The sequence below is a fragment of the Ambystoma mexicanum genome, chromosome 7q (assembly GCF_040938575.1).
Source record: "Ambystoma mexicanum isolate Mex_15411 chromosome 7q, UKY_AmexF1_1, whole genome shotgun sequence".
NCBI lineage: Eukaryota > Metazoa > Chordata > Amphibia > Caudata > Ambystomatidae > Ambystoma > Ambystoma mexicanum.
Window position 1 is genome coordinate 334205810 of NC_090941.1, and position 72089 is coordinate 334277898.

Here is a 72089-nt window from a genome sequence, read left to right on the forward strand (position 1 = left end):
GTTCATGATTTCATCACAGGCAATACTAAATGTTTAATTGTCACCCACCATATCTGTATTGTTTCTTATAATATGGCTAAATTCCATAATAATCAGGAGGAAAACAAAAATCATAATGTAGAATTACACAACAATTATTATCCCATGGAAACGCATTGATTTTCTTGATGGCAATGAGCCTCTTTGAAAACTCCTAATTTTTGCTCAGACTTTTAGGGGGTAATTCATAGAATTCGGCGCACAAGTGGCACATGCGGCTGGCGCACAGAGTGCGTGTGCCGCAGTCTGCGCCAGCCGCTTGTGCCAAAACCCATTTTGGCGCGCAGCGTATTCATGGATTTTTACATCCATAAGCAGCCGTGGTGCAGGGTGGCGCAGCGACCCTGCCGCAGCGCCAGTTATGCCCCCAAAACCGCCCCATGCGGCAAAAACATTGCACAAACCCAGTACATGGCGCAAAGGCCAGTGGACCAGCATACAGCCCCCCAAACACAAAAACGTGTGTAAAACTCCCCGCGCACCCCCGGAATACACGTACCCCGCTCGCGCCAGGCCAATAGCGTGTAAAACTCCATGTGCACCCCTCTGAATACGTGTACCCCGCTTGTGTCAGGTAAAATACTCAGAAAAAGTCCCCCCTGTGGTGTGGGCTGCCTGCTGGGCATGGTCATGGTGGATGGGCTGCCTGCGGGGCATGATCATGGTGGATGGGCTGCCTGCACATATTCCGGGGGTGTGCATGCAATTCAACACGTGATAGCGGGGTATGTGTATTCCGGGGTGCGCGTGGAAATTTACACGCGATTTCGCTGGCGCGAGCGAGGTATGTGTATTCCGGGAGTGCGCAGGAGTTTTACATGCGATTTTGCAGTGTCAGCTCTCCCGGGTGTGCCCTTCCCCGTCTCCCCATGTCTTGCAGGCAGCCCATCCACCCTCCCCATGCCCTGCAGGCAGCCCATCCACCCTCCCCATAACCCGCAGGCAGCACATCCACCCTTCCTATGCCCCGCAGGCAGCCCAACCACCGTCCCCATGCACCAGAGGCAGCCCCCCGCAGGCAGGCCAAAGGGCACCATGAACTTGGGAGCCCCGACTTATGTCCCCACCCCCAGTGACGGGCACCTGCCAGCAAGCCCTCACTTATGTCCCCCACCCAACACGTCATCACAATTCAGATCCATGGACTTTATGGCCACCCAAATACCACCCCACGCCACCCCAGTCCAAACACCCAACCAAGCATTCCATCCACTCCACATTGAAATCCCCATGTCATGATAGATCCCAAATAACCAGTATGCTCATGAGTACAAGTCCGTCAGACCCACACAATGGCGACACATGAATGAGAAAAACCACATTGTGACATGCACAAGACCAATGAGAGAAGACCACAAAAATGAAGTAAAAAATAAAAATGTATTATATACAAAAATGAATGAATGAAACGAAATTACACAATAAAAAAATGATAAATAAAAGAATGTCCGAAATGAAGGAAAAAATATTAATGGTGAAATCAATAAAATGCAAAGAAAAATGACTCCAAAGTGTCCGTCCATAACACCAAATCCAAAGTAAAAATAAAAACAAAACCATTCCTCATGGTAAAAATAAAATATAAAATCAGGTCCATAACTATATACAATTTAAAAATCAAGGGTCCATGTGCCCAACAATCCAAAGGAAACCTAAGAAAAAACCTACTTAATTAATAACTATTTACAAAAAGGCGGGGCATAGTCCATGCGCCCCAAAGGAAAAAATAAATAAAGGAAACCTACAACTACATAACTATTTACAAAGGCGGCGGGCTAGTCCCATGGCTCACTGTTTGATGTTCCGGCCCAGGGCATCATGGAACTCCACGACGATGTTCCAGAGGCGGGCCTCTTCCCTGGGCTCGAGGTCTTGCAGGGATGCAGCCATGGAATCCCTCAACTCCCTGCGAGTTTCCTCGAGGCCCTCCGCCGCCTCAAAGCCCGGTGCATGGAGTTCTCCGCCCTGACCATCCTGAGCCATGCCGTCTCCACATCTATTTTCCAGCCCAACCGCTGCCACATGGAAGACAATCCCAGTCTGGGGTCCTCCTGCCCCTTGGCCGATGCCTGCCCCCGGGGTGTTGATGGCCCCGAGCCATGATGCCTCCCACGTTGAACCTGCTGCAGCCTCTGACGCAACTGCCTCTGCCACCATGACGGCATCCGCGCTGATTGAATCCCCCGGCGGCGTTGTGCACGTGCCCTGCCCGATGATGCCGGCACATCCTCCATCTGCTGGGGTCCAGTTGGTGGGGTGGCCCCCCCTGCTGGACCTCTGACTCCGGACTGCGACAGGGATGGGATCTCTACCTGGCTGGCTGCGTTGGTTGGGGCAGATCCACAGGGGGCCATGGTGACATCTAGAGAATGACTGGTGTATAGTGTGTATAGAGGAGGAGAGGGCCACAAGACTGGCCGACACATGGAGGAAACCCCCGAACATGGACCCTCCCAACTGGGCCACGTTGGCACACAGTACTTCAGGATGACATGTGTGGTCCCTCCAGGAAGCACGCATGTCATCACAAATGTCACGTGTGCGCAACGCGACACCAATCAGGACGGACTCCATCTGGTCACGGGTCCCCTCGTCCGCAGGTAGAGGAGTGCCAGATGACGTGGACCTCCCCCCTACCTGCGGATAGGCCTGGGATGGGGCATCCCTGCTGGTGCATGGTGATGCAGTCACAGTGTCAGGGACAGAGACATGCACAGGCACCTCCGCGGCAACCTGTGCTGCCTCCTGTACCTGCCCCTGCCCCTGGACTGCACCACTTGCGCCAGTGGTACCACCCCGACCAGGCCCCATGTCCGCTCTGTAGCAGCCTCCTCCTCCTCTATACACACCACCAACCTGGATGGCTCTGCACTGTTTTCCGCCGTTGCAAGCCCCTGTGGGGGCTCATCCGCCCCTTCCGTGGCAGCCGTAGAGGCAGACGCGGCACCAGTCCCCTCGCTCCCGGATGATGGAAATTCCTTGGAGGGTGACTGGGCCTTGCATCGCCGGCTGGTGGAGGCATCCCTGCCATTTTCCTCCATAGTGCCGTCTCCACCCTCTTCTTCACTCGCCGCTGTGTAAAGGGTGACATTGAACACAAGCATCAGGGTACTGTACAATTGTCCCCTAGACAGAAAGCAATAGCACATTAGTGGCACTGTCAAACGTCACTTCCATCATGTCTCCTAACAACACATGGGTCAGTGCTGGCACCACACATGCAGGAACCGGCAAGGCTCATGCAACAAACATTTGTATCCATGTCCACCACACTGTAGAAACATCCAATGGTGGGCTGAACTCACATGCATCATGGGACATGCTGATCACATGCACAGGCATCACCGGGGGGTCATGCATCTGGCCCTGTATACCTACAGACACAGTGGATACAAGGATGTGTAGGCTGCACCAGTGAATCAACACATCGTCATGGACATGCTTCATGCATCCATGGCGTACACACTACTCAGACACATGGACTTGTACATCATGCATGTCCATGACAACAGCACACATCTCTCACATCCCAAACATGTCAAAGTACAGACACAGGCATGCATACATGGGTGCTTTCCACATGCTGCTCTGCATGATGCATTGTAACACATACACCATCCATGTGGGTCACGCCTGACTGGACTCACATGCAGCACCATCATGTCCCTGCACACACACATCCAAACATGACCCATGTCACACATACAGCGAAGTAGCTAACTACTGGCACACTGCAACATGCACTGTTTTAAACGTGAATGCATGGCCACTTACCGCTCGACTCCAGATGGGCCTGCATCCTGAGGATCTGGTGGTGAAGCACTGGGTGAATGCACTCCAGGACCCTCATCTGCTGAGTGCTAAGGGGGGCCCGGCGCCCCACTGCAACCGCTGCCTCCAAGAGACGCCGGGCCTTCTTGAGGGTCCTGGACTTGTAGTCCTCTCAGCGCTTCTGGACGTGTTTGAAGGCGCAGGGTGCCACCCCCTCCGCATTGATGACACCCACTATGTCCTTCCAGATCCTCTTCCGTCCTTCCTTGTAGGCACGCAATGGTGTGATGAGGGCATCATAATGCCCCATAACTTACTCCACCAGGATACCAACTTCCTTTTCACTGAAGTTGGTAGCCCTCTGCCTCTGTGCTGGGGGGTTGCCACTGGTGCCGGAAGGTGTTGTGTCGGACATGACAACCTCCGAGGCAGGTGTGGGTGGGCAACTTGGTCCTGGGGCTGGGCTTTGGAGTGATGGAACACCAGTCAGGAGTCTATGTTGCAGCAGGGGTTAACACAGCAACTGGACCACTGCAGATGGCAGATGTGCAGCCACCAAATGGCAGGGCACAGTGGCAGCAGGCAGGCAGGCAGCAGCAGATGGCTCATGGGAGGCTGCTTGGGGATCTGGGGGGCAGTAATTCGGCTTTCTGGGCAGGAGCATGGTCTTCCGTGTGTTGTCGCGTGGCCAGCTTGATACGGAGTGATTTGGCACATGAAAAAACAGCACGTCAGCGTGTAAATCAAGGAAAGGCCCTTGGCGCATAAGCACGAAGGTGACGTAACGTGCCTGCGGGTGTTTCCCTGGCATGGGTTGAATGTCCCACGTGGGTTTCCATCGCTCTGTATATGCTTCTTGTGGAAAGCGGTGCGTGTGTTTTCCAGACGTTGGGGTTCACACGTGATTACTTCACAGCGGCTACATTGCGTACTTCTTCTTTTGGGTGGGTGTGTTGTAGACATTATTCTTCTACACGCAAGGCAGACGATGTGTCGCACATGCTATTTTTCCTACTGCTGGTGTCCCTGTTAGTCGCGTACCCCTTTTTTTCGGGCATACTAGCCCACGTGTTGCTCACATATGCATTTTTTGTGTTCCTGGCTTCCACAGCATACTGCGTGTGTTTTTTTACATGCACGTGGGCTACAGGGGTCGCGTATCTCTTTTTCTTGCTTTGAAGGGATGCCTGAGCGTTGCGTGACACGTCATTTCTGCTAGGGGGCCACAGAATGGAACATTCATCGTAGCTGTATACACGTGTTTGTTGTTTGCACGCACTTTTGTAATGTGCAGGGACGCTTCCGCCTGCCTTCGTGTGGTGGATGTATTTAGGCCTGAGTGTATCTTTGGCCGTGCGTGGGTTTCCCTAATTTCGGTTCCATGAATAGATGTAGTTCTCGTGTGTGTGGGTATTCCTTTTATTTCCCTGCAATACTTGCCCTTGTTACGCCTTCTTTTTCATGCATTGGTCCCCATTCCGCGTGTTCCCCCCCGTGTTCTGCCCCCTATTTGGTGTGTGCGCTGACTTTGTGCGCCTTCGCGGTGCGCGTCGCACACTGCGTTCTGGATGTTGCAATGTTGTGTGCACCCGTGAGCGCCACGCAAGGCTTTGGTGCACATCCTGGGGAAAACACACGCAGGCCTTTCCATGAATCGCACGCGTGCACATGCACTTGCTTTTTCACACTTGCGGCACGATTTTTGGTGCACATTTGTACCATGACTCGGCCCCTTAATGTGTAACTCTGTAACTCTCTAAGAATCACACCTTTATATCAAGAACTGCAAGTCGATTTATATGATTATTCAAAAAATGGTAGGATTGTTCTTAGGATTTCCAAGAAACGTTATGACGTTGACGTATCTTCTTATTAAAGCTGTATAAGACTGTAACATGTAGGTAAAAAATGCATTCAAGAATGTGTGTAATGTTAGTGCAATAGGAAACATAAAGATGAACTGTGCTTTTCTTCTTTCAACTCTGGTAATTCAGCACATTGTTCCTTTAGCCTATCTAAAAAAGTACCAGGATAACTGTAATTTTTTTTTTTCCCTGTCAAATGTTAAAAGATGTTGGCCTTTAGTCTAAGGTCCGGCTGTGTTCTTCATTTTCCTTGTTTTTACTCTTGACCATAGAACGAGTATGCATATGAGGAAATTCGTCTCTTGCTATACAGTCAGTAGTTGCAGGATGGGCCAGGGTTTCACCTTTATATTGCTTGATGTCATTCAAATGAAGCCAGGCCCTTTGTCCTTTTAACTTGGCTGCTGTAGGTGTGATTTCTTCCACCTTGTACGGACCTCCATGTCCGTACAAACCTCTGTACCAGCACCTGGTCCCCTGGGTATGGAATTGGTTGTTTTAACAAATCCTCTGCTTCAATGGATTGATCATCTTTGTCACTTCGCTTTGACCCATCCCTTCGATTCTTGACTTGTTGACACATGAAAGAAATACTTGCAGTCATTGTTGTTAGGTAACCTGCATCTCATCACCAAGTGCCTTTGCTATACTATGTGCATCAATTATTAAACTAGTTGGAGGAGCAATTGGGTTCTCATGCGGCATCCAGAACTCGTGAGGAGTTAGATGGTGATCTGAGCCAGGCTGGATTCTTAGGGCATATAAGGCAAGGGGTAGGCAATGTAGCCAGTCCTTCTTCAAAGTTATTTTTATTTTTGCAATCCTTTATTTCAATCATCCATTTAATCTCTCACAGATGTCAATCGCCTGTCGTTGTTAAGCAGAGAAAAAACAATGCTCAATGACTAATAGAAGAACTTTTTGTTCGAACAGCTCCTTTGCAAAATGCAGTTCATTGTCAGACCGCAAAACTTCACGCACATGCCATCTTGGGAACACTTCATGCACAAGGAACTTGGCAGGGCACGTGGCATCAGGGTGTGAGCATGGACCTGTCTCGATCCATCTAGAAATAGGATATACCACTACCAGTATATATCTGTAACCGTTGCATGTCTGCAGCATATCTACACAGTCTATATGTAGATGCTGAATTGGGCCATTGGGTCTAGGAATTGCTCCTCTCACTGTTCGCAAAGTGTGCCCTGCAGTACATTTATGGCACACCTTGCAATTTACAATAAACTGTGCCACATACTCTAACAGATTTGGTGAAAACCACTCTTCTGCTATTGTAGCAGTTAGGCTCTCTTGAGTTACATGTGTGGGGTAGTGGAGCTGCTCCAGCACTACCCTCACTAATGCTAGAGGCATAACTGGCTTTCCAGTGCTATCCTGTCTCCAAATTGCCTCAGTGGGTGATAAAGAACACATGTTTCTTCCATACATCATTCTCTTCTTGTAGTGCTCACCCTTGTATCCCAATTAACCGGACAATAGCCCGCACGCCAAAGCCCTCCTTTACCAACATACAACATCCCTTAATTTGTTTAACACTTTCTATTTCAAAATTAGAAATGATTGGGAAGTAGGTTGCCTTTTTGGCTTCTAGTTCTGTGGCTCTGTTCCAGCGAGAAATTTAATCTGTCCTTTTAGAATGTGCTGCACATTTTACAACTTCTAGAGTCAATGTGAGTGCTAGTACTTCAATATGTTTATCCAATAGGGCTGCATGTTGCAATGGAGTGCCGTCTGCATGGAGGAAGCCCCCCCCTTTTCCAGCATGACAGACCTGCATGTATGGTAGAGGTCACATAGGCAGAGTCAGAGTACAGTGTCACTTCCTCATCTTCAAAACTCTGAAGCATGGTGATAAGCAACACTAATTCCGAAGACCGTGCTGAGTAATGCAAAGGCAATCTTGCGATTTTCACAACTTCAAATTCACCCTCTCGGTTCAGCTTTATTACCGCTGAGCTATTACGCTGGTCGTTAGGTCAATTGTTGAATAACCATCAATAAAAACACCTTGCCCCTCCCGAGGGCATTTTCTCTAGCTTGGAGAATTTCATTATAGTTTTCAGTATACATTGTGCAGTCATGTACATAATCATTCCCCCTTACTGGTTCAGCTATGAACGTTGCTGGGTTCACTGTCTTACATCTGACAATTTTAATCAGAGGATTTGAGATTATTAACTCATATCCTGATGCTCTTTGCATGGTCAATGTACTTTTGGGTTTCTCTAAAATCGCAAATAATGCATGCTCAAAAAATAATGTTACTGAACACCCCATTGTTTTACTTGAAGCTTTTCAATCGCGAACTAAGTGATTTCAATCTGACACACACCCAAGTCACGCCCAGCATGTAGTGCGCAAATGAAACCCTTATTTATTTTTATCTATAAGTTCAATATTCTGAATGATATACCACTCATATCACATCCTTCTCCCGAGACCCCCCCGGTCACACTGAACCAGGAATCAGGCTAGTTTGCAAAGGTAAATATTTATGTATTCAGAATTTAATGACAATATATTTTAATAGGTAACCACAATCACCAATGGGGTGACAGACACTGAATAATATCTTTAATACACTAGGAATCAAGTAATGAGCACAAAAATAAATGCAGCACAGAAGAGAATACTTTTGGGTTGGTTTGGACAGATGGCACTAGGGTTAGTGGTTCTCCCTGCATCACCCCTCAACCCCCCAATAGGCAATTAAATAGATGTGAGGAGAGAACAGGTATTCAGGAATAGCAGAAATCAAACGGAATATCACTCCCACCCTCCCACTTCAAACACGAGAGAAAAACGGAATTGACTTTCAACTGTCAGAATGGCTTTGAAATTGTCTATGGAATTGGCTGAGTAAAAACACCAAATGTGGTCAAACATACTTGAATTATTATAAATTCCTGTGGGAGCCGCTTTGAACAGTTGCACACAATCACCAACAATGATTTAGTCAAAATAAAACATTTGAAATCTCAAAGTCCAAGTAGGAAACAATTTAAAGCTATTTCACATGTGTAAAATTTCTCTGAATTACAAATTGTGGCAAACTTTTCCTTGCACGATTTTCGCTATACAGGGCCAATAGCTAAGAATGATAGGTACAAGTAGGAGTTGAAATTGTGCTTCTATCATAACAACTGAGGGAGTTATATAGGTTTTAGTAAGAGTCGGTTTTGCAAAATAGGCGCGAGTATGGAAAACAGAAATGCACTTTGAAATAACAGATGGGTTTGATTACACTATATTATGACTATGAAAAAGCGAATGCCACAGATGGATCTTGCAGTCATGTGATCAGCATAACCCACCTGTTGTGGATACTCTACTTCTTCCTGGGATTTACTTTTCTTAATCAAGTCAATAATAAGTTAGTGTTTAATAACACAGATGAGAAAAGAATCAGCGCAAAGATAGTTCTAGCAATACTATGGTTCTGAATTAATGATGGGATGGGTTTGAGATTGGGATCATACAATGCAGATATATTATGGGTCACTGTTCTTCCTATTAATACTCACAGAATAAGTTATTAAATTGGACCGTCAGTTCAGGTCATGAATTGGATCGTGTCAAGGAAGGACAGCACATCAGGCGCGGGACTGGATCAGCTAGGCCGGTCACCGGATTTGCACAGGATCTGCCCTTCTTTTTTGTGGGTATTTTAATCAGCTGGATAGCGAGTTCCTCGGGCAAGCTTTGTGGTAGCAAGCCAGAGAATTTCAGGATACTAGTTCAAAAGGCCTTCTCACACCACAGAGCTTCAATGGGTTACGAGAATAAGTTTGAGAATTGAGGCATTGCAGAAAGTCAATAGTTCTCTACTGCTTGCAAGAGTCTTGACATCTGGATCTGGAAGGATGTTAAAGCTGGATTTAGAATGCTGGATCAGAGTGCTTTGCCGGAATCATGAAAGTGAGTAGATCAGTGAGTCCCTATCTTTTGTCAACTGTCCCTATTTATCCTTTCAAAAGACATCACAAAATGGGTTTATGGGCTGGCTTAACTAAGCTTGCCCCTGTGAGCTGAGATTGGATCAAAACCTCATCTCCACCTTCCATCTGAGTGATTGGATCAAGGCTGGATGATGTCACATGTTATGGTTTGCTTTACAGTCCTTAGAAACCTCCCTTTAGCCACTAGTCTCAAAATCGGATTTGATCCTAAATACATATTTCTACATTGGTCACCTTTACACACATCACACATAAAGATTCCATATTTTATGTAGTAGCTGTTCCTCAAAATCCCACAGCTGTGGGATCTTGTTTCACCTTTCTACCGAATGTTGTCCTTTTTGCCATGAATACAATTTCCAAACTTTCTGCAACTTTCCACAAATGTGTGCTTTTACCACAGGGATGTCTGTGTAAAGTTGTACAATTCTAGCATTAACACAGTTCACATAAAACCACATTTATTGCCATTCCAGTCCAGAATATGTTACACAGTTCTACTGCCTCTTGAGGCGTACAGCCAAAAATTAAACTAACAGATCTGTCCTTGGTATATTTTTCACCACTTTGAATCACAAGTTATGAGTCTTTAAAAATTGTTCATTGTTCATGCTTAACAGCAAATGGTACTGCCCCTTTGTCTCTCCCTGCTGTCCAGGAGCAGCCCGCTCCCTTGGGAGTTCCTTCTAGGAGCAGTTTACAACCCCTTTCACACCTCTGTTTCCTGGGCTGAAGGCTCTTCTATTGCTCATTCTCTTTCTGTAGACAAAAGTCTGGGCTAACCCACAATTATCATCTACCAGTGAGTTTCTGCTGAGAGGATTTCTCCTCCCCTTAGAAGACACCTGTTTTTCCACTTCCAAAGGGTTGCAGCTCAGCCATGCTAATTTATTCTTAATTAAAAATCCAGCAGAAACCAAACTTGATGCACCAAATCACATAAATGCATTACTTCTTAGCTTTAAATCTGTGGGATCAAAAACACAACTAAGATCTGTATTCCTTTTAGCAACAATCCTTTTATGTTTACTAATCCGGCAGATGTTTGTTTAGTTTAAATACTTTTAAGTTTCATCAGGAGCTCATCTGACAGCTGGCATCCACAGTGTACTGCACACAGATTTTGACAGGGGCTGCCAGTTTACAGACAATCAGTTTTTCTGAAGAAATGTTTTTCTCTTTTCACTTTAGGACTTTATATATTTGACAGGCTTCATTAGATTACATTAGTTTTAACGGCAAGCAAGATTTTGAATGTTGAGAAGTGTTGTGTTATAGGCATTTTGAAGTTTTTAGCAACAAAGCAAATGTCATTCATAGGCACATTTTGGAGTTTCATTTGCAAAGTACTGCTTCTCTCTCTGCACTCTGTTTGCTGATCATGGAGCCCACTGGCACATTTTCTGCAGGGCGTGCTCTATTCCACCACACATGCACCATGGGTGGCAGGTTGTGCATCCATCTTTTTGTGTGTTGCATGATGCGGTTTTTGTAGGTTTTTGGTGCATGCAAGGGTTTTTCCGCCATTGTTTCAGTTTCTTGCGCCATAAGTAGCAGAGTGATGCCGCATAGCACCGCAAAGTGGGTCAATACATCCCACAGAACACAGCAGCAGCTAAGGACTGCTCACAATGATAATGCCCTTTCATAACTGGATCTAAAATCCCATTTTAATAGGATAATGGTTTCTGTCCATGTCCTAATGTAATTTTCTGTGTAAGGACTGCTGTCATGACTTCTCCATTTGAATGGGAAAAATAAGTAAAATTCTTCCTGATAATCTGGAATTCCTAACACAGGGGCTGTACTGATTACATTTTTTAATTCTTCAAATCCTTCAGTCATTTAATGTATTTGTATTATTTTACTCTTGCCAACCTGTGCTTCTTTAAGCTCTTATAAAAGTGGTTGAACATATGTACTGTAATCGAAATCCCAGGCCGTGCAATAATTACATACGCCCAGAAAATTGTTACATGTGTCTCACTGTTTTAGGTTCTGAGGTCTTCATAATTGCTTCTGCTCTTTCAGGCATCACTTTCCTTCCCTCATGAGAAATCAATTGTCCTATATACAAGACCTCTTCCTGACAGTATTGTAGGTTCTCTTTGTCTACTTTATATTCATTCTCTGAGAAGATGGTCATAAACTTAGGTTAATCTTACCCACATCTTTCTTCTATCTCACTGCACACCAAAATGTCATCCACATATTGAACTATTGCACTTTTGAGCTGAACATTGCCTAAGTCCATCTGGAGGACGCTATTAAAGATTGAAGGGGATGCATAGTACCCCTCGGTCAAACTAGTATGTTTAAGGTGGATATTTTTATGCATAAAGAAAGTCAAATCCTGTGTGTCTTCATGGAGAGGAATTGAAAGGTATGCATTATTTTAATCTATGACTGTAAACTATTTAGCCTTATATGGAATGTTGCACAATATTGTCGCAGGATTTGGAACTAAAGGAAACTCAGCTTTGATTATATTGTTTAGAGGGCAGATGGTCCTGTATAAATGTCCACAACCTCCCAGTTGATTTTTTCACTGCACACAGCCGTGTTACATAGAGACTTGGATGGTACCAATATTCCTTGCTTCACTAAAGCAGAAATGGTCTCGTACATACCCTCACCCGCCTCTCTGGACATGGGGTATTGCTTTGCATGTGGCAAAAGTACTCGTGGTTTAAGTTTGATTTTAACTGCTAATACTCCTTTTAATAGACCCACTTCATATGGACTTGAAATCCATAAAATCTTTGGTACGTTCTCTAAATCTTCTTGGAAAAATAATGGTTTCTTTTTTAGCAAAGCCATTCTCTGCAGTATTTCTATATTCTCTACTTTTATCCAATAAGTGAGACTTATGAAAAATACAAATTCATCATCTGGGTACTAATCATTAAACAACTCCTCGTCAGTCAAATCTGTCAGCCTATATCTTTCACTAAGGGATAACACTGTTCTCCATCCTCTTCCCTCATCATCTGTCGCATGAAGAACCACCCTTTCCATTCTGACCACTGCTGCTTCTAACTCCAAGGGGATAATCTGCCCTTCTTCATCATCCAAAGGGATTTCTCGTCTGAACACAAACTCATTAGTATTCTTAACATTTAACCCATCAATCTGGGTAACCACAATAATAAAACAGTCACTCCATACAAAAATACTTCTGGGTCCAAAGGGACCCGTCGTAATGCTTTCCGACCTGTGAAGGCTAATATAAACTCTCTCACATTCATATAATGTATCCCTGGAGTGGAACACGATATTCCTTCATCAGTAAACAATATTGTCATGTTAAGTTTCGTCATTAAGTCATGCCCTAATATGTTAACTGGCATTTGACTAGAATATAATAATGGCATAGACATGTCATGTTCTCTTATAGAGAGTGGTCATTTTTCTGTAAAATGAACTAAACTCATTGCCCCAGAGAATCCCTGTGCATTCATTGCAATACCTGACATTGGATGTTTCCCTTTACGGGCACAGGAACGAGTCACTCCAGTGTCCCAAAGAAACAAAAATGTGTTTCCTCCTAAAGTCACCTTGACCCTTTGTTCCTCTTGGGGGTCTGGTGTCACTGATAGTACTGAACACATCAGGTCGCTCTGGATTCCCTCCTACCACATTCGCTCTCCCTTATTCGGGGGCAGGTGCCTGCTGGACTCCTGTAGTCATATTCCACTGTGGCACTATAGCCTGATGTGTCTGTGCTTGCTGAGTTTGTACCTGTTGTGCCTGAAGGGGCACTTGCTGTGATTTCCCTTGTGGCAATTGCATTTGTAATGGTGCTTGCCTCATTTGCTGTGGTTGCAGCGCATATGTCTGAACCTGCCTGTGATCTTGGGCATAATAATCCTGTGGTTCTGTATTATATTGCAGAGGATAGCCCATCCCCCCTCTTGGAGCTTGCCAATTTTGCTGCAGGCTCCTCTGCCTATACATGTTCTTACTATGTGTCATATTTGCCTGCAATTCCAGCATTGTTGCAGCAGTCCACACAGTACCGTAGAATGCCTATGGATCTGTCCCTAATATACAACTAACAGGGTATTTGCACCCATGGTATGCATATGTTTTTGGATTATCAGCTGTAACACTTCATTTGGACGAACAACCCAACATTGTTTATGCGAGTAGCATAATTGGCTCGCAGATAGAGATACTTGAACAGAACAGCTTTGCCTTGAGGACGACCCATAGGTCGAAACACATTTCGGCTGTACCAAATAATTGGAAGTTACCAAATGGACCTGAACATTACTTGTGGACAATCATTTTTCAGTTTATAGTATCTTTTGTTATGGCTGGGTCTCGGTGCAATACAGCATCACGCTTGTATCTTGTATTCGAAGAGGGTGTGTGTTTAGGGGGACCACACATGCTGGAAGTTGCACCATGCAGACCACGTAATCATAAATATTAGGACTAGCGCACACCATAGGGTTATTCCCAATTTCAGATTAATAATTTTTATGTGTCATATTTTGCCTGCAATTACAGCATTGTTGCAGCAGTCTACAATTAAATCTTCCTCTTCCCTCAGGGTTTTGATATCTACCTCGTCCTCTTCCTCTAGGCTGTTTCCTCTTCCCCTTGGCCAAAAATGTTACCCACTCCGAGCCGTAGGATACACAATGTTGTTTTTGTACACTGATTGCATCTCCTGTGTCACCCCACCTTCATTGCTTGTCAATACCACTACGTCTATGGATAATTATGTATGTATTTATTTATTTATTACATTCATATGGCGCATCTAACCCTCTGGCATCTGGGCGCTTGAACTTAAGAATATGTTTGCAATTGAGATACTTGGTTTTACAAAACAGTAACTTAGTTATACAATACAGTAATGCAGCACATTTACAAAGTAGAATACAGGTTAGCAAACAGATGCAGGATAACAAGTTACCAGGCCAAGGGGCAAGCCTAGGACTCCTTCGAGAAGGGAGGTTGATGGAGGTTGATGCTTGATATCCTGGTTGGAAAGCCAGGTTTTTATTTTTTTGCAAAAGGACCGTAATGAGGGGTCAGTCCTTAGTTTCGTAGGCATGGCATTCCAATAATTAGCCACAATAACAGGTAAACTGGAGCCACTTGCCATTTTTGATAACTTTTTCTGGACTAACTTCACCTCTTCCTGCTTCCTGCTCTCACCCTTCTTCTTATTCTTCTCATGCATCAATCGGCAGTGATGCACGATCATCAATTGTATTTCTGCCCACGGATTTGCTTCCACTCCCACCTGTTTCTTCATTTGCCATTGCCGTGGCTCTGGCAGTCCCTGACAAAAAAGATGGTAAAATAATGCTACCATTTTATCCCACGGTTCACGCATCTTAAGGCGCCATCTCTCTTGAATATCTTCAACATAAGCAACAGGGTCTTCATCCTCCTCCATTTTACCAGCCATAATCGCACCCATATCTGATGTATCAGGGTATTGTACTCTGAGCACCCACCATACATCTGCATAGCAATTATGAAAAGGCACTCCATTTTATCTCATGTTTTGTGCAGCCAAATCTGCCTATCCTGCTCACTTCCTAATGTTGTCAACTCTCTTCTGTATAATGGATGCTAGCAAGCCTTTTATGTCACCTATAGCTAATGTCATACCTGATATAATTCTCTCTAACTTATAGATCCATTTTCCCGCACCAGAAGTTCAACTTGCTAATTTACATCTTCAATTGTCTACTTGTGGACACGGTATTTGTTGTGGTCGTCCTCCCCTTTCTGTAATAATGGGAATTTGGGAAAATCCTGGCCCACAATCATACCTGCCTACACTTCTCATCTTCCAAGGCATGGCTAGTCTTGCCCGTCTGTCTCCATTCTGGTAGTGCCCTTAACATGCTTACACAAGGCAGGGATACATCCCCTGCACTGTGCAATCATGCTTGTGGTCGATCAGTATACAGTGTCAATTCTGCCGTTTTTTTCGTTGGGGTCCTCTAAATCTGACAATTTTACCTCTTTTTCTACACTTGATTTTTTTGAAAATCTGAATGCACCCTCCCTTTGTGCTCTTTCGTTTTCCTTGCTTTCTTCGTCTGACATTATTATGCCCCAGCTTCTATGACTATTATATTTTCTGCATCATCAAGATCTTGCCTACTTATGGACAGCATTCTATGCTTGTCTGTTATAATATCATCTGACCTACCTTCATTTTCCCTCAAAGATCCTTCTATGTTGTCTTGGGTTTTATGCCCTTCTTCATCCCTCATTTGTCTACATAAATCCCCAATTCTTTTCCCTATGTCTTCTATATCTCGTTCATTAGCAAATGTTTGTATTATTGGTATTCCTTGCGCCTCCCTATGGGGTTGTTTTGATGCTCTCTCTTCCTCAAATCTTTCATATGCTTCATTTGGCACTATGCTTCTTTGACACAGATACTCTATCTCATCCGCTTTTAGTCTTCTACTTCTGTTAATTTCTTCTTCCCTTCTCCGTATCTCTCCTAATTCATCTTCACAACCTATGTTCTTTCATTCTTTGCGCTTCTACCTCTCTTGTCTCTTCTCTTCTCGTCTCTCCTTTTCTTCCCTTGTCTTGTACCCTTTTCATTATTCCCTGTGCTTTCATTCTCTTGATTTCTCTTCTTTATATGCTCTCTCTTGTTCCTCTTCTTTCTTTTCCTTCACTCGCTCTCTTCTCTTTCTTGAACACCATCAATGCCCTTATCATACAGCTTGAGCAATATCTGTCCTCCCATTCATTTGTTCTGTACGTTTGTTATTCCCTTAGCTTTGTCCTTTATTTCTTTCTGCTTCCTCGCTTCTTCCTCTATCTTCATCTGCCTATCTTGTCTGTCCTTTCGTTCATCATGCTGTTTACTTTCATTGCATGTCAAGATATATTTGTATTCTCTGTTTTTACTCTCTACTTTGTCCTCACTGTTATAATCGGGGGTCTTGCATGTCGGATACAAATACCCCGCCACTGCATTCAATTCCTTTAAAGAATAAAATCCCTTTTCCTCTGTGTCTACGCTCTTGTTTTCAGGAGAGGAAAGGGGGACCAAAGGTGTTTTATCCTCCCCTTTATTCTAATTAAGCATCCACTCCTTCTATGCTGGATCTTCTTTCTCACTCTGGTCCATCTTCCATAGCACTAAAACAGCCAGCCTTTTCTGGAACGTCTTTCCCTTATATGCAGCATGCAAATAAGTTGTCATATGTTGCAATACTGTTTTTGACAACAAACCCTCCTGAGGCCACGGCATGAGTGTCTAATTAGTCATGCCTCGGACCCATTTCAAATGATATTTCCTTATCCTAGCTCTGTATCTTGGTAATGGCCTGCATAAGTGTAGAAGAGGAGTGTCCCTGATGGTGACAAGTCGATTTCTACTGTCTATACTTACCTGATATTTGTATTCTTCTGTTGATGTAATCAAATATACCACACTGATCAGTTTGATCAGGCCCCATCAATTGCTGCTCAATTATCCAAAAATCTAAATATGTTATCCACTTTTTAAAACTCGACACAATGTTCTTTTTTTATTTCCTTTGTTTACACTTTCTATCAATTTTTAATATCTTGTTTTATCGTTGATATTTTAAGAATATGTTAATTTTTAGCCTCCAGATTGACGTCACTCGCTTGATTAAAAAATCTTAATTATCACCTTGACTTTTTACTATCATTTTATATATATTAGTTTAAACACAAGAAAAACTTTAAACTGACATAGTTACAACCCCACTTGTGCACTTTTTACATTTTTTTGCGTACGCCTTCCTTTACTATCTTTAGTAAAGATATCTCCTCTTATTGTTACTCTATCTTAGAGCTTGATATGCACTCATCTTGTTGGCCTTGTCTCAGGAATCGTTAACACCCCTATTTGGAGTCTTTTTAGTCCATACCCTTCTGTCCGCTTGGAACCAGGAATCACAGTATCTACTTCTCTTCTTTATAATCCCCCAAAATCCTATTACTTTTTAAAAATATATTACATGGCCATGGTAGTGGCCATGTAGTTATGGTTAAGTTGGTGTTTCCATAGGAAGAGCACTTTTTGGGCGGCTTATAACTTCGCTCTCCCTGGACGGATCCTCACCAAACTTTGCAAAAAAAAGTATTTGGGGGTCCCAAAACTTTTTTTTCCCCATAGACTGAATGAGAAAAATGTTTTGCTCGCGTCTACAGCCCAAACCGCTGGACGGATTTTCACCAAATTTGGACCAGGAGCAGCGGCTTGGTCCCAAATTTGGTGGAAATCCGTCCAGTAGTTTTTTTTTAAATGACCAAAAAGTAGGTAACAAAAAATTAGTGATACCTGTTTTCGGTCCACGGACACACTTCCCTGTTCGCTCCGCGGACAGTGTCCTGATTGGCCAATCAGCTTGCGTGATGTTCGCGGACATGCAACATGTTCGCTGATTGGACGGCGTGGAGTGTGAAGCACGTCAGATTTTTTGGTAGCGCCCGCCATCTTGGATTCGCGGTCGTCCGCAGACAGCGCGGTGAAACTTTGTTCAAAATTTGCATTTAGTAGAGTGTGTTGGTGTGTAGGAGTGTTTGGGGAGGGTGGGAGTGTATGAGATAGGATGAAAGTTGCGTTTTTATGCATTAGATGTTCTTTTTGTGTTTGATTTGTCTGCGGACATCACGGGTGTTCTGAAATGTTCTAAATAAACTGAATGGGGGGTGTTCTGAGGACTCAATATGTGTCCGTTTTGTTCGCAAGCAAACTGAAACTGTTCTAAGAACACTCGCAGTGTCCTGAAATGTTCGCAAATAAATAAAATGGGGGTGTCCCGAGGACGCTGTCCGTATTGTTCTTTGTCAAGTTGAATATGTTCTAAGAACACTAGCGGTGTCCTGAATTGTTCGCAAATACACAAAATGGGGGTATTCTGAAGACATTGTCGAACACTCGCTGTGTCCAGAAATGTTTTCAAATATGAATGGGGGTTGTGGCTGACAAGTTGAATGTGTTCTAAGAAAACTCGCGGTGTCCTGAAATGTTCGCAAATAGAAACATGGGGGTGTCCTGAGGAGGCTGTCTGTATTGTTCTCTGTAAAGTTGAATGTGGTCTTAGAACACTCATGGTGTCCTGAAATGTTCGCAAATAAACGAAATGGGGGTGTTCTGAGGACACTGTCCGTATTGTTCGTTGTCAAGTTGAGTGTGTTCTAAGAACACTCGCAGTGTCCTGAAATGTTCGCAAATAAACAAGTTGGTGGTGTTCTGAAGACGCTTCTAGGAACACTCACGGTGTCAGGGGAATGTTCGTAGGGGGTGTCCTGAGGACGCTGTCCGTATTGTTCTCTGTCAAGTTGAATGTGTTCTAAGAACACTTGCGGTGTCCTGAAATGTTCGCAAATAAACAAAATGGGGGTGTTCTGAAGACGTTTCTAAGAACACTCCCGGTGTCCTGGAATGTTCATAGGGGGTGTCCTGAAGGCGTAGTCCGTATTGTTCGCTGGCAAGTTGAATGTGTTCTAAGAACACTCGCAGTGTCCTGAAATGTTTGCAAATAAACAAAATGGGGGTGTCCTGAGGACGCTGTCCGTATTGTTCTTTGTCAAGTTGAATATGTTCTAAGAACACTCGCGGTGCCCTGAATTGTTCGCAAATACACAAAATGGGGGTGTTCTGAAGACGTTGTCGAACACTCGCTGTGTCCTGAAATGTTTTCAAATATGAATGGGGGTTGTGGCTGACAAGTTGAATGTGTTCTAAGAACACTTGCGGTGTCCTGAAATGCTCGCAAATAAACAAAATGGGGGTGTCCTGAGGACGCTGTCCGTATTGTTCTCTGTCAAGTTGAATGTGTTCTTAGAACACTCATTGTGTCCTGAAATGTTCACAAATAAACGAAATGGGGGTGTTCTGAGGACACTGTCCGTATTGTTCGTTGTCAAGTTGAATGTGTTCTAAGAATACTCGCAGTGTCCTGAAATGTTCGCAAATAAACAAGATGGTGGTGTTCTGAAGACGCTTCTAAGAACACTCGCGGTGTCAGGGGAATGTTCGTAAGGGGTGTCCTGAGGACGCTGTCCGTATTGTTGTCTGTCAAGTTGAATGTGTTCTAAGAACACTTGCGGTGTCCTGAAATGTTCGCAAATAAACAAAATGGGGGTGTTCTGAAGACGTTTCTAAGAACACTCCCGGTGTCCTGGAATGTTCATAAGGGGTGTCCTGAAGGCGTAGTCCGTATTGTTCGCTGGCAAGTTGAATGTGTTCTAAGAACACTCGCAGTGTCCTGAAATGTTCGCAAATAAACAAAATGGGGTCTCCTGAGGACGCTGTCCGTATTGTTCTCTGTCAAGTTGAATGTGTTCTTAGAACACTCATGGTGTCCTGAAATGTTCGCAAATAAACGAAATGGGGGTGTTCTGAGCACACTGTCCGTATTGTTCGTTGTCAAGTTGAATGTGTTCTAAGAACACTTGCGGTGTCCTGAAATGTTTGCAAATAAACAAGATGGTGGTGTTCTGAAGACGCTTCTAAGAACACTCGCGGTGTCCGGGGAATGTTCGTAGGGGGTGTCCTGAGGATGCTGTCCGTATTGTTCTCTGTCAAGTTGAATGTGTTCTAAGAACACTCGCGGTGTGCTGAAATGTTCGCAAATAAACAACATGGGGGTGTTCTGAAGACGTTTCTAAGAACACTCGCGGTGTCCTGTAATGTTCGTAGGGGGTGTCCTGAAGGCGTAGTCCGTATAGTTCGCTGGCAAGTTGAATGTGTTCTAAGAACACTTGCGGTGTCCTGAAATGTTTGCAAATAAACAAGATGGTGGTGTTCTGAAGACGCTTCTAAGAACACTCGCGGTGTCCGGGGAATGTTCGTAGGGGGTGTCCTGAGGATGCTGTCCGTATTGTTCTCTGTCAAGTTGAATGTGTTCTAAGAACACTCGCGGTGTGCTGAAATGTTCGCAAATAAACAACATGGGGGTGTTCTGAAGACGTTTCTAAGAACACTCGCGGTGTCCTGTAATGTTCGTAGGGGGTGTCCTGAAGGCGTAGTCCGTATAGTTCGCTGGCAAGTTGAATGTGTTCCAAGAACACTCGCAGTGTCCTGAAATGTTCGCAAATAAACAAAATGGGGGTGTCCTGAGGACACTGTCCGTATTGTTCGTTGTCAAGTTGAAAGCGTTCTAAGAACTATCGCGTTGTTCTGAAATGTTCGTAGGGGGTGTCCTGAAAACGCTGTCCGTATTGTTCGCTGGCAAGTTGAAAGTGTTCTAAGAACACTCATAATGTCCGCGGACATTAAACGTTTCCATAGACCATAGTTGAAATGTTTGACTCTATGGATGTGATATGCTGCGGTGGTTGTTGCCAGGGCATAGGATCTTGGGTGCATGGCCATTTGGCCATGCACCCAAGACTCTATGCCCTGGCAACAACCACCGCAGCATATCACATTCATATTTGCTTATAACTTTGGGTGAAAAACAAATGTATGAGGAACAAAGGTATTAGATACTATGGATGTGATATGCTGCTATGGTTCTCCTTATTATTGTATATTTACTGTTTGGTCTAGTAACGGGAGTCCATGTTTTTCTTGTTCATTTCTGTGATAAAAGAAAATAGCATGTTAGTATTAGTATTTTGTAATGACTTATTACATTGTATAATCAATATACTTTTTTTTTGGACCCCCCATATTTAGTAGATTGCAAATCAGAGTACTGTGCAATTTGCTCAGTTTCTGTATTTGTTGCCAAAATCATTGGGTCTGTGGGAGAAAAAAAAATCCATGTTGGATTAAAAAAAAACCTTTTCTGTTATGCTACAGTTTATTTGTTTGTTTGTTTTCAGTGTTCACTTGTTGTTTCTGGCTAATGATGTATACTTTGGCTTGTTGTATTTTCTTGGAGCAGTGACATATTATTTATTTGTTTTGATATTATAAAATTTTGGAGCAGTTAGATACCAATTGGTGTATTCTAACTGTCTATTTTTTTTATATATTTTAGTGGTATTGATTTATCTATTTGGATATTGTTAGATACCAATTGGCGTATTCTAACTGTGTATTTTTTGGTCTAATTTAGTGGTATTCATTTATCTGATTAGTTGTTATAGAATCTTTGAGCAGTTAGATATGGGGTATTCTAACAGTTTATATTGTTTAAACACAAGTTTACTTAGGGTTTAAATACAGTTTAGTTCTCAAATTTTGGTTTTAAGAACATCAAATAAGCTTTTGTAAGATTTCCTGGTAATCTCTGCTTTAGAGTAATGGTACTATCATTACATTCAAACCATCCACATTTCTTTTTTATATATGCAGTGTAGTGCTCTGAATTGGTTGTGGCTCCTGCGTGGTAGATTATACCTATTGTTGTGAAGGTTTTCTTACCAAGTGATATTTGACCATGTGTGAATCCAGTCAGCTTGCAGTTGTTTTTGGTACCATCTGCATTGTAACGTAGAAGCATTAGCATTATGTATTTACTATGTGTTTGTATTACTAACGTGGAGAGATTATCTGAATTGCCGGTAGAGCATAATCTACCATGGTTTGCATTTTCTACAAGTCGCTGAAATGGAATGGATTCACAATTTGGTATTGATATATATATGAAGCGTTCATTCGGGATTTCTTCTTGTGTCACATTGTTGCAGAGAGTGCATGTATGTTTCCACATGTATGAAATCTGAAAGATTTCATTTATAGGTATATTTTTGTTTTCCAGTACTTGTAGTAAGTACATTAGAAATTCTTGTGGATCTTCCTGTGAATTTATAGTGAATTTCACCATTCCAGCACAGTAGTCCAATTGTTGTCTTATTCCATAAACACTATACATGTTGTCAGGATTGTTTGCTGCATTTCTGTGAAGTGCTAACATTTGCAAACACAATGGGTCTGTACTGTGTAAGTAAATGTTGTCAACAATTGGTGGTAATTGAAATAGAATATTCATTGCTACATTTGCGTAGCAACTTACACCAACTATATTTGAGAATTTAAATGGTCCAGGTAGTTCTGTATCTAACTGCTTTTTTTGGAGTTTGTCTTCCTTCTTTAAAGAAGTACCTGGTTTACTTTCCCTAACTGATTCTTTTTTGCTTGTGGTACTTGATGAAGTATTAGTTTCTTTTACTCTCTTTGGAGGATTTGCAGTGACATCCTGTTGCTTTTCTGTTTGATTTATTTTTCTTTTATAACGTTTTACTTTTTGTGGAACAGAATATGTGTTTAGGTGGGGGGTGTATAGTGAGCGAAGTCTATTGTATTCTAAAATGCAAGGAATATCAGCGTTTATTTTACTTGCATCAAAGTTGATTAGAAATAGACCGTCAAGTGTACGTAAGCGTGATGGTGCTACATAGCTCATGCCTTCTTTAAAGACTGTGTTACCAAGATCTATCATTGCTTTGTCTAGGGTAAGACCTTGTGATTTATAAATCGTGACTGCGTATGAAAGAGTTAGAGAAAATTGTTCACTGCGTACATACATATCTTTTAAGAGAAGGAATCTATCTGTTGAGCGCCCTATCCTTTTTACTTCTGAAAGTTTGTCAAAGAGTATATTGACAAACCGAATTTTGTTGTCGCGTGGGTATGTTTGAAAGCCAACAACTGTACCCAGTGCTCCATTAACTAGTCCTTGGTCCACGTCAAGGTTACGTTTAAGCATTACTCTGCAATTTAAGGATAATTTTAATATCTTTTCTAAGCCTGCTGTGTTTGAGATTGATTTTTCTAAACTATTTAGTCTTGTTGTGGCTTGGTCACACATTGGTAGTGTCATACCATGTACATCTAGTTTGTCTGTGGCGCTAATTTCCATGATTGGTTGCATTTCTTTACTTAGCATGATTTCATTGAATTTGAAACAGCTTGCAAGAGTTGGCATAAAGGCCATACAATTGACATTTTTATGGGCTAATTGTTCCATAACATCTGTAGCACATGCATTATCGCCATAAAGTGCATTAATGTGCCGGGTTTTCAATATTGCTTCTGCTTCTTTAGAAAGTATACCAACTCTGATACTTTTTAAAATGTTGGCATAAGTGAGATCTGCAGATTGCCGCATGTTTTCTGTTGATTCTCTGTATTGGAAATGTTGCCAAAGGTTGACATTTCCAATGTTGCCAACAGTTTGATGGCAGAGTTTGTGTCCTAATGTTTTAAAAATAGGCTCACCTTTTAATGGTGTTAATTGAAGGAGATCTCCAAAAACAATGTGTTTTCCTGCAAAGAGCTCTTCATAGTCTGTTTTGAGTACTTCTTGTAATCTGAGGTGAATCAAAGCTAACATCAGGTTGGAGACCATGCTCACTTCAACTATTAGTAGCATTTTCATTTGTTTCAATACTCTGCGTAATTCCATTGCAGCTTCTGCAGAAAGTTTGTAATAGTCTAATCTGTTCTGGTGTTCTACTGGTAATAGTAGTAATCAGTGTAATGTAACACCACCTATGTTGTAGGCAACTAAACCTGTGGGGGCAGTGACAACAGCTGACAGTTTGTTGTTTGTCAATGGTTGAAGGAACTTACTAATGATTTTGATTAGGAATGTTTTGCCAGAACCAGCTTCACCAGTGACGTACAGTAGTATAGGTTTATAATAATGGCAGGAACATTCTTTATTTTCATGTTTTACACCATGTGCAATTTTTTTTGTTACTTCTTGAAAAATGCTACTTTGCACATTGTTTAGTTTTGATTGCAGTATAGTTAAGTCTTCTTTATCTTCATACTGACACATGGTGTTTTCTACTTCTATCATAGCTAATTCTGCCTCATTTATTAGTAGTGGTTCTCCCAGTGTTTCTTGGCTTCCTGTTACAGAAGGTTGACTACTGTCAGGAGTGTCCTTATCTAGTTGGGCTTGGAGTTCTTCTACGTGTTGCTGTTCATTGTGCAACATTTTTTTGTACTGTGTAAAGTTTACATCAGTTATAGTGCTTTCATTTGCTTTGAAAGCATCCTCATATGAGTCATAGTTATCTAGTAATTGTTCCTCTTTTCTCATGAAGAGGTTTGAAGAGTTGTAGCAGGGACATGTAATATACTTCTTTATGTTGAGGAGTCTTTAATGACAATTGATATGATTAATTAAATTTGGTTTAGTGAGTTTAACTAAGCTGCCTTCACAGTTTGTCACTCTACATTTACCTTTTTTTCATCAGGTCTCATATTATTTTTGTACGTGTAGTTTTGGGCTATGTGGAATAGACACATGTTTTCCAAAGTATTACTTCTGTTTGGGTAGTATGTGTCCAATAAATTGTTTTTTAAAATATCTTGGCTGTTGGGATCATGTTTGGCTATTGTTTCTATATCTTCATATGATTTTAGAACTCTTTTTCTAGATTTAGCTGGACCAAAACTTAGCCATACTATATTTTCAGATTTACCATACAATGCAGTACCAGTTAAACGATCAGCTGCTTCATATGATCCACATTCTCTATGGGTGAGCATTTTTATGCCCAAGCTGTATAATTTCTGAGATACTGTTTTATCTGATGACAGGTCATTCCAGAGGTCTCGGAGCTCTGTTTTTTCCGCTTTAGTTAAGTATGCTGTGACATATCGTGCAACTGCAGTACAATTGTCTGCAATGTACTGCACATCTATGTTTGCATTCCATAAGTGGGCAATGATTGCATTATAATCATTGATATATTTTTCTTCTTCTTTTCTTTTTATGTAATATGCATTTTCAGGTGACTTACCTTTAACAGTATGGGCCTCATTACAACCTTGGTGCTAAGTGCACCAACTTTACCACCATGGTGTAAACTCTGTTTACACCATGGTGGATGGCGGATTTACCGCCCCATTCCAAGGTGAGTGGGGCGGTAAATCCCCATTTCCCATTTTCCCTTCCCCATTCCCATTTTTTCCCCATAGGGCATAATGGGAGTGGGGAAGGCGCTAATTACGCCGTCGTAAATTACGGCGGCGTAATTAGCACCATGGCAGGTTAGCGCCATGGATTTTAACGCCTGCTAAAAGCAGGCGTTAAAATCAGAATCAGGCGTTGAGGGTTAACGGTGGCATTAACCCTTAACGCCTGAGTTGTAATGAGGCCCTATGTCTAACTGAAGACATGAGGTTGTTCACTTGACCTGTATTTGTAACTGGTCTAGGGAAACCAAATCGGCATTTGGTGTAGTATTTCCCTTTGTTTTTGTATTTGCGACGACAATATTTTCCACATTTGTGTCTTTGAAATAGTAAAATTTGTGCATGAAGATCACTATTTGTGCCTTCTGATGGAATTTCACAAGTGACATATTTTTCAATAAACTGTAAAACAGCGGCATCACTGTCTTGACCAAATTTAGGAGCATCTTTAATCCATAAAAGCATGTGGATATGTGGTGCTCCTCTGGCTTGGTATTCTTTTCTCCAAAAGAAGTGTTGCACTTCTCCAAGGGGAGGAACAGTTTTATTACAAATAAAATGTAGCATAGCATTGAAGCGATGGTGAAAATATCTTGAAACATTAACAGGATCCAAAGAACAAAGTTCTCCAGGTGTTAGTATATCTATGTTTGTTTTGTTTTTATTTGATGTGCGTAGGAAATCATGTAAATCTTCCCATGCATATTCTGCACAACGTAATGTAACAAACCAAGTGGGTGGGCCAAGGTTTCTGATCATACAACCTACATCTCCATGACGTCGAAAATAGTACTCTTTAGTACCACGCACATTTGCTAATAGATTTGTAATATTTGATTGTAAAACCTCATCCTTTTGTTGCACTTTTTTAAAATAATTGTGTAGCTGTCATATTTTGAAAGTGTGATCCTGATTTTAATATGTGTGCAACTCCGTAACATAAAGTTGCTAGTTCACTTTCAAAGAGTAGGTGGAATATGTATTCCACATGTTGTCTAAATCTGGGATCTTCAGAATACATACGTAATGAGCGGTAATCTGAAGCTGATATTTGAATAGGTCTATCGTCATGCCTTCCTCCTTTGCCAGTAGGAAAGAGTAGAGGAAAAGCACGTGCTTCTATACTTTTTTCCCATATGCTGATTGGCGATCCTTTTGTTTGAGGCATTTGATAAGTTTCCAGTACATCTTCTACGGTGTCATTACAGTGCAAAGGATGAATCGTATAATGGTCTAAAGTATTTGATATTGTAGCAGGATCTAGTAGCTCAAATTGACCAGCTTCTTGTGTTTCTTGAATTATTTCAGTTGTATCTTTCAAGTTTTCTTCAATATTAATTTCTTTGTAATATTCATTATTCTCTTTAAGATATTGGAAGGCTTGTCTAACTTTATATAAATCTACCAGCTTTTGCCATATTTTTTTGTCTTTTGTATGTACTCCATTTACTAAGATAATTAAAGATTGCTGCATTGGACGTTGCACTCCTAGAGTACGCACATTTTATTTTAGATCTAATGGTAAATAAACTACTTTTCCACAAATGCCTTTTACCAATTCAGAGGGAGGTAATTTTTCTGTTTTTGGTTGAAGGCGTATTATTGCTTGAAATGGGTGTACGGTTTGAATTATGATGCTCTCATATAAATTAAGTTGTTGTAGGGGTTTTTGTACTGGGTATAATTCCAAATTATTTGTGATAGCATGTGAAGGAGTTTGGTTGTTGTCAAGTTTTTTAGTGCAGTAACTGCAAAGTATTAAGGGCTCAGTTATTTCGTATTTGTTTTCTGCTACAAGGTAGAGAGCTAATTCAAACCATTTAGAATCATCATTGTCTTCTATTACGTATGATAGGTCTACAGTGTTTGTGTTACTTTTATAAAAAGTTCTACGGAAACATACACATACATGGTTTGGTACTTCAGCTGATGTACTTTTAAATTTTAGTATTTCTTTTTTGTATGTGTTTAGCAAAAGGTTTCCATGTGTAAAATGGTTGCTTAATTGGTTTAAAGCTATTTCATTCTGTAAATGGCTTTCCCTTCCAAAATATTTTTTCTGGATATAGTGAATTTCTTCAAGTAGGTCTTTTGCTGTACCATGTAGAAGGATGTTATTTAACTTTGCTAGTGCTAAATCCGGACTTTTAGCATAGTACAGTTTATAGACTAGATTTCTTATAATTGAATGATGTGTTGATATCCTTTTGATATCATGGAAAGTGGTTTTACAAGTAGGTCCTGTAATGCAGGCCAATGAATGTCCTTGTAGTCATCTGTACTTGCGCACTGGACAGGTATCCATATTTTCCAGTAATTTAATTTTGATTTTGTCTTTGCATTTTACATATTTATTGAGGAATTGGCGTAAAGATTTGAAACATTGTTTGAGAATGTTACACATTTTCGTGCATGGCCATTTGTACACTAGACGTTCTGATTCAGTTGAATGGAGGGGTAATTGTAGGTTTTCAGGGCATATTTATGTAAGGAGTACTTCTTGTTCCATTATGGTATTATTCATTTTTTCATAACCTCGACCACTGCTATGAATGGCAATTGTATTTGTTTGCTTTTGTTTGTATGCTTCTTCATTAAAATATGGTTCTGTGCTCGTAGTGTGATTCCATTCACCTCCGCAGATACTTAAGAAGTTCTTTCTGTTGACATTTTGCTTATTGAGAAGTCTTTTTTGTAATTTAGTTATTAGTTTTGTTAGTGGTTTCATTTTGTTTAACAGTAAAATAAATAACTTTCTTTTCAGAAGAATTGCACTGTCCATCAACGCTTCTAAGATTAATTTCCTACGATAGGTTTTAAGCATTGAACCTGATTTCTCTCCTGTTTTTATAAGATTTTGAAGGACTTTGTGACGGTACATTTTGGCTAAAATACTTTTCTTGGTATGCTTACTTTGCACTATATTAAAATTTGAAGAAGTAGTTTTATCTGTAGTGATAGCTGATTTTCTGTTAATTGTTTTTTGGTTTGTTTTACATTTTGATAGAGGAGGCAAAGTTTTTGTACTTGAAACTTCTTGTGTTTCACTTAATGACTGATTAGCTGTTTTGTTTCAACTTTTTTTACAAATTCTGCTAGAGATGGATGCTTATGTTGGACACTTTTATTTTCATTTGCTCTACTTTTGCGTTGCTTTCTACGGACTTGACTTTTGGTAGGCATTCTTTAGGGTCTGTTGAAAAAAATAAAGAAGATATGGGTTGGGGAGTTCTGGAATGTATGTGTGCTGTGTGCATGAGTGTTTGAGTAAGATGATAAAGATGTATGTAATGGTGTGTGTTGTGCATTGGGAACTACAACTAGTAGGGATAGGTATTCTTGAATTTATGTGTTACTAAACTGGGGTTCAGATGACAAAAAAAAGTAAGCTAGTGGTGTGGAAAAGTACAAATAGTAAATCTAATGTATACAATTAAAACAGTTGTTTGTTCTATAATATGAAAATTGTAGCGGTTCAGTTGGGTAATTTGTGTGTCCAAAAATAGTAATTTGTGGGCCATTCTGGCTGTAAATCGCTATTTAAGACATGGTGCTTTTTGGACAAAATGGTACACAATCTCTATTTTTAGGCACCGAAATAGCTTGTATTAACATTATAGAATGTTTGATTAATAATACAAATATTATGGTGATATTCTACTTACTTTTTTTCTTAAATTAACAGGTAACTTCTTAGTTCTTCTTTGTTCTTCGAATTCGGCTGCTTCTTTTCAGGAGACTGGTCTTCACTGCAATTGTAAAAGCTTCAAATTAGTAACTTTGTTTGTATATAGCGCTGTTTTTAATTTAGATATTGATTTTTTTAATTGAAATCCTCAGTGCCTTCTTTAAAACCATTAAACTAATTTATTTACATAAGATACATTGCATCAATTCAGTACATATGATATGTGCTTAATGAACAAATTGTATTGAATGACTAACTGTAGCAAAAAGAAATATCTTTACTATGTCTTGTGAAATTTATAATATACGAGTGAATACCACTATTTCTGTAAGTAAGCTGTTCAAGGTAATAGCGCCTCAATGTCATGTCTAAATTAAAGTTATTAAGTAAATAAATAAATAAAAACAAAAAAATATGAAATTGTATAAGTATTTTTTAAAAGATTTAAACGTAGATTGTGCTTGCATGAATTTTGTTTGAATATATGTAGTATATATATTTCATTTAAAAAATGCTAGTTTAACATGATTTGAGTGTGTGTGTATAAAGAAAGTAAATAGTATAAAGGTTTATAAGTGATAGTTGATTTTAGGAAATTGAAAAAAATTCAGTAAATTCATTTTACAGATTACACAAGCTAAAAGTCTGTTTGAAAATGTGTTCATCTACTGTACAGAAAATATGCATACCTGAAGTTTGTGTTCATGCATATGGATATACATGGAGCTGCAAGTAGAAATCTTGGAGACGTGTACAGTATTTCTGGTAGATGGTGCTTGCCAATGATATGACACTTGTACTCAGAGAGATTCACAGTACATTTGCAGTGCTGATCTATGATGATGCAGTTAGATCTAGAGGTCTTGAATGTGATTGGTGCATGGTCATGTGATTTTTTAGCTACATCCAATGAGGGAATGGCAGAGAGAGTGAAGTGGAAATGGTAGAAGGGCTGTTCATGTTACGATATGTCTGTGGACATGGCGGTAGTTCGCGGACATCAGGAGTTACATCCGGGGATTTTTGGGATCAGAAGTCATGCAAATGAGAATAAGCACTGAAAGGGATTGGTCAGGAAAGTTTAGTGGGTGTGTTGTGCCAGGAGAGAGTTTCTCAGATACTCTTTTTGCTGAGAGAACAAAAGATAGCTATGGCTATGTGTTTCAGAAAACAGATTGTTTGGATTTTGGGAGATTCGTGGATACATTGGTTGAAGATGCATGCAGAAAGCTGTGGAGTAGATGTAGATCTTGGATTGCCACATGTGGAAGTTCTCTGGCATGGAGTACGTGGAATGAAGTGGTTGGACTTGCTACCTCTCTGTGCTACTTTGGAGACAGAGCAACATCCAGACATAATTGTAATTCATTGTGGAGGGAACAGTTTAGGACCTGTGACAGGAATATTTTTACAATTTGCTATGAAAGAAGGACTTGGGAAAGTTATGGACATGTTTCCTAATTCTCAAGTGATATTTTCACGGATTGCGGAGAGACAAATGTGGCTTTGTTCTTCTTCATTTGGTCCACAAATGGAAAAAGCAAGGCACAATGTTAATAAGGCAGTTTGTGCCTTTCTAAGAGATTTTGGCATCTCTTCATTTCACAATGAAAATATTAATCATTTCATTATTCAACATATTAACATTACGAATATTATACCTTCATCTTGTACGCTGCACACAATGTTATGTTTCTGTATGAGTAGCTTAGTATACTAGATAGAACCCCATAATAGAATGCTATTTATATCAATGCATCGTTCAATGCACTAATTAGGGTATGATATTTATTGCAATGATCCTTGACACATTTTTCACAACATTATGATAAGAATCCCTTGTACACATATTTCATGAAAACTACATACACATGTGATGTCATCAGTGATGTCATCAATGACATTTGTGATGTCATCTTTGATGTCCTGGGTGTTAGTCTTAGCAGTGTACGGTGGTGGTGCGAGTTATGGTTGCTTAGCTTACCATAACTAGCGAATTTCAAGGGTTTTTCGGTTTTACTTGGAACCATAATGTCCCTTTAACAAAGTTTTTTCACTGAATTTCATAGGTTTTTAGTAGCACAACTTAACCATAACGTCCCTTTAACAAAGTTTTTTCACTGAATTTCATAGGTTTTTAGTAGCGCAACTAAACCATAACATCCCTTTAATAAGGTTTTTTCATTGGATTTCGTAGGTTTTTAGTAGTGCAACTTAACAATAATGACTTTCACTTTATATACATATCATATGGAACTGACTGAATCTCTTCTACTGTACTTGATGTCCGCGAACTCATTTAATGTTCGCGGACATGTTCGAAGAACAGTACCACTACCTAAAAAACTCTGGGGGGGTATGTTTCATTGTTATATCATAACATAGGAACATTTAACAAATTCAAAAAAAAGCACAGAAACACATTATATGTACTAATACATAAGAAATGTAACCCATATATACAACACACTAACCATTCATTTAAATGCACTATGTTCTAAAATGGAATATACCACAAGAAAATAAATTGGCTTCCAACATAATTACCTCACAAACACAACAGAACTGAGAACAAGAGCAGACCCACTGAGTACATATGACATATCTTGCCTGAAATAGTAAGTGTACTTAATTTTATTCATATATTTATAAACTTTCTGTATTAGATAAAAAAATATATTATCTTTTTTTTTTCTCTCACAGAAATGTCTAGTACTCTGGAATGGCTAGAGGAACATTTCCCACATGAAGAAATGTCACAAGATAGTGAAACTAATGGTAAACACTTTATTATATAAACCATTTAATTATTATTATTTTGTATGCATTTAACATATATATATACCAAAATAGAAAATACTTCAGAAAAACCTGTTATGGATAACACTTTTCACAGTATAGAAGAAAAAATTGATTTATTGTTGACTAATTTTAATAATTTGAAAACTTTTGTGGAAGATCATTTTAAACCAAAAACCTCGTACCATTGCCACACATGTACTTGTCTCTGCTCACCATATCACAGTCAATTATCCCCATACCCTCTCCATAACCCAAAACGTTTTGATGAGACTTCCAACCCTTCTTCACCTAATAATAATCATGATGAAACCCCTAATTCTCCTGTTTTTGTTTCTGTTTCTGCCTCACCTTCTCTGTCATAAATTATTAATATATGTTAAATAAAGCTTAATTTTTATATTGTGTTGTAAAAAGTTTCCTTTTAAAAAAAATAAAAAACAATGTAGGTGTCCGCGGACGGTGCAGGTGTTCTGAAATGTTCGTAAATAAACGAAAATGGAGGTGTCCTGAAGAACTCTATACCTGTTCATACTGTTCGCTAGCAAGATGAAACTATTCTAAGAACACACGCGGTGTTGTGAAATGTTCGTAAAAAAAATAATTAAAGTGTCCTAAAGATCACTACATCTGTCCGTAGTGTTCACTAGCAAGTTCAAACTGTTCTAAGAACACATGCGGTGTCCTGAATTGTTTGTAATTAAACGAAAATGGAGGAGTCTTAAAGAACACGATACCTGTCCGTACAGTTCGCTAGCAAGTTGAAAATGTTCTAAGAACACAATTGGTGTCCTGAAATGTTCGTACATAAATTAAATTGAACGTGTCCTGAAGGTGTCCTGAAGAACACTATATCTGTCCTTACTGTTCGCTAGCAAATTTAAACTGTTCTAAGAACACACGCAGTGTCCTCAAATGTTCGTTTCACGTGTGATGCAATTTTAATTAGTTCAGGACCCGAACAGTGTCCGTAGAACATCAACGCGCATGCGCTAGCCAATCTCCGTGCATTTGGTGTCCTGCGGACATGTGCTTCCTTCGCGGACTTGTTCGCGAACGGATCATATGACCGCACTCATGCTGATCGTGTGTTCTAAATGAGGACACTGTTTGGGTCCCCGAACAAATTAAAAGTACATTTTCAATTAATCCATAATATTTTTCAATAAAATCTCACCATGGCACAAGTCTCACATAGTAATCCTGAGTTTCTACATACCTTTTGCAACTTTTCAAACTTTTTTTTGTGTTCGATCTGTCCGCGGAACTGCGCACAAGCACCCCTATAAAAGACCACGCCCTAGAGCTTTTTCTCATTGTGTTTCTGGCTATTCTTCAGAGCACAGCTATTTCTCCAGCAACTTACTGATTACACCATCGAGATGGCATCCCTGGCTGCACAACTGCCACCTGGTGCTGCACCTTCTTCAGCACCACCCCCAGCCCCTCCACCACCACCACCTCCCCAAGGGCCTGAGGAGGGGAACAGGAGTGAGGATGCGGAGGAGGAAGAAGAGGACATGAGAATGAGGTAGAGGAAAACCCTACTACCCGCACTAGGCGTGAGTCTTGGGTGTGGCGGTTATTTACCATTCATGGTAATGTTCCTAAGGCTCGTGCGAACCGTGTTACCTGCAAAGAGTGCAAAATGATACTCAGTCGCGGGAAGCACGGTAAGTACAGCTTTGAGACCACTACTATGAAGCGACACCTGAGGTCATTTCATTCTGGGGCTATTCGCAGGGTTGTACCTTGCGAAGAACTTAGCAGGTTGATTTCCTCTACTTCATCCTCTGTTTCTGATCCTGTCACCACAAGGACCACATCTGTGGGACAGCGTCTTCCTCAAGCTGCCTCACAGGCCATACAGAATGCTGATGACCCTTACCTTTCGAGGGTCACAGTTGTATGTATGTACTGTGACACAGTACTCTGCAGGGGGGAGCGACTTCGTAGTGCTTTTGAGACTATCGTCTCAGAGCACGAGAAGATCTGCTCACTACCCAAATAAAACCCACTCTACATCTTCCTCTCTCAGCTCGCCCTTTCTTATCCCTGTGGTTGGTGTCCCCCCTTTACCTTCCTTTCCCCTCCTCTCCTAGTGTGTCGTGTATAAAAAAACAAAAAAATACAAAATATCAAAAATCACAAAAAAAATAAGGCTCTTTTCAGAGCCGCCTTTCACAGTTAAAAAATAGAAGTGAAAATAAATGAAGCAGGGCCCTTTGTATTTTTTAGAAGTTTGTGGACAGTTCGCGAACATTTAAAAAATTGGGTTGCTACCCCATCACAAACATTGCAATTTTCTCTGGGAGGAAGTGGTGGCTCTGAAAAGAGCCTTTGGGTGGTGTTTGTAAGTCAAAAACTATAAATGCTTAACACCTACTTCAAAATGGTTGTTGTAATTCCAAAAAAGGTCGCAATGCATTTTGTACATTTCTCAGAAAAATCTGATTGCCAGCATAAGTAAGATGGACTCCATCTCTGCGAAAAATGTATGTACTACGAAACATAATATTTTCATTGTGAAAAGAGGACATGCCAAAATCTCTTAGAAAGGCACAAACAGCCTTATTAACATTGCGCCTTGCTTTTTCCATTTGTGGACCAAATGAAGAAGAACAAAGCCACATTTGTCTCTGCGCAATCCGTGAAAATATCACTTGAGAATTAGGAAACATGTCCATAACCTTCCCAAGTCCTTCTTTCATAGCAAATTGCAAAATAATTCCAGTCACATGTCCTAAACTGTTCCCTCCACAATGAATTACAATTATGTCTGGATGTTGCTCTGTCTCCAAAGTAGCACAGAGAGGTAGCAAGTCCAACCACTTCATTCCACGTACTCCATGCCAGTGTACTTCCACATGTGGGAAACCAAGCTGTACAGCTACTCCACAGCTTTCTGCATGCACCTTCAGCCAATGTATCCACGAATCTCCCAAAATCCAAACAATCTGTTTTCTGAAACACACAGCCATAGCTATTTTTTGTTCTCTCAGCAAAAAGAGTATCTGAGAAACTCTCTCCTGGCACAACACACCCACTAAACTTTCCTGACCAATCCCTTTCAGTGCTTATTCTCATTTGCATGACTTCTGAATCCAAAAATCCCCGGATGTAACTCCCGATGTCCGCGAACTACCTCCATGTCCGCGGACATATCGAAACATGAACAGCCCTTCTACCATTTCCACTTCACTCTCTCTGCCATTTCCTCATTGGATGTAGCTAAAAAATCACATGACCATGCACCAATCACATTCAATACCTCTAGATCTAACTGCATCATCGTAGATCAGCACTGCAAATGTACTGTGAATCTCTCTGAGTACAAGTGTCATATCATTGGCAAGCACCATCTACCAGAAATACTGTACAAGTCTCCAAGATTTCTACTTGCAGCTCCATGAATATCCATGTGCATGACCACAAACTTCAGGTATGCATATTTTCTGTACAGTAGATGAACACATCAAACAGACTTTTAGCTTGTGTAATCTGTAAAATAAATTTACTGTATTTTTTTTCAATTTCCTAAAATCAACTATCACTTATAAACCTTTATACTATTTATTTCTTTATACACACACACTCAAATCATGTTAAACTAACATTTTTTAAATGAAATATATAGACTACATATATTCAAACAAAATTGCATGCAAGCACAATCTATGTTTAAATCTTTAAAAAAATACTTATACAATTTCATATTTTTTTGTTTTTATTTATTTATTTACTTAATTACTTTAATTTAGACATGACATTGAGGCGCTATTACCTAGAACAGCTTACTTACAGAAATAGTGGTATTCACTGGTATATTATACATTTCACAAGACATAGTAAAGATATTTTTTTTGCTACAGTTAGTCTTTCAATACAATTTGTTCATTAAGAACATATCATATGTACTGAACTGATGCAATGTATCTTATGTAAATAAATTAGTTTAATGGTTTTAAAGAAGGCACTGAGGATTTCAATTAAAAAATCAATATTTAAATTAAAAACAGCGCTATATACAAACAAATTTACTAATTTGAAGCTTTTACATTTGCAGTGAAGACCAGTCTCCTGAAAAGAAGCAGCCGAATTCGAAGAACAAAGAAGAACTAAGAAGTTACCTGTTAATTTAAGAAAAAAAGTAAGTAGAATATCACCATAATATTTGTTTTATTAATCAAACATACTATAACATTAATACAAGCTATTTTGGTGCCTAAAAATAGAGATTGTGTACCATTTTGTCCAAAAGTCTCCATGTCTTAAACAGTGATTTACAGCCAGAATGGCCCACAAATTACTATTTTTGGACACACAAATTACCCAACTGTACCGCTACAATTTTCATATTATAGAACAAACAACTGTTTTAATTGTATACATTAGATTTACTATTTGTACTTTTCCACACCACTAGCTTACTTTTTTTGTCATCTGAACCCCAGTTTAGTAACACATAGATTCAAGAATACCTATCCCTACTAGTTGTAGTTCCCAATGCACAATCACACACCATTACATACATCTTCATCATCTTACTCAAAAACTCATGCACACAGCACACATACATTCCAGAACACCCCAACCCATATCTTCTTTATTTTTTTCAACAGACCCTAAAGATTGCCTACCAAATGTCAAGTCCGTAGAAAGCAACGCAAAAGTAGAGCAAATGAAAATAAAGGTGTCCAACATAAGCATCCATCTCTAGCAGAATTTGTAAAAAAAGTTGAAACAAAATAGCTAATACAGTCATTTAGTGAAACACAAGAAGTTTCAAGTACAAAAACTTTGCCTCCTCTATCAAAATGTAAAACAAACCAAAAAACAATTAACAGAAACTCAGCTATCACTACAGATAAAACTACTTCTTCAAATTTTAATATAGTGCAAAGTAAGCATACCAAGAAAAGTATTTTAGCCAAAATGTACCGTCACAAAGTCCTTCAAAATCTTATAAAAACAGGGAGAAATCAGGTTCAATGCTTAAAACCTATCGTAGGAAATTAATCTTAGAATCGTTGATGGACAGTGCAATTCTTCTGAAAAGAAAGTTATTTATTTTACTGTTAAACAAAATGAAACCACTAACAAAACTAATAACTAAATTACAAAAAAGACTTCTCAACAAGCGAAATGTCAACAGAAAGAACTTCTTAAGTATCTGCGGAGGTGAATGGAATCACACTACGAGCACAGAACCATATTTTAATGAAGAAGCGTACAAACAAAAGCAAACAAATACAATTGCCATACATAGCAGTGGTCGAGGTTATGAAAAAGTGAATAATACCATAATGGAACAAGAAGTACTCCTTACATAAATATGACCTGAAAACTTAGAATGACCCCTCCATTAAACTGAATCAGAACGTCTAGTGTACAAATGGCCATGCACGTCAATGTGTAACATTCCCAAACAATGTTTCAAATCGTTACGCCAATTCCTCAATAAATATGTAAAAAGCAAAGACAAAATCAAAATTAAATTACTGCAAAATATGGATACCTGTCCAGTGCGCAAGTACACAGGACTACAAGGACATTCATTGGCCTGCATTACAGGACCTACTTGTAAAACCACTTTCCATGATATCAAAAGGATAAAAACACATCATTCAACTATAGGAAATCTAGTCTATAAACTGTACTATGCTAAAAGTCCTGCTTTAGCACTAGCAAAGTTAAATAACATCCTTCTACATGGTACAGAAAAAGACCTACTTGAAGAAATTCACGATATCCAGAAAAAATATTTTGGAAGTGAAAGCCATTTACAGAATGAAATAGCTTTAAACTAATTAAGCAACAATTCTACATATGGCAACCTTTTGCTAAACACATATAAAAAAGAAATTCTAAAATTTAAAAGTACATCAGCTGAAGTACCAAACCATGTATGTGTATGTTGCCGTAGAACTTTTTATAAAAGTAACACAAAAACTGTAGACCTATCATACAAAATAGAAGACAATGAAGATTCTAAATGGTTTGAATTAGCTCTCTACCTTGTAGCAGAAAACAAATACGAAATAACTGAGCCCTTAATACTTTTCAGTTACTGCACTACAAAACTTGACAACAACCAAACTCCTTGACGTGCTATCACAAATAATTTGGAATTATACCCAGTACCAAAACCCCTACAACAACTTAATTTATATGAGAGCATCATAATTCAAACAGTACACCCATTTCAAGCAATAATACGCCTTCAACCAAAAACAGCAAAATTACCTCCCTCTGAATTGGTAAAAGGCATTCATGGAAAAGTAGTTTATTTACCATTAGATCTAAAAGAAAATGTGCATACTCTAGGAGTGCAACGTCCAATGCAGCAATCTTTAATTATCTTAGTAAATGGAGTACCTACAAAAGACAAAAAAATATGGCAACAGCTGGTAGATTTATATAAAGTTAGACAAGCCTTCCAATATCTTAAAGAGAATAATGAATATTACAAAGAAATTAATATTGAAGAAAACTTGAAAGATACAACTGAAATAATTCAAGAAACATAAGAAGCTGGTCAATTTGAGCTACTAGATCCTGCTACAATATCAAATAATTTAGACCATTATACAATTCATCCTTTGCACTGTAATGACACCGTAGAAGATGTACTGGAAACTTACCAAATGCATCAAACAAAAGGATTGCCAATCAGCATATGGGAAAAAAGTATAGAAGCACGTGCTTTTCCTCTACTCTTTCCTACTGGCAAAGGAGGAAGGTATGATGATAGACCTATTCAAATATCAGCTTCAGAATACCGCTCATTGCGGATGTATTCTGAAGATCCCAGATTTAGACAAAATGTGGAATACATATTCCACCTACTCTTTGAAAGTGAACTAGCAACTTTATGTTACGGAGTTGCACACATATTAAAATCAGGATCACACTTTCAAAATATGACAGCTACACAATTATTAGAAAAAGTGCAACAAAAGGATGAGGTTTTACAATCAAATATTACAAATCTATTAGGAAATATGCGTGGTACTAAAGAGTACTGGTTTCGACGTCATGGAGATGTATGTTGTATGATCAGAAACCTTGGTCCACCCACTTGGTTTGTTACATTAAGTTGTGCAGAATATGCATGGGAAGATTTACATGATTTCCTACGCATATCAAATAAAAACAAAACAAACATCACCATCGCTTCATTGCTATGCTACATTTTATTTGTAATAAAACTGTTCCTCCCCTTGGAGAAGTGCAACACTTCTTTTGGAGAAAGGAATACCAATCAGAGGAGCACCACATATCCAGATGCTTTTATGGATTAAAGATGCTCCTAAATTTGGTCAAGACAGTGATGCCACTGTTTTACAGTTTATTGAAAAATATGTCACTTGTGAAATTCCAACAGAAGCCACAAATAGTGATCTTCATGCACAAATTTTACAATTTCAAAGACACAAATGTGGAAGATATTGTTGTCGCAAATACAAAAACAAAGGGAAATACTACACCAAATGCCGATTTGGTTTCCCTAGACCAGTTACAAATACAGGTCAAGTGAACAACCTCATGTCTTCAGTTAGACATAGTGTTAAAGGTAAGTCACCTAAAGATACATAGTACATAAAAAGAAAAGAAGAAGAAAAATATATCAATGATTATAATGCAATCATTGCCCACTTATGGAATGCAAACATAGATGTGCAGTACATTGCAGACATGTCTACTGCAGTTGCACAATATGTCACAGCATACTTAACTAAAGCAGAAAAGACAGAGCTCCAAGACCTCTGGGATGACCTGTCATCAGATAAAACAGTATCTCAGAAATTATACAGCTTGGGCATAAAAATGCTCACCCATAGAGAATGTGGATCATATGAAGCAGCTGATCGTTTAACTGGTACTGCATTGTACGGTAAATCTGAAAATATAGTATGGCTAAGTCTTGGTCCAGCTAAATCTAGAAAAAGAGTTCTAAAATCATATGAAGATATAGAAACAATAGCCAAACATGATCCCAACAGCCAAGACATTTTAAAAAACATTTTATTGGACACATACTACCCAAACAGAAGTAATACTTTGGAAAACATGTGTCTATACCACATAGCCCAAAACTACACATACAAAAATAATATGAAACCTGATGAAAAAAAGGTAAATATAGAGTGACAAACTGAAGGCAGCTTAGTTAAACTCACTAAACCAAATTTAATTAATCATATCAAATTGTCATTTAAGACTCCTCAACATAAAGAAGTATATTACATGTCCCTGCTACAACTCTTCAAACCATGGAGAAAAGAAAAACAATTACTAAATAACTATGACTCATATGAGGATGCTTTCAAAGCAAATGAAAGCACTATAACTGATGTAAACTTTACACAGTACAAAACAATGTTGCACAATGAACAGCAACACGAAGAAGAACTCCAAGCCCAACTAGATAAGGACACTCCTGACAGTAGTCAACCTTCTGTAACAGGAAGCCAAGAACCACTGAGAGAACCACTAATAATAAATGAGGCAGAATTAGCTATGATAGAAGTAGAAAACACCATGTGTCAGTATGAAGATAAGGAAGACTTAACTATACTACAATCAAAACTAAACAATGTGCAAAGTAGCATTTTTCAAGAAGTAACAAAACAAATTGCACATGGTGTAAAACATGAAAATAAAGAATGTTCCTGCCATAATTATAAACCTATACTACTGTACGTCAGTGGTGAAGCTGGTTCTGGCAAAACATTCCTAATCAAAATCATGAGTAAGTTCCTTCAACAATTGACAAACAACAAACTGTCAGCTGTTGTCACTGCCCCCACAGGTTTAGCTGCCTACAACATAGGTGGTGTTACATTACACCGATTACTACTATTACCAGTAGAACACCAGAACAAATTAGACTATTACAAACTTTCTGCAGAAGCTGCAATGGAATTACGCAGAGTATTGAAACAAATGAAAATGCTACTAATAGATGAAGTGAGCATGGTCTCCAACCTGATGTTAGCTTTGATTCACCTCAGATTACAGGAAGTACTCAAAACAGACTATGAAGAGCTCTTTGCAGGAAAACACATTATTGTTTTTGGAGATCTGCTTCAATTAACACCAGTAAAAGGTGAGCCTATTTTTAAAACATTAGGACACAAGCTCTGCCGTAAAACTGTTGGCAGCATTTGAAATGTCAATCTTTGGCAACATTTCCAACACAGAGAATTAACAGAAAACATGCGGCAATCTGCAGATCTCACTTATGCCAACATTTTAAAAAGTATCAGAGTTGGTATACTTTCTAAAGAAGCAGAAGCAATATTGAAAACCCGGCACATTAATGCACTTTATGGCGATAATGCATGTGCTACAGATGTTATGGAACAATTAGCCCACAAAAATGTCAATTGTATGGCCTTAATGCCAACTCTTGCAAGCTGTTTCAAATTCAATGAAATCATGCTAAGTAAAGAAATGCAACCAATCATGGACATTAGCGCCACAGACAAACTAGATGTACATGGTATGACTCTACCCATGTGTGATCAAGCCACAACAAGACTAAATAGTTTAGAAAAATCAATCTCAAACACAGCAGGCTTAGAAAAGATATTAAAATTATCCTTAAATTGCAGAGTAATGCTTAAACGTAACCTTGACGTGGACCAAGGACTAGTTAATGGAGCACTGGGTACAGTTGTTGGCTTTCAAACATACCCACGCGACAACAAAATTCAGTTTGTCAATATACTCTTTGACAAACTTTCAGAAGTAAAAAGGATAGGACACTCAACAGCTAGATTCCTTCTCTTCAAAGATATGTATGTACGCAGAGAACAATTTTCTCTAACTCTTACATACGCAGTCACGATTCATAAATCACAAGGTCTTACCCTAGACAAAGCAATGATAGATATTGGTAACACAGTCTTTAAAGAAGGCATGAGCTATGTAGCACTATCATGCTTACGTACACTTGACGGTCTATTTCTAATCAACTTTGATGCAAGTAAAATAAACGCTGATATTCCTTGCATTTTAGAATACAATAGACTTTGCTCACTATACACCCCCCACCTAAACACATATTCTGTTCCACAAAAAGTAAAATGTTATAAAAGAAAAATAAATCAAACAGAAATTCAACAGGATGTCACTGCAAATCCTCCAAAGAGAGTAAAAGAAACTAATACTTCATCAAGTACCACAAGCAAAAAAGAATCAATTAGGGAAAGTAAACCAGGTACTTCTTTAAAGAAGGAAGACAAACTCCAAAAAAAGCAGTTAGATACAGAACTACCTGGACCATTTAAATTCTCAAATATAGTTGGTGTAAGTTGCTACGCAAATGTAGCAATGAATATTCTATTTCAATTACCACCAATTGTTGACAACATTTACTTACACAGTACAGACCCATTGTGTTTGCAAATGTTAGTACTTCACAGAAATGCAGCAAACAATCCTGACAACATGTATAGTGTTTTATGGAATAAGACAACAATTGGACTACTGTGCTGGAATGGTGAAATTCACTATAAATTCACAGGAAGATCCACAAGAATTTCTAATGTACTTACTACAAGTACTGGAAAACAAAAACATACCTATAAATGAAATCTTTCAGATTTCATACATGTGGAAACATACATGCACTCTCTGCAACAATGTGACACAAGAAGAAATCCCGAATGAACGCTTCATATATATATCAATACCAAATTGTGAATCCATTCCATTTCAGCGACTTGTACAAAATGCAAACCATGGTAGATTATGCTCTACCTGCAATTCAGATAATCGCTGCACGTTAGTAATACAAACACATAGTAAATACATAATACTAATGCGTCTATGTTACAATGCAGATGGTACCAAAAACAACTGCAAGCTGACTGGATTCACACATGGTCAAATATCACTTGGTAAGAAAACCTTCACAACAATAGGTATAATCTACCACGCAGGAGCCACAACCAATTCAGGGCACTACACTGCATATATAAAAAAGAAATGTGAATGGTTTGAATGTAATGATAGTACCATTACTCTAAAGCAGAGATTACCAGCAAATCTTACAAACGCTTATTTGATGTTCTTAAAACCAAAATTTGATAAATAAACTGTATTTAAACCTTTAAGTAAATTTGTGTTACAAAAATATAAACTGTTAGAATACTCCAAAAGCTATCTAACTGCTCAAAGATTCTACAACAACTAATCAGATAAATGAATACCACTAAATTAGACCAAAAAATACATGGATTTTTTTTTCTCCCACAGACCCAATGATTTTAGCAACAAATACAGAAACTGAGCAAATTGCACAGTACTCTGATTTGTAATCTACTAAATATGAGGGTCCATAAAAAAAAAGTATATTGATTATACAATGTAATAAGTCATTACTAAATACTAATACTAACATGCTATTTTCTTTTATCATAGAAATGAACAAGAAAAACATGGACTCCCGTTACTAGACCAAACAGTAAGTATACAATAATAAGGAGAACCATAGCAGCATATCACATCCATAGTATCTAATACCTTTGTTCCTTATACATTTGTTTTTCACCCAAAGTTATAAGCAAATATGAATGTGAAATGCTGCGGTGGTTGTTGCCAGGGCATACAGTCTTGGGTGCATGGCCAAATGGCCATGCACACAAGACTCTATGCCCTGGCAACAACCACCGCAGCATATCACTTCCATAGAGTCAAACATTTCAACTATGGTCTATGGAAACTTTTAATGTCTGCGGACATTATGAGTGTTCTTAGAACACTTTCAACTTGCCAGCGAACAATACGGACAGCGTTTTCAGGACACCCCCTACTAACATTTCAGAACAAATCGATAGTTCTTAGAACACTTTCAACTTGACAACGAACAATACGGACAGTGTCCTCAGGACACCCCATTTTGTTTATTTGCGAACATTTCAGGACACTGCGAGTGTTCTTAGAACACATTCAACTTGCCAGCGAACAATACGGACTACGCCTTCAGGACACCCCCTACGAACATTCCAGGACACCGCGAGTGTTCTAAGCAGCGTCTTCAGAACACCACCATCTTGTTTATTTGTGAACATTTCAGGACACCGCGAGTGTTCTTAGAACACATTCAACTTGACAACGAACAATACGGACAGTGTCCTCAGAACACCCCCATTTCGTTTATTTGTGAACATTTCAGGATTCCATGAGTGTTCTAAGAACACATTCAACTTGACACAGAACAATACGGACAGCGTCCTCAGGACACCCCCATTCTGTTTATTTGCAAACATTTCAGGACACTGCGAGTGTTCTTAGAACACATTCAACTTGCCAGCGAACAATATGGACTATGCCTTCAGGACACCCCCTACGAACATTCCAGGACACCCGGAGTGTTCTTAGAAACGTCTTCAGAACACCCCCATTTTGTTTATTTGCGAACATTTCAGGACACTGCGAGTGTTCTTAGAACACATTCAACTTGACAGAGAACAATACAGACAGCGTCTTCAGGACACCCCCTACGAACATTCCCCGGACACCACGAGTGTTCTTAGAACCGTCTTCAGAACACCACCATCTTGTTTGTTTGCGAACATTTCAGGACACCGCAAGTGTTTTTAGAACATATTCAACTTGACAGAGAACAATACGGACAGCGTCCTCAGGACACCCCCATTTTGTTTATTTGCGAACATTTCAGGACACCGCGAGTGTTCTTAGAACACATTCAACTTGACAACGAACAATACGGACAGTGTCCTCAGAACACCCCCATTTCGTTTATTTGCGAACATTTCAGGATACCATGAGTGTTCTAAGAACACATTCAACTTGACAGAGAATAATACCGACAGCGTCCTCATGACACCCCCATTTTGTTTATTTGCGAACATTTCAGGACACTGTGAGTGTTCTTAGAACACATTCAACTTGCCAGCGAACAATATGGACTACGCCTTCAGGACACCCCCTACGAACATTCCAGGACACCGGGAGTGTTTTTAGAAAAGTCCTCAGGACACCCCCATTTTGTTTATTTGCGAACATTTCAGGACACTGAGTGTTCTTAGAACACATTCAACTTGCCAGCGAACAATATGGACTACGCCTTCAGGACACCCCCTACGAACATTCCCCGGACACCGCGAGTGTTCTTAGAACCGTCTTCAGAACACCACCATCTTGTTTATTTGCGAACATTTCAGGACACCGCGAGTGTTCTTAGAACACATTTAACTTGACAGAGAACAATACGGACAGCGTCCTCAGGACACCCCCATTTTGTTTATTTGTGAACATTTCAGGACACCGCAAGTGTTCTTAGAACACATTCAACTTGTCAGCCACAACCCCCATTCATATTTGCGAACATTTCAGGACACAGCGAGTGTTCGACAACGTCTTCAGAACACCCCCATTTTGTGTATTTGTGAACAATTCAGGACACTGCGAGTGTTCTTAGAACATATTCACCTTGAAAACAAACAATACGGACAGCGACCTCAGGACACCCCCATTTTGTTTATTTGCGAACATTTCAGGACACTGCGAGTGTTCTTAGAACAGTTTCAGTTTGCTTGCGAACAAAACGGACACATATTGAGTCCTCAGAACATCCCCCATTCTGTTTATTTAGAACATTTCAGAACTCCTGTGATGTCCGCAGACAAATCGAACACAAAAAGAACATCTAACACATAAAAAACACAACTTTCATCCTATCTCATACACTCCCACCCTCCCCAAACACTCCTACACACCAACACACTCTACTAAATACAAATTTTGAACAAAGTTTCACCGCGCTGTCCGCGGACGACCGCGAATCCAAGATGGCGGGCGCTACCGAAAATCTGACGCGCTTCACGCTCCACGCCGTCCAATCAGCGAACAAGTTGCATGTCCGCGAACATCACGCAAGCCGATTGGCCAATCAGGACACTGTCCACGGAGCGAACAGGGAAGTGTGTCCCGAGACCGAACACAGATATCACTCATTTTTTTTTACCTACTTTTTGGTCATTTAAAAAAAAACTACTGGACGGATTTTCACAAAATTTGCAAAAGCACGCTTTCGGGACCAAGCCGCTGCTCCTGGTCCAAATTTGGTGAAAATCCGTCCAGCGGTTTGGGCTGTAGACGCGAGCACATTTTTTTTCCCATTCAGTCTACGGGAAAAAAGTTTTGGGACCCCCCCTATAACTTTGCCCCCCCTGGACGAATCCTCACCAAACTATGCAAAAATATTCGGAGTGACCCACATACTTTTTGTCCAAAGTTTGGTGAGGATCTGTCCAGGGAGAGCGAAGTTATAAGCCGCCCAAAAAGTGCTCTTCCTATGGAAACACCAACTTATCCATAACTACATGGCCACTACCGTAGCCATGTAATATATATATATATATATATTACATGGCCATGTATATATATGTATATATATATATTACATGGCCACGATAGTGGCCATGTATTTATGGTTAAATTGGTGTTTCCATAGGAAGACCACTTTTTGGGCGGCTTATAACTTCGCTTTCCCTGGACGGATCCTCACCAAACTTTGCAAAAAAAGTATTTGGGTCACTCTGTATTTTGAGGATTCGTCCGGGGGGGCAAAATTATAGGGGGGGTCCCAAAACTTTTTTTTCCCATAGACATAATGGGAAAAAACTTTGCTCACGCCTACAGCCCAAACCGCTGGATGGATTTACACCAAATTTGCGGCAGGAGCGGCGGCTTGGTCCTGAAAGCGTGCTTTGCTTTATTTGGTGTAAATCCATCCAGTAGTTTTTAATAAAAATGACAAAAATGTAAGTGAGAAAAATTAGTGATATCTGTGTTCGCTTCGCGGACACACTTCCCTGTTCGCTCCCCGGACAGGAGGGTGATTGGTCAAGCAGCTTGCGTGATGTCCGCGGACATCTGATGTGCTCTCTCATTGGATGCAGTGAAAGCGTGCAGTGCGTCTGGCTTCAGAGACACCCGCCATCTTTGTTCCTCGCCGCCTGCACAGTAAGTCTTGTGTCTGTCTCCTGTTCCTCCCACCCCCGTTCATGCCCCGTGTGTCATTCTTGTCCCCCCATCCCCACTCATGCTCCGTGTCTCCCCTGTTCCTCCAGCCCCCCGCTCACGCCATCGGCACATGGTGGCCAGCGGAGGGCCGAGGAGTGGGATCTGCCGGCTGCACACGAATGCCGTGTGTCTCTCTCCTTCCCCCCACCCCCTGCTCATGCCCCATGTGTCTCTCTCCCTCCCCCCACCCCCCGCTCATGCCCCGTGTGTCTCTCTCCCCTTCCCCCCACCCCCCGCTCATGCCCCATGTGTCTCTCTCCCCCCCACCCCCCGATCATGCCCCGTGTGTCTCTCTCCCTCCCCCCACCCCGCTCATGCCCCGTGTGTCTCTCTCCCTCCCCCCCACCCCCGCTCATGCCCCGTGTGTCTCTCTCCCTCCCCCCACCCCCCGCTCATGCCCCGTGTGTCTCTCTCCCCTTCGCCCATCCCCGCTCATGCCCCATGTGTCTCTCTCCCTCCCTCCCACCCCCGCTCATGCCCTGTGTGTCTCTCTCCCTCCCCCCCACCCCAGCTCATGCCCCGTGTGACTCTCCCCCTCCCGCCCACCCCCCGCTCATGCCCGTGTCTCTCTCCCCTTCCCCCACCCCCCGCTCATGCCCCATGTGTCTCTCTCCCTCCCCCCTACCCCCGCTCATGCCCTGTGTGTCTCTCTCCCTCCCCTCCACCCCCACTCATGCTCCGTGTCTCTCTCCCCTTCTCCCCACCCCCCGCTCATGCCCCCTGTGTCTCTCTCTCCCTCCCCCTACCCCCACTAATGCCCTGTGTGTCTCTCCCCCTCCCGCCCACCCCCCGCTCATGCCCCATGTGTCTCTCTCCCCTTCCCCCCAGCCCCCGCTCATGCCCTGTGTGTCTCTCTCCCTCTCCCCCACCCCCGCTCATGCCCCGTGTGTCTCTCCCCCTCCCGGCCACCCCCCGCTCATGCCCTGTGTGTCTCTCCTCCTCCCGCCCACCCCCCGCTCATGCCCCGTGTGTCTCTCTCCCTCCCCCAACCCCTGCTCATGCCCCGTGTGTCTCTCCCCCTCCCATCCACCCCCGCTCATGTCCCGTGAGTCTCTCCCCCTCCCGCCCACCCCCCGCTCATTCCGTGTGTCTCCCTACCTGCCCCCCACCCCCGCTCATGCCCCATGTGTCTCTCCCCCTCCCGCCCACCCCCGGCCTTGCCCTGTGTGTCTTTCCCCCTCCCGCCCACCCATGCTCATGCCCCGTGTGTCTTTCCCCCTCCCGCCCATGCCCCGTGTGTCTTTCCCCCTCCCGCCCACCCCCGCTCATGCCCCGTGTGTCGTTCCCCCTCCCGCCCACCCCCGCTCATGCCCCGTGTGTCTTTCCCGCTCCCGCCCACCCCTGCTCATGCCCCATGTGTCTTTCCCCTCCCGCCCACCCCAGCTCATGCCCCGTGTGTCTTTCCCGCTCCTGCCCACCCCCGCTCATGCCCCGTGTGTCTTTCCCCCTCCCGCCCTCCCCCGCTCATGCCCCGTGTGTCTTTCCCCCTCCCGCCCACCCCGCTCATGCCCCGTGTGTCTCTCCCCCTCCCCCCTACCCCCGCTCATGCCCCATGTGTCTCTCTCCCTCCCCCCTCCCCTGCTCATGCCCCATGTGACTCTCCCCCTCTTGCCCACCCCCCGCTCATGCCCTGTGTGTCTCTGCCCCTCCCGCCCACCCCCCGCTCATGCCCTGTGTGTCTCTCACCCTTCCGCCCACCCCCCGCTCATGCCCCGTGTGTCTCTCCCCCTCCCGCCCACCCCCGCTCATGCCCGTTGTGACTCTCTCACTCCCCCCACCCCCTGCTCATGCCCCGTGTGTCTCTCTCCCTCCCCCCACTCCCCGCTCCTGCCCCGTGTGTCTCTCCCCCTCCCGCCCACTCCGCGCTCATGCCCTGTGTGTCTCTCTCCCTCCCGTCCACCCCCCTCTCATGCCCCGTGTGTCTCTCTCCCTCCCCCCACCCCCTGCTCATGCACCGTGTGTCTCACTCCCTCCCCCCACCCCCGGTCACGCCCCGTGTGTCTCTCTCCCTCCCCCGACCCCCGCTCATGCCCCGTGTGTCTCTCTCCCCTTCCTCCCACCCCCCGCTCATGCCCCGTGTCTGTCTTCTGTTCCCCCCGCTCATGCCCCGTGTCTGTTTCCTGTTCTCCCCACCCCCCGCTCATGCCCCGTATCTGTCTCCTGTTTCCCTCATGTGCCGTGTCTGTCTCCTGTTGCCACCCATGCACGCGCTCATGCCCCGTGTCTGTCTCCTGTTCTCCCCACCCCCCTGCTCATGCCCCGTGTCTGTGTCCTGTTCCCCTCACCCCCGCTCATGCCCCTTGTCTATCTCCTGTTGCCCCCCACCCCCCGCTCATGCCCCGTGTCTGTCTCCTGTTCCTCCCACCCCCCGCTCATGCCCCGTGTCTGGTCTCCCCACCCCCCGCTCATGCCCCGTGTCTGTTGTTCCCCCCACCCCCGCTCATGCCCCGTGTCTGTCTCCTGTTCCCCCCACCCCTCACTCATGCCCCGTGTCTGTCTCCTGTTCTACCCACCCCCCGCTCATGCCCTGTGTCTGTGTCCTGTTCCCCCACCCCTCGCTCATGCCCCGTGTCTGTGTCCTGTTCCCCCCACCCCCGCTCATGCCCCGTGTCTATCTCCTGTTGCCCCCCACACCCCTGCTCATGCCCCGTGTCTGTCTCCTGTTCCCCCACCCGCTCATGCCCCGTGTCTGTCTCCTGTTCCCCCCACCCGCTCATGCCCGGTGTCTCTCTCTTGTTGCCCCCAACCCCCCGCTCATGCCCCGTGTCTGTCTCCTGTTCTCCCCACCCCCGCTCATGCCCCGTGTCTGTCTCCTGTTCCTCCCACCCCCCGCTCATGCCCCGTGTCTGTCTCCTGTTGCCCCCCACCCCCCGCTCATGCCCCGTGTCTGTTCTCCCCACCCCCCGCTCATGCCCCATGTCTGTTGTTCCCCCCACCCCCCGCTCATGCCCCGTGGCTCTCTCCTGTTCCCCACCCCTCGCTCATGCCCCGTGTCTGTCTCCTGTTCCCCCATCCCCCGCTCATGCCCTGTGTCTCTCCTGCTGTCCCACACCCCCCACTCATGCTCCGTGTCTGTCTCCTGTTGCCCCCCACCCCCCGCTCATGCCCCGTGTCTGTCTCCTGTTCTCCCCACCCCCGCTCCGTGTCTGTCTCCTGTTCCCCCCACCCCCTGCTCATGCCCCGTGTCTGTCTCCTGTTGCCCCCCACCCCCCGCTCATGCCCCGTGTCTGTCTCCTGTTGCCCCCCACACCCCCGCTCATGCCCCGTGTCTGTCTCCTGTTGCCCCCCCGCTCATGCCCCGTGTCTGTCTCTGTTGTTCCCCCACCCCCCGCTCATGCACTGTGTCTGTCTCCTGTACCCCCCACTCCCCGCTCATGCCCCATGTCTGTCTCCTGTTCACCCCACCCGCTCAGCCCCGTGTCTCTCTCCTGTTGCCCCCCTGCTCATGCCCCGTGTATGTCTCCTGTTCCCCCACCCGCTCATGCCCCATGTCTCTCTCCTGTTGCCCCCCACCCCCTGCTCATGCCCCGTGTCTGTCTCCTGTACCCCCCCATCCCCCGCTCATGCCCCGTGTCTCTCTCCTGTTGACCCCCACCCCCCGCTCATGCCCCATGTCTGTCTTCTGTTCCCCCCACCCCCGTTCATGCCCTGTGTCTGTCTCCTGTTCCCCCACCCCCCGCTCATGCCCCGTGTCTGTCTCCTGTTGTCCCCACCCATGCCCCATGTCTGTCTACTGTACCCCCCACTCCGTGCTCATGCCACGTGTCTCTCTCCTGTTGCTCCCCACCCCTCCGCTCATGCCCCGTGTATGTCTCCTGTTGCCCCCACCCCCCCGCTCATGCCCCGTGTTCTGTCTCCTGTTCACCCCACCCCGCTCATGCCCCGTATCTGTCTCCTGTTCCCCCATCCTCTGCGCATGCCCTGTGTCTGTCTCCTGTTCTCCCCACCCCCGCTCATGCCCCGTGTCTGTCTCCTGTTCTCCCCACCCCCCGCTCATGCCCCGTGTCTCTCTCCTTTTGGCTCCACCCCCTGCTCATGCCCCGTGTCTGTCTCCTGTTGCCCCGCGCCCCCCGCTCATGCCCTGTGTCTCCCTCGTGTTCCCCACACCCCCCTCTCATGCCCCGTGTTTCCCTCGTGTTACCCCCCACCCCCCGCTCATGCCCCGTGTCTCCCTCGTGTTTGCCCCACCCCCGTTCATGCCCCTTGTCTCTCTCCTTTCCTCCCACCCCTGCTCATGTCCCGTGTGTGCCCTGTACCCCCCGCTCATGCCCCGTGTCGCCCTCGTGTTCCTCCCCACCCCCCGCTCATACCCCGTGTCTCCCTCATGTTCCTCCCCACCCGCTGCTTATGCCCCGTGTCTCTCTCGTGTTCCCCCACCACCGCTCATGCCCCGTGTTTCCTTCCTTTTCCCCCCACCCCCTGCTCATGCCCCATTTGTACCCTGTTCCCTCTCACCCCCCGCTCATGCCCATGTGTCTGCCCTGTTCCCCACCCACCCCCCGCTCATGCCCTTTTGTGTTCTTTTTACACCCCGCCTTCCCTTTCTGTGGTGGCCATCTTTTTGTTTTTTTTACCACCCGGCGTTCCCACTTTGATGACATAAGATGTTAGTGGTCTTCATCTATTGAAAAGGATATTATGGTGACGTTGCACTAATAAAAACCTTTAAAATTTAGTAAAACATTTTTTTACAGGGACGTTATGGTTAAGTTGCACTAATAAAAACCTATGAAATTCAATGAAAAAATGTTGTTAAAGGGACGTTATGGTTTTGCGCTACTAAAAACCTATGAAATTCAGTGAAAAAACTTTGTTAAAGGGACGTTATGTTTAAGTTGCGCTACTAAAAACCTATGAAATTCAGTGAAAAAACTTTGTCTAAGGGACGTTATGGTTCCAAGTAAAACCGAAAAACCCTTGAAATTCGCCAATTATGGTAAGCTAAGCAACCATAACTCACGCCACCACCGTGCACTGCTAAGACTAACACCCAGGACATCAAAAATGACATCACAAATGTCATTGATGACATCACTGATGACATCACATGTCTGGCTCACTCTTTTTTCTTTTGCAGACATATCTAGGCCACATGGTTTTCTTCAGTAACAGTCAGAAACTAAAAATATTATTTTATTTGTAGACGTATCTTTCAAGTAGGTTCTTACAGTAATTCCCTTAGAGTCCAGTCACATCATATGAAACATTCACATACGGAAAGACACAAGCTTGAAAGACAGCAATCCTTTTTGTGCATAAAGATAATCAATAGACTTATGAGAACTTTCTGATAGTTCTGTTTTTTTTTTTTTATGGCTGTACTTTCCCTGTATATGGTCATATTTGTATACATTGTACTCACACTACTTTCCTTGGGGTCCAATCACATCAAGTGATACATATACCTAGGGTAAATAGCAGCTTTAAAACAGAGCAATCATTTATTTGCATGAAAATAATCAGTTGAATTATGAATTGTTTCTGCTAATACTTGTGCTTTTTTGCTAACTTCACTTTCCCTGTATATACCCATATTGGTATTTGTTCTTGTGTCTTTGTGTTTGTCTATAGTAATGTAATTATGTAATACATGTGTTTTATTAGCTACTTATTACATATTTCACAGTACACAAAAATCTATTAAGAAAACAATTATCATTTCATTATTCAACATATTAACATTACGAATATTATACCTTCATCTTGTACACTGCACACAATGATATGTTTCTGTATGAGTAGCTTAGTATACTAGATAGAACCCCATAATAGAATGCTATTTATATCAATGCATCGTTCAATGTACTAATTAGGGTATGTATTTATTGCAATGATCCTTGACACTTGTTTCGCAACATTATAATAAGAATCCCTTGTACACGTATTTCATGAAAAGTACATACACATTAGATGTCATCAGTGATGTCATCAATGACATTTGTGATGTCATCTTTGATGTCCTGGGTGTTAGTCTTAGCAGTGCACGGTGGTGGCGCGAGTTATGGTTGCTTAGCTTACCATAACTGGAGAATTTCAAGGGTTTTTCTGTTTTACTTGGAACCATAACGTCCCTTTGACAAAGTTTTTTCACTGAATTTCATAGGTTTTTAGTAGCGCAACTTAACCATAACGTCCCTTTAACAAAGTTTTTTCACTGAATATATATATATACATATATTTTCACTGAAATAACTTTGTTAAAGGGATGTTATGGTTAAGTTGGACTAATAAATGGAAAGAATAAACGTTGTTGACATCACTGATGACATCACATATCTGGGCCACTTGTTTTTGTTCCTTGACATATATAGGCCAGGTGGTTTTGTTCACTGGCAGTCAGAATAATAACATTTAAAAAGGTGCTATATATCTAGATGTTAACCTTGTCATATGTTCTTTAAGTACTTTCCTAAGGGTTTGGTCTCAGCTCATGGTGCACATACATGGGGAAATGAGCAGGCCTCAAACACACAATTCATTTGTATACATGAAGATAAACTTTAATGTCATTAATATTTTCTGATGATGCAGTTTCTTTCTTCCTTACTTTAGTTTCCCTGTATGTGCCTCTGATTTGTATGCATTGTGGTGCTTCATATGTATTGTTTGTACCAGCACAAGTGCTGTAAGTCTTGAATTGTTAGCTAGTTATTACATGTTAAACATTACTCAAAACTCTGATAAGGGAGCATTCATTATTGTACAGTCCAAAATTACTATATTATAAATAGTGTACTTCTCTGGTGAATGCTGCAGTCATTGCCCATGTTTATATATGATTAGGTTTCTGTATTAACAACAACACTCCAATACAATGATATTAGATGAGTACATGCTTAATAGATTAAGTAGTTCATGATAGGACTCCCGATCACTCCTGACATCTTGTTATCAACAATATAAACACAACTCCTTGTAGAGACTTTTCATCAAAATGTATTTCACATGTGATGTCATCAGTGATGTCATCAATGACGTTTGTGATGTCATCTGTGATGTCCTGGGTGTTAGTCTTAGCAGTGCACGGTGGTGCCGCGAGTTATGGTTGCTTACTTGGAACCACAACGTCCGTTTCACAAAGTTTTTTCTTTCAATTTCGTAGGTTTTGTTTAGTCCAACTTAACCATGACATTCCTTTAACAAAGTTGTTTCAGTGAATTTCAAAGGTTTAGTACTTAGCACTGCTAAGACTAACACCCAGGACATCAAAGATGACATCACAAATGTCATTGATGCCCTCACTGATTACATCACATGAGCATTTACTTTTCATAAAAAGTCTGTCCAATGGATTCATATTATAATGTTCACAAAAAAGTGTCAAGGATCATTGGAATAAATATCATGAGCTACTTAGTGCAGTAATCAATACATTGATATAAATACATTATATTATATATTCTATCAAGTATACTAACATATTCATGTAGAAACATAGGCATTGTGTGCAGCATACATGATGGAAGTGCAATATTCATAATTTTGCCATATCCAATACTGAAATGATAACTACTTTCTTATTACAGTTTTGCATACTGTCAAACATGTAATAAGTAGCTAATAAAACCTACTTACTACAGACAAAACACAAAGAAATAACAACACATTCAAATATGAGTATATACATGGAAAGTGAAATAAGCAAAAAAGCAATAGTAGTAGCAGAAAGTGTTCATAACCTAACTAATTATCTTTATGCAGAGAAATGATTGCTCTGTTTCAAAGGTGCAACCTACTCATTGTATATGTATCATATGATGTGACTGCACCCTAAAGAAAGTAGTGTGAGTACAATGCATACAAATATGAATATATACAGGGAAAGTACAGTAATAAAAAAAAGAACTATCAGGAAGTGGTGATAACCCTAATGATTATCTTCATGCATGTATATGTTTCATATGATATAACTGGACCCCAAGAGAATTACTGTAAAAACATACTTGAGGGATAACTCTACAAATATAGTACTTTTTCAATTGTTATTTCCTGCCTTTTACTGAAGAAAACCATGTGCCCTAGATATGTCAGTAAAGGCATAAAGGGGGAGCCAGACATGTGATGTAATCAGTGATGTCATCAATGAAATTTGTGATGTCATCTTTGATGTGCTGGGTGTTAGTCTTAGCAGTGCACAGTGGTGGCGCGAGTTATGGTTGTTTAACTTACCACTGGCTATATTAAGATTTTAACTGGGATTGGTGTCTCTGTATGCTCATGCATTATGGAAGCAGTGTGCCCTTCTACGAAAAATTCTGGAGGGGTTAGAGAAACCTACCTTTCTAAATGTACTGGCACAAAATGTATTAACAGCAAAAAATGGCATATCAACAAAGTGGAGAAATCACACTTTAAATGAAGCATCCAATGCCTCGGTATCGATTGAGCTTCTTCTGACAAATCCTGAACGTGCAAAAAAATCAAATTCATCAAGCTGACTGCATCAGGAATATGGAACTTTGTACAAAACTCAAAGACTTCAACTCTGATGCATTTGGTACCAAAAGATATGGAGTTATATCTGAATATCTGCTGAAATTCCCATCATATGCATGCCGACAGAAATATCTAAGATTTAGATTAAATCAGTACGAAACAAATGAGATCTTGTTTAGAAGAAAAGTTATATCAAAGGAACAGAATTTCTGTCGACACTGTCAAATTAAGGAGCAAAAAGAAACGTTACAACATCTTATGGTTGAGTGCACTGCATTATATAATATAAGAGTGAAATGTTTTGGGGGAAAATTGCTTGTTAAGAGTACCACAGACTGCACACAAGTATGGAATCTTCTATTCTCTAATCCGAGAATAACTATACAGATTGCAATTGTGCAATTTTTTAATTAAATTTTTCCTGAAACCAAATCCGAATAAATTGGGTAAAAGTGAAAAGTGACCGACATATGAAATTCAAGTTGCGAGAAACTATGTATATATACTCTGTTGTTGTAATTCTGTACAAATAGGTTTAAGCAACGCCCGAGTATAAATGCATTTATCATGTTTTATGAAAATGTATGTAATATTTGAAAAGTTGGTTTACCAGCTATAACAAATAATAAAAAATAAAAAAAAAAAATAACTTACCATAACTCACGAATTTCAGGGGTTTTTGGTTTTACTTGGAACCCTAACATCCCTTTAGCAAAGATTTTTACTGAATTTCATAGGTTTTTAGTAGCGCTACTTGACCATAACGTCCCTTTAACAAAGTTATTTTACTGAATTTCATAGGTTTTTAGTAGCACAACTTAACCATAATGTCCCTTTAACAAAGTTTTTTTTATTGAATTTCATAGGTTTTTAGTAGCACAGCTTAACAATAATATCCCTGACTTTATATACATGTAACATAGAACATATTGAACCCCTGCTACTGAATTTGATGATTTGATGTCCACGGACACTTCGTATGTCTGCGGACAGATGCGGACAACAGCAACACTGCCCAAAACGTCAGCGGGTATCTTAAATTGTTATATCATACCATATGAACACTGCACAAGTTCACAAACCAGCACACATTCACATTATATGTAGTAATAAATAAGAAGTGTAACCCATATATGTGACACATCAACCATTCATTTAAATACAATATGTTCTAAAATGGAATATACCAAAAGAAGAAAGATAGGCTTCCAACATAATTATCTCACAGAAACTGCACAACTAGGAGCAACAGCAAAGCTACAAACCAGTAAGAACACAATTTACCAGAAGCTAGTAAGTGTACTTCATTTTTATTATATATTTGTAAAATTTCTGTATTAGATACAGAAAAAGTGATATAATTTTCTTTTCTCACAGAAATGTCCAGTACTTTGGAGTGGCTTGAGGAGAATTTCCCATGTGAGCAAATGCCTGAAAATAGTGACACTTCTCTATAAAAACCAATTAATAAGTATTACTTTAAATACACTTAACATATAAATCTTTCTTTTGTACAGACCATACAAACATTTAAAAATAGTACACCAAATGAAATATTGCATAAGACTCTCCAGCTCATTGAAGAAAAAATGGACATGCTCATGGCAAATTTCAACAATTTGAAAAACCTTGTGGAGGATCACTTGAAAGAAAAAACTATCATCGTCCCACATGTACCTGTCCCCCATCACCATATTCCAGTCAATTATCCCCAAACCTTCTCCATGAACAAAAACTTTTTGATGAGACTTCCATCCCTTCTTCACCTCCTATGAATCCTCTTGAAACCCCCAATTCTCCTGTGTTTGTCTCAGTTTCTGCTTCCCCTTCTCTTTCATAAATTTTACATCTATATATAATAAAATAAAATTATTATGTGTCCTAATTCATTTTTTTTTTTTAAAAAGCAGTTGAGGTGTCCGGAATTTCCGTAATCAAACGAAAATGGGGGCGTCCTAAGGACACTATACCTGTCCGTACCTTTCGCAGGCAAGTTGAAACTGTTCTAAGAACAAACAAGGTGTCCGGGATGTCCGCAATTAACCAAAATGGAGATGTTCTAAGAAAATTATGCCTGTCCGTAATGTTCGCAAGCAAGTCCAAACTGTTCTAAGAACACCTTTGTTGTTCCGGGATGTCCGCAATCAAACGAAAATGGCGGTATCCTAAGGACACTATACCTGTCCGTACTGTTCGCAGGCAAGTTGAAACTGTTCTAAGAACACACAAGGTGTCCACGATGTCCGCAATCAACGAAAATGGATGTGTCCTAAGGACACTATACCTGTCCGTACTGTACGCTGGCAAATTGAAACTGTTCTAAGAACACACTCGGTGTCTGGGATGTCTACAATTAATCAAAGTGGAGGTGTCCTAAGGACACTACACCTGTCCGTACTGTTCGCAGGCAAGTTAGAACTGTCTAAGAAAACAATTGGTGTCCCGGATGTACAATTAACCAAAATGTAGGTGTTCTAAGGACACTATACCTGTCTGTACTGCCTAAAGAACATCTACGCACATGCGCACCACACCTGTAAATTCTCCGAACATTGCGCCTGTCCGTTAGTGTTCGCGTCGCTTGTGTCGCACTTTTAATTAATTTCAGGACCAGGACACTGTCCGTAGAACACCCGCGTGCATGCAGACAACTGTTCCCGTGCATTTGATGTCCTCGGAACACCTCTTCCATTCGCGGACATGTTTGCGGCGCCATCATGTGACCGCACCCACGCTTAGAATGTGTATTGAATTCCGGGTCCCCGGATATTTTAAAAGTACCTTTTCAGGCAATCCTGTGTATTTTATTCTAAAAATGCACCATAGCCCATATCCCAGACAATAACCCTGACTTTCTACACATTTTTTAGAACTTTTTGAGCACTTTTTGGATGTTCGTCCTGTTCACGGACAGCGCGGCTGTCTGTGAACCGTGCACCAGCACCCCTATAAAAGTCCACACCCCAGAGGTCATCCTCATTGTGTTTCTGACTACCTTACCGAACACGGTGCATTTTGCTGCCAATTTTTGAAGATTTACTTCTGAATCCTGATGGCATCCATGGCTCCTCTACTGCCACCTGGTGCTACATCTGCCTCAGCACCACCCCGACCCCCTCCACCACCAGCACCACCACAAGGGCCTGAAGAGGGGAACAGGTGTTAGGATGCAGATGAGGATGAAGAGGATGAAGAGGATGAGGTGGTGAAGTCCCTACTACCAGCACTCGCCGTGATTCTTGGGTGTGGCGGTTATTTACCATTCATGGTAACGTATCCAAGGCGTGTGCGAACAAAGTCACCTGCAACGAGTGCAAAATGGTACTGAGTCGCAGGAGGCCTGGTTAGTACAGCTTTGGTACGACTACATTGAAGCGTCACCTAAAGTCATTCCACTGAAGGGCCGTTCGTAAGGTTGTTGCAATGAGTGTAGTAGGTTGAGTTCCTCTACTTCATCCTCTGTTTACGCTACTCTCACCACAAGAGACACTCCTGTGGGAGAGCGCCTCCCTCCAGCTGCCTCGCAGGCCATTCACAATGCTGATGACCCTTAGCTTTTGAGGGTCACAGTTTTGTGTATGTACTGCGACGCAGTACTCTGCAGGGGGGAGAGACTTCGAAGTGCTTTTGAGACTCTGGTCTCAGAGCATGAGAAGACCTGCTCACTACCTAAGTAAGGCCCACCCTACATCTTCCTCTCTCCACCCGCCCTTTCTTATCCCTGTGGTTGCTGTCCCCCCTTACCCTCCTTTCCCTTTCTCTCCTAGTGTGTCGTGTGTAAAAAAACCAAGAAAATACAAAACAACGAAAATTTAAAAAAAGGTTCTTTTCATAGCCGCCTTTCACAGTCAAAAAATAGAAGTGGGAAATAAATTGAGCAGGCTACTGATTTTCTTTTATAGAAGTCCGCGGACAGTTTGCGAACATCAAAAATGTTGGGGTGTTGCCCTATCAAAATTATTGCACTTTTATCTGGGAGGAAGTGGTTGCTCTGAAAAGAGCCTTTTGTGGTATTTTTTTGTATTTACAAAACTTTAAAAAATCAACACCTACTGCAAAAAAGCTGGCTGTAATTTCACAAAAGGACGCAATGCAACTTGTACATTTCTCAGAAAAATCTTATTACCAGCATAAGTAAGATGGACTCCATCTCTACCAAAAATGTTTGTGCTACGAAACATAATATTTTCATTGTGAAAAGAGGACATGCCAACATCACTTAGAAAGGCACAAACAGCCTTATTGACATTACACCTCGCTTTCTCCATTTTGGATCAAATGAAGAAGAACGCAGGCACATTTGTCTTTGCGCAATACAAGAAAAAATTACTTGGGAATTTGGAAACATATCCATGACCTTCCCAAGTCCTTCTTTCATCGCAAATTGCAAAGAAATTCCTGACACATGTCCCAAACTGTTCCCTCCACAATGAATTATAATTATGTCTGGACGATGCTCTGTCTGCAAACTAGCACAGAGAGGTAGCAAGTCTAGCCACTTCATTCCGCGTACTCCATGCCAGTACACTTCCACATGAGGGAATCCAAGATCTGCAGCTACTCCACAGCATTGTGCATGCACCTCCAACCAATGTATCCATGAGTCTCTCAAAATCCAGACAATCTGTTTTCTGAAACACACAGCCATAGCTAACTGTTCTTCTCTCAGGAAAAAGACCTTCTGACAAACTGTCTTCTTACACAACACACCCACTAAACATTACTGACCAATCAATTCCTCTGCTCATTCTCATTTGCATGCCTCTCCACCCCAAAATGCCCATATGTAATTTGCGGTGTCTGCGGACTTCCATTAAGTCTGCGGACATATCGTAAACTAGACAGTCCTTCTACCATTTCCACTTCACTCTCTGTGCCATTCCCTCATTGGATACAGCTAAACAGTCACACAACCATCCACCAATCACATTCAAGACCTCTACATCTAACTGCATCATCAGAGTTCAGCACTTCAAATGTATTTTAGATTATTCTGAGTACGAGTCTCATATCATTGGAAAGAACCTACTACAAAAACTACTGTACAAGCCTCCAAGATTTCTACTTGCAGCTGCGTGCATATCCATATGCATGAATACAAACTCCAGGTATGCATGTGTTCTGCACAGTACAAATACAAATCTTATGAATGCATATAAACAGAGTAACTGTCACTTAATCTGTATAACCTATAAAATGAACTTACTGTCATTTTTCCCATCTACTATAATCAACTGTCACTTCCAAACCTGTCTGCTATCTAAACAATTTTTTGCACACACAGCTATCTAATAAATTACACACAGCCAGGATAAGGTCAAGCACCTTCAAACACTCACACGGATAAACACTAACCTTTAAAAACTCCCAACTGCAATAACACTACTACCTGTACATCATATCCTTCTGATTTATTACCCACACCTTCACAAATGCATACATTCCATGCTTTTCTATAAAGTATCTGCCATTTACCTTATAAAAATTGCAAAATAAATACATCATTATTTCTTCTGTCTCCTAACATCCAATAACACAGCCTTAAGAAACCAAGGGTGTTTCATATACTTTCTATTCTACTTATTTGCATAGCATGTTGAACTAACATAATGTCAATAAAATAGGAAGGCTGCACATAGTCAAAGGAAACTACATACTATATACACACAAAATTACTAACTTCTTTCCTTTACAATTACAGTGAAGAGCACTCTCCTGAAAAGCACAGAATCTGAAGTACAAACAACAACTCAGAAGAAACCTAATCTTTCCACACAAAAAAGTAAGTACAAGACTACCATAATATTCTTACTGTTACTCAAACACATTGTGCGGTTGATTCATGGTATTTGTGCACCAAAAAAAAAGATTAGTGCACCATTCTGCCCACAAATACCCATTTGTTAAACAGGAATTTGCAGGCAGAATGCTGCACAAATCCATGTTTTTCAGTGCACAAATGACATAACTCAGCCTCTAGAATGTTATTATTGCAGAACAAAGAACTGTTTAATTCTATACCATTAGATTTAGTATTGTGCTTCTCCTCAACACTAGCTTACTTTCTACTGTCATCTGAACCCCAGTATAGCAACACACAAATAGAAGAATAGCCTTCACACACCATCACATACATCTCTACCATCATACTCAGACACTCATGCGCACAGCACACATGCATCGCAGAACAACCCAACCCATACCTTCTTTATTTGTTTCAACAGACCCCAAAAAATGCCTACCAAAAAGCAGGCCTGTAGAAAACAACGTAGAAGTAGAGCAAATGAAAAAAGAAGTATCCAAAATAAGCATCCATCTCAAGCAGAATGTGTACAAAAAGTTCAAACAAAACAGCTCATACAGTCATTTAGCAAAACAAAACATGTTTCAAGTACAAAAACTTTGCCTCCTCTATCGAAATGTAAAACAAAACAGAAAAACAGAAAACGATTATCAAGAATTCAGCTACCACTACTGCTAAAAATATTCCTATAAATAATGATATAATGGCAAGTAAACATACCAAAAAAAATATGTTAGCACAAATGTTCTGCCACTGAGTCCTTCAAAATCTTATAAAAACAGGAGAGAAATCATACACAACCCTTAATACCTACCATAGAAAATTAATATTAGAAGCTTTGATAGACAGTGCAATCCTACTCAAAAGAAAATTATTTATTTTAGTGTTAAAAAGAATGAAACCACTAACAAAACTGATTAGTAAATTACAAAAAAGACTTCTCAATAAACAGAATGTCAACAAAAATAACTTCTTAAATATCTGTGGAGGTGAATGGAGTCACACCACAAACACAGAACCATATTTTAATGAAGAAGCATACAAACAAAAGCAAACAAATATGATTGCTATACATAGCAGTGGACGAGGCTATGAAAAAATTAATAATATAAAATGGAACTAGAAATACTGCTTACAAGTATAATCCCTGAAAACTCAGAATTACCTCTCCATTCGACTGAATGAAAACATCCAGTATACAAATGGTCATGCACATCAATGTGTAACATTCCCAAAAAATCTTTCAAATCTTTATGCCAATATCTCAATCATTATGCGAAAGGCAAAGACAAAATCAAAATGAAACTGCTGCAAAATATGGATACCTGTCCAGTGCGTAAATACACAGGGCTACAAGGACATTCAATTGCCTGCATTTCAGGACCAATTTGCAAAAGCATCTTCCATCATATCAAAATGATATCAACACATCATCCAACTATAAGAAATGTAGTCTATAAACTGTACTATGCTAAACGTCCTGCATTAGCACTAGCCAATTTAAATAACCATCTTCTACATGGTACAGCCAAAGAACTACTTGAAGAAATTGACCATATCCAGAAAAAAATATTTTGGAAGTGAAAGCCACTTACAAAACGCAATACCTTTACAACAAACTAGCAACAATTGTACACATGGCAACCTTCTACTACACACATACAAAAAAGAAATACTAAAATTTAAAAGTACATCCACTAAATACCAAACCGTGTGTGCGTGTTGCCGCAGAACTTTTTATAAAACTAACACAAAAACTATAGACATTACATACAAAATAGACGACACTGAAGATTGTAAATGGTTTGAATTAGCTCTCTACCTTATAGCAGAAAACAAATATGAAATAACTGACGCTTTAATACTTTGCAGCTACTGCACTACAAAACTTGACAACAACCAAACTCCTCCACGTGCTATCACAAATAATTTGGAATTATTTCCACTACCAAAACCCCTGCAACAACTCAATTTATATGAGAATATCATAATTCAAACAGTACACCAATTTCAAGCAATAATACGTCTTCAACCAAAAACAGCAAAATTACTTCCCTATGAATTGGTGAAAGGTATTTGTGGCAAAGTAGTTTATTTACCATTAACTCTGACAGAAAATGTACACACTCTAGGAGTGCAAAGTCCAAATAGAACAATCTTTAATTATCTTAGTAAATGGTGTACCAACAAAAGACAAAACAATTTGGCAACAACTCATCGACTTACATAAAGTTAGACAAGACTTGCAATATCCAAAAGACAATAATGAGTACCACAAAGAAGTAAATATTGAAGAAAACTTAAGGGGAACAACTGAAATAATTCAAGAGTCACGAGAAACTGGTCAATTTGAACTTCTGGATCCCGCTGCAGTATCCAATTTTTTAGACCATAATACAATTCATCCATTGCACTCTAAAGACAGCATAGATGATACACTAGAAATGTACCAAATGCGACAAACCAAAGGAACACCAATGAGCATATGGGAAAAAAGTATAGAAGCATGTGCTTTTCCTCTACTATTTCCTACTGGCAAAGGAGGGAGATACGATGACAGACCCACTCAAATAACAGCATCAGAATACCATTCATTACTAATGTATTCTGAAGATTCCAGATTTAGACAAAATGTGAAATACATATTCCACCTACTCTTTGAAAGTGAACTAGCAACTCTATGTTACTGAGTTGCACACATATTGAAATCGGGATCAGATGAGGTTTTACAATCAAGTATTACAAATCTATTTGTAAACATGCGTGGTACAAAAGAATACTGGTTCTGACGTCACGGAGATATACGTTGTATGATCAGAAACCTTGGACCGACCACTTGGTTTGTTAAATTAAGTTGAGCAAAAAATGAATGGGAAGATTTACATGATTTCCTACGCATATCAAACAAAAACAAAACAAACATAGATATACTAACACCTGGAGAACTTTGCTCTCTAGATCCTGTTAATGTTTCAAGATATTTCCATCATCCTTTCATTGCTATGCTACACTTTATTTGTAATAAAACTGTTCCTCCACTCGTAGAAGTGGAACACTTCTTTTGGAGAAAAGAATATCAAGCCAGAGGAGCACCACATATCCACATGCTTTTATGGATTAAAGATGCTCGTAATTTGGTCAGGACAGTGATGCCACTGTTTTGCAGTTCATCCAAAAATATGTCACTTGTGAAATCCCTTCACAAACGACAAATAGTGACCTTCATGCACAAATTGTACAATTTCAAAGACACACATGTGGCCAATATTGTCGTCGCAAATACAAAAAGAAAGGAAAATACTACACCAAATGCCGGAATGGTTTTCCCTAGACCAGTTACAGAAACAGGTGAAGTAAACTTCATGTCTTCAATTAGACATAGTGTTAAAGGTAAATCACCTAAGAACATGTATTACATAAAAAGAACAGAAGAATCACAATATACCAATGATTACAATGCAATCATTGCCCACTTATGGAATGCAAACATAGATGTGCAGTACATTGCAGACAATTCCACTGCAGTTGCACGATATGTTACAGCATACTTAACAAAAGCAGAAAAAACAGAGCTTCAAGACCTCTGGAATGACCTATCATCAGACAAAACACTATCTCAGAAATTGTACAGCTTAAGCATAAAAATGCTCTCTCACAGAGAATGTGGCGCCTACGAAGCTGCAGATTGTTTAACCGGTACTGCTTTGTAATGAAAATCTGAAAATATAGTATGGCTAAGTCTTGGTCCTGCTAAATCTAGAAAAAGAGTTCTCAAATCATATGATGACATAGAAACAATAGCCAAAAATTATCCAAACAGCCAAGAAGGGAAGTTTTACACACAATTTCAGCAGGGTATGTGTATTTCAGGGGTGCACGGAAAGTTTTAAACATGATTTCAGCAGGGTACGTGTATTTTAGGGGTGCGCGGGAAGTTTTACACGCCATTTCAGCAGGGTACGTGTATTTCAGGGGTGCGCAGGAAGTTTTACACGCCATTTCAGCAGGGTACGTGTATTTCAGGGGTGCGCAGGAAGTTTCACACGCAATTTCAGCAGGGTACGTGTATTTCAGGGGTGCACGGGAAGTTTTACACGCGATTTCAGCAGGGTATGTGTATTTCAGGGGTGCACGGGAAGTTTTAAACACGATTTCAGCAGGGTACGTGTATTTTAGGGGTGCGCGGGAAGTTTTACACGTGATTTCAGCAGGGTAAGTGTATTTCAGGGGTGCACGGGAAGTTTTACACGTGATTTTGCTGTCAGAGTGGGGAACGCATATTTCGGGGGGGCGCGGGAAGTCCTTCATGTTAATTTGCAGTGTGGGTCCTCCCAGGTGTCCCCTCTACCCCCTCCACGGCCCCTGCAGGCAGCACACACCATAGGGGACTACCCTGCACCCCTGGTCATGTCCTCCAGCACCCCCACACCCCAGCAGTGAGGGGCACCTGCCAGCAGGCCCCCACTCATGTCCCCCTGCACCCCCACCCCCCCAGCATTGACAGGCACCTGTCAGCAGGCCCCCACACATGTCCCCCAGCACCCCCACCCCCCAGCTGTGAGGGGCACCTGCCAGCAGGCCCCCACTCATGTCCGCCTGCACCCCCACCCCCCCAGCATTGACAGGCACCTGTCAGCAGGCCCCCACACATGTCCCCCAGCACCCCCACCCCCCAGCTGTGAGGGGCACCTGCCAGCAGGCCCCCGCTCATTTCCCCCTTCACCCCCACCCCCCCAGCATTGACAGGCACCTGCCAGCAGGCCCCGACACATGTCTCCCAGCACCCCCACCCCCCAGCAGTTAGGGGCACCTGCCAGCAGGCCCCCACTCATTTCCCCCTGCACCCCCACCCCCCAGCATTGACAGGCACCTGCCAGCAGGCCCTGACACATGTCCCCCAGCACTCCCACCCCCCAGCAGTCAGGGGCACCTGCCAGCAGGCCCCCACTCATTTCCCCCTGCACCCCCACCCCCCCAGCATTGACAGGCACCTGCCAGCAGGCCCCGACACATGTCCCCCAGCACTCCCACCCCCCAGCAGTCAGGGGAACCTGCCAGCAGGCCCCCACTCATTTCCCCCTGCACCCCCACTCCCCCAGCATTGACAGGCACCTGCCAGCAGGCCCCGACACATGTCCCCCAGCACCCCCACCTCCCAGCAGTCAGGGGCACCTGCCAGCAGGCCTCCACTCATTTCCCCCTGCACCCCCACCCCCCCAGCATTGACAGGCACCTGCCAGCAGGCCCCGACACATGACCCCAGCACCCCCACCCCCCAGCAGCGAGGGGCACCTGCCAGCAGGCCCTGACACATGTCCCCCAGCACCCCCACCCCCCAGCAGTCAGGGGCACCTGCCAGCAGGCCCCCACTCATTTCCCCCTGCACCCCCACCCCCCGCAGCATTGACAGGCACCTGCCAGCAGGCCCCGACACATGTCCCCCAGCTAACACGTCATCACAATCTAGATCCCTGGCTCTTATGGCCACCCAAAACCCATCCCACGCCACCCCAGTCCAAACACCCAACCAAGCTTTACTTTCACTCCAAATTGAAATCCCCATTACATGATAGATCACAAATAAGCAGTATGCGCATGAGTACAAGTCTGTCCGACCCACAGAATGGCAACACATGACAGAGAAAACCCACATTGTGACATGCATGAAACCAATGAGAGAAGACCACACATTGAAGTAAGAAACAAAAATGTATTCAAGTCAAAATGAAGGAAATGAAATCAAAACACACAATAATGCCAATAATAACCAAAATGCAGCATGTCCCAAAACAATGATAAATAAATAAAATGCAAATCCAAAATAATCCAAATGAAAATGTGTCCAAAGTCACCGTCCAAGAAAGCAAATCCAAACGGAAATAAAAGCGTAATATCCATTGCTCCATGGTGAAGAAAAAAAAAGATGAAGGAGAAAAATCCACTGCAAAACTATGTACAAATAGCAAATCCAGGGTCCATGAGCCCAACGACATAAATGAAACCTACAATGAAACCTACCTAATTACTAACTATATACAAAAATGTGGGGCATAGTCCATGCGCCCCAAATGAAAGAAAAAAGAAATTAAACTTAACACTAATGAACTATATACAATGGCGGCGGGCAAGTCCAACGGCTCACTTGTTGATGTCATGGGCCAGCACATCATCGAACTCCTGTTCAATGTCTTGGAGGCGGGCCTGTTCTCTGGCCCTGAGGTCTCGCAGGGATAACCCCATGTTCACCCCCAACTCCCTGCGAATTCCCTCGAGGCACTCAGCCCGCCTCAGCACCCTGTGCATGGAGTTCTCTGCCCTGACCATTGTGAGCTGTGCCTCCTCTGCCCGCCGCCACTCCGCACCTATCTGCTGGCCCAACCGCTGCCACACGGAAGACACTCCCATTCCAGGGTCCTCCTGCCCTCCGGCCGATGCCTGCCCCTCTGATGTAGATGGCCCTAAGCCATGATGCCTCCCACGTTGAGCCTGCTGCTGCCTCCGACGCAACTGCTTCTGCCAGCACAACGGCATCCAGGCTGATGGAATCCACCGACGCCGTCGTGCATGTGCCCTGCCCGATGATGCCGGCACATCCTCCATCTGCTGGGGTCCAGTTGCTGTGGTGTCCACCCCTGCTGGACCTCCGACTCCCGACTGTGGCAGGGATGGGATCCCACCGAGCTGGCTGTGTTGGTCAGGGCAGGTCCACAGGGGGCCCTGGTGGCATCTGGGCTGGAAGACGGCATGGAGAATGACTGGTGCATAGTCTCCACAGAGGAGGAAGGGGCCGCAGGAGTGGCCGACACATGTACAAAACCGCCGACCATGGACACTCCCAACTGGGCCACGTCGGCACGCTGCTCTTTGTGATGACGTGCGTGCTCCATCCGGAAAGCACGCACGTCATCACGAATGTCACACGTGCGCAACGCGACACCAATCAGGACCTTCTCCATACGGCCAGGGGTCCCCTATTCCGCAGGTAGAGTAGCATCAGATGACATGGACATCCCCCCTACCTGCGGACGGGCCTGGGATGGGGCATCCCTGCTGGTGCATGGTGGTGCAGTCACAGTGTCAGGACAGTGACATGCACAGGCCCCTCCACGGCGACCTGTGCTGCCTCCTGCCCCTGCCCCTGGACTGCACCACTTGCACCAGTGGTACCACCCCCACCAGGCCCCATGTGCCGCTCAGTAGCAGCCTCCTCCTCCTCTGTGGAAACCACCAACCTGGATGGCTCCACACCGTCTTCCGCCGTTGCATGCCCCTGTGGGGGCTCACCCACCCCTTCCACTGCAGCCGTAGTGGCAGACGCAGCACCAGTCCCTTCGGTCCCGGACGATGGTAAATTCTGGGAGGGTGACTGGGCCTTGCGTCGCAGGCCGGTGGGGGCATCCCCGCCGCTTTGCTCCACAACGCCGTCTCCGCCCTCTACATCCTTGCCGCTGTGTAGCGGGAGACATAGAATAGAAGCATCAGGGTACTGTACAATGGTCCCCTAGACAGGAAGCAATAGCAGATGAGTGGCACTGTCAAACATCACTCCCATCATGTCCCTACACAACACATGGGTCAGTGCAGGCAAAACACATGCGGTAACAGGCATGGCACATGCAATGAACATGAGCATACATGTCCAAGGGACTCTTGAAACATACAATGCTGGTTTGAAACTCACATGCATCTTGGGTCATGCCTATCACATGCACACACTTCACAGTAGTTTCATCCATCTGGCCTTGTACACCCCAGACACAGTGGATACAAGGATGAGTAGGCTACATCAGTGAATCTGAACATTGTCACAGACATGTGTCATGCATCCATAGCATTTACAAGTCACAGACACGCAAGTCAGACACACAGACATGGACACCATACATGTCCATGACCGCAGCACCCATCTCTCACACCCCATCCATGTCCAATAACAGAGACAGGCATGCATTAATGTGTGCATTCCGCATGCTGCTCCGCATGTTGCATTGTAACACATGCACCTACCATGTGGTTCACACATTACTGGTCTCACATGCATGACCATGATGTCCCTGCACACACACATACGTACATGGCCTTTGTCAGACATACAGGCAAGTATCAGACAACCAGCACCCTGCAACATGCCCTGTCTCACACAGCAATGCTTGGCCACTTACCGCTCAACTCCAGACGGATCTGCCTCTGAAGGATCTGTGCATGGAGCGCTGGGGCTACGCGTTCCAGGACCCTCATCTGGATGGTACTCATGCTGCCCCGGCCCCCCTCCACGAGGCGCCGGGCCTTTACGAGGGTCCTGGACCTCAAGTCCTCCCAGCGCTTCTTGACTTGCTTGATGTTGCGGGTTGCCACCCCTTCCGTGTTGATGGCAACCACAAAGTCGTCCCAGATCCTCTCCTGTCCTTCCTTGTTTGCGCGTGATGTTCCGAAGAGGGCATCATAATGCCCCAGGACATGCTCCGCCAGGAAAACAACTTCCTTCTGACTGAAGCTGGTGGCCCTCTGCCCCTCTGGCTGGGGGTCGCCAGTGGTCTCAGATGGTGTTTACACCGACATGGCGAACCCCGAGGCAGGCGTGGGTGGGAAACTGGGTCCTGGGGCTGGGCTGTGGAGCGATGGTATCCCAGTCGGGAGTCTTCTGTTCCAGCAGGGGTGGACACAGCAACTGGACCCCTGCAGATGGCTGATGTGCAGGCACCAAATAGCAGGGCACGTGGGCAGCAGGCAGTCAGGCAGCAGCAGATGGCAGGTGGGAGCGTGCTCGAGGCTGTAGGGGGCAGGAAAATGGCCTTCAGGGCAGGAGCGTGGTCTTCCGTGTGTTTTCGCGTGGCCAGCTTGATACGGAGTGATTTGGCACGTGAAAAAATTGCACGTCAGCGTGTAATTCGAGGAAAGGCCCTTACCGCGTAAGTGCGTCAGCACACGTACGTGATTTCATTGGACCAAAGGCCATTAGCGCGTAAGCACGTCTGTGACGTATCGCGCACGGGCGTTGCCCTTTCGCGTGTAAAACTTCCCGCGCACCCCTGAAATACACGTACCCTGCTGAAATCGCATGTGAAACTTCCTGCGCACCCCCGAAATACACGTATCCTGCTGAAATCGTGTGTGAAACTTCCCGCGTACCCCCGAAATAAACATACCCTGCTGAAATTGCGTGTGAAACTTCCCACACACCCCCGAAATACACGTACCCTGCTGAAATCGCGTGTGAAACTTCCCACACACCCCTGAAATACACATACCCTGCTGAAATCGCGTGTGAAACTTCCCACGCACCCCCGAAATACGTACCCCACTCGCACAGGGCCCTTTCGCGTGTAAAACTTCACGCGAACCCCAGGAATACATGTACCCTAATCAGTATATTCGTGCTTTTTATTTGTGCACACATTTGTAATGCGCAGGGACACTACCGCCTGCCTTCCTGTGGCGGACGTGTTTAGGCCTGTGCATGTCTTTGCCCGTGCGCGGGTTTGCCCTATTCGATTCCATGAATACGTGTGGTTCGCGTGCGTGTGGGCGTTCCGTGTACTTCCCAGCAGTAGTTCCCCCGTTACTCCTTCTTTTTCAGGCGTTATTCCCCATTCTGCGTGTTACGCCCCTGTTCCGCCTACTTTTGTTGTGTGCGCTGCGCTATGTGCGCTTTCGCTGTGTGCTTAGCGCACGCTGTTTGGAGACGTGTGCGCCAGTGGCGCCATGCACGGATTTGGCGCACAACCAGTGGGAAAGTAGCGCATCGCCTTCCTTGAATCGCACACGTACGCGTGCGCTTGCTTTCTCACGCTTGCGCCTCCTTGTGCCTGCTTGCGCTGGGATTTTCGGCGCACGTTTGTTCCACGTTTGGGGTTTTTCGGTTTTACCATAACGTCTCTTTAACAAAGTTTTTTCACTGAATTTCACAGGTTTTTAGTAGCGCAACTTAACCATAGCGTCCCTTTAACAAAGTTTTTTCACTGAATATATACATGGTTAAGTTGCTGTTTCCATTGGAAGAGCACTTTTTGGGCGGCCTATAACTCAGCTCCCCCTAGACGAATCCTCACCAAGCTTTGCAAAAAAAAGTATATGGGCCACTCTGAATCTTTTTGCAAAGGTTGGTGAGGTTTGGTTCGGGGGGGGCAAAGTTATGGGGGAGTGCCAAAACATCTTTTTTCCCCAGTTTTTTAAAAAATGAGCAAAAAGTATGTTAAAAAAAATTACTGATATCTATGTTCGGTCCGCGCACACTTTTCCCTGTTTGCTCTGCCAACAGTGCCTGATTGGTCAAACGGCTTGCCTCATTTCCGTGGACATACGACGTAACCGCTGATTGGATGGTGAAGAGCGTGAAGTGCGTCAGATTTTTGGAAACGCCCGCCATCTTGTATCCTCGGATGTCCACGGACAGCACGGTCTCAAATGGTGGGGAAATACAATTTTGGCAAGTGTGTTGGTCTGTAAGACTGTTTGGGGATGGTGGGTGGTAAGAGATGGTTCGAATATTGTATCTCTTTAGGTGGTAGGCATTGCTGTTGTGTTTGTTGTGTCTGCGGACAGTAGCACTGTCCTTGATGTCCATAATCGTCCCATATGGGAATGTCCTAAGGACACTATACCTGTCCGTACTGTTCGCAGGCAAGTTGAAACTGTTCTAAGAACACACGCAGTGTCCGCGATGTCCGCAAATAAATGAAAATGAGGGTGTCCTAAGGACAGTATACCTGTCCGGATTGTTCGCAGGCAAGTTGAAACTGTTCTAAGAACACACGTGGTGTCTGGGATGTCCGCAAATAAATGA